The following is a 70,212-nucleotide window of genomic DNA, read 5'->3' as shown; positions in this document are numbered from 1 at the left end:
TGGCCGACTGTGGCTCCTAGGTTGGCAAATCTGTTGCTGATTTGGATATGAAAGCATCCCGAGAAGGGGACAATCTGGGAAGGAGGCTCATATTTGGCTTGACTCATTGATGGTGGGAGGACTCGGAGTGATTGGGGTTGACTAGGTTGGCTGGATTGACCAATTTGACTTTTTTGTTTCTCATCTTTATATCTTTCTTTTCTTCTTTCTGCCATTGTTTTCCCTGCAGAAATTCTCTAGTAAGGAAATCAGGAATAGAATTCTCACTTCCTCTCAAATATTCAATATCAAAATAAAAAATACTCAAAATAGCTTGCCAACGTGCAAATATTTGTTTGGATGCAATGTTTTGAACATCTTTTTCTAATACATGCTTAGCAGATTTACAATCAACTCGTACTAAAATTTTTTGATTTAATAGATCATACTGAAATTTATTAATGCATAATACAATAGATAATATTTCTTTCTTAATAGTACTATAATTAGCTTGGGACTGGGACCAAGTGCCAGAATGGAATCGAATAATTTGCTCAGATTGACCAAAAGAGACTCTCTGTTTGAGGATACCTCCATAACCTATATTAGAAGCATCAGTTTCAACAATTTTAAATGAATTAGCAGAAGGAATACCAAGACAGGGAAGAGTCTTGATATGAGCTTTGATTTGTTTGACAATCTCAGTATGAATAGATGACCATGGAGGAGGATTATTTTGGAGACGATCAAATAGCGGCTTACATTGTTTTCTCAAATTTTGGTAAAAATCAGAAACATAATTTAGGGATCCTAAAAATCTCTGGAGTTGACTCTTGTCTAGGATTTGGTCAGGAAACTTATCAACAAATTGGATAACTCGATCTATGGGACTAATCTGTGACTGGCAGATATTAAATCCAAGGAATCTCACGTTAGTTTGGAATAATTTAATTTTCTTGGCAAAAACAACTAAACCATTTTGTTTAACTATTTGTAAGAACTTATATAGATGTTTCCATTGTTGTTCTATGGACTCAGAAAATATAAGCACATCATCAATGTAAACTATGGAAAAATGGCTGAAAGGATTAAAGATCTCATTCATTATATTCTGGAATTCGCTAGGAGCATTCTTAAGACCGAAAGGCATAACATTCCACTCATAATTACCAAAGGGAGTAACAAAAGCAGTTTTATATCTATCAGACTCAAATTTGAATTTGCCAAAATCCGCTTTTCATATCAAACTTAGAAAAGATGACTGATTTTTCTAACCTATTGATTAAATCTCTTTTGTTAGGAATTGGGTATCTAATCCATTCTAAGACAGTATTAAGTGGTTTGTAATTGATGACTAGTCTTGAGACACCATGTTCTAATTCAGCATTTTTCTGGACATAGAAAGCAGGACAAGACCATGGTGACTTACTCTTACGTATTATTCCCTTTTTTAGTAAATTGGTAATCTCAATTTTGCAAAATTCCATTAATTCTTGACTCATTTGAATGGGTCTTGCTTTAGTAGGGATATTTTTCTCACTAAAGGTTTTGAAATAGAGAAGGCTGATCTATATATATATATATATATATAAGTATACTTGAGGTCGTTAATGAGCAGGGATTGATTGTTAAGATTTTGGCTCTTTATTTCCTATTTTATTTTCCATTGCTATGCTTTAATGGATAAAATATTTGGGATTGTAAAAATTCAATATTTGATGCTAGTAGTCCAAATGTGTGAAAGTTTCTTACTAGAGTTGTACATGAGAGGTGTGCATTTCATATATATATATATATATTGTAAAAGCAATGAATGTAGTTCAAGTCTAACCAATATATTGAACTTTATTTTCTCTGGGGAGAAGAAATCTGGATAGATCTGATAGAACATTACCCTGGATAAAACTATAGGTGGTCAATCAATATTAGAAAATGTGCATTCCACGTTGAATTGATGCTTATATATATCTATGGCTCCATTAACTTCCTGTTTCTTTTTTCGTGTTCTTTTCAGAGGGGTCTTTTCCTGGACTCTTGCTGGCTGCCATGGTTTATTATTATTTGTAGGTTTTTTGTGACAAGTCAGCTGCCATATGGTTTGATGGTTCTTTTATTCTAGTATGGCATTAAATAACGTATTGCATAGTTATAAATCTCAGCTAACTTGCTTTTTCTTTTGTGATTCTTTTGGATGTTAGGTGACAAGAGGATTGGTTTACTTGTTTTTTCCTAATAACCAATTAAATAGTAACTGTAATCTCACAAGCTAAGCATATATAATTTGAAAGTGAATAAGGTTTTGAGAGTATTCTCTTTACTTTCATACTTAATAGAAGATGTTTTCATACTTATTAGAAGATGTTTCTTAATGTATATGTGAAATTTCTTTGAAATCACAGCAACTTTGTTTTTTTTAATCTTTTCAGGAACTTCAAGTTTCGTAGAAAGTGTTTGACATTGTACTATTCCACAATTGGACGAAGACTTTGAAATGCAACTAATCAGGTTTTTAGATCAGACAAAGATTTTGAAGTGTTATTAGACTATGCATATTACTAATCAGGATCAATGTAACTTGACAATGAATCTATCGATATGTATGGAGTTATTTTTTGAATGAAAACTCCTTATTAATGGGTTATCTTATGATTGGGAAGGAAGAAAACTTCATGAATTTTCAGTTTATGCACGAACTGTACTGTTATGAGGTGATTCTGAATTTTTTTTTTTATAAAAAAATATTAATATCACAACATGCAAAGCTTGTTGTTAAAACGTAAACAACAACACACATATGCACATTGTCATTAAGGCCATCGACAACGCGCTTAACATGTTGTTGTCCCCTGCTACTACAACATGCGCGCGTTGCAAATAATGGCATTAACAACGAGCATTCAAATCGACGACAACATGCAAAGCGTGTTGTCGAAAGCTCTGGACCTTTTAACGACATCGGCTTCAACAACATGCGCTGCGTGTTGTCAATACAGTTCAACAATGCACAATGTGAGTTGTTAAATGGCTTTTTTCTGTAGTGCCAGCCACAGTGTCATCACCATCCTTCTTGAAAGTTTTCAGGCCATGAGTGTTATGTTTTCCTATTTAGATCGGTGCACTAGATACTAAGTTATATCAGGTTTTGATAAGAGTTTAAATTAAGTTGTACCTTGAGGCCCAAAACCTAGGGAAATAAGGAAGGGTTTTGAGGCCTATTAAGGGGTCCTATTTTATTTCCACTTATGCGTGAACCGATTAAGTGGGCTTGGAAGATAAGTCAAGTCGGCCCTCGATGATGAGTAGAGACGACTTGACCTAGCCCTATATATAAGCTTAAGGCCCTGCTCTCATCAAACACGGTCTCTAAACCTATTCTCATCATAAAGAGAGCTGAAACAGATTCTGAGAGAGAGCAGAAGTCTTGAGCCTTTCTTGTTCTTGCTAGGATTGCTGCTGCTACGGATTAGATGAGTTCAGAAGCTGTGTACTCAAAGAAGATGGCTCCATGAAAAATTAGGTACAATAAAACTTTAATAAATAAAATCCAAAATCCAAAATCTTTTTTTTAAAAAAATAAATGAAATCCCCTGCGGTACTCTTTTTTTTTAATCAACCTTGAGGCACTTTTATTGAACCAAAAAACAAGAACATGTGTAGAAAGGAAAAGATGTGGTGCGGTTGACAAACTGCCACATTCAGTTGGCGAGTTACCTGGCGCCTTAATGGCAAAGGTTCAAAACCCGTTGAAACCACTTTGTGACCAGGGGCAAGCCAAACCCCAAGCGGGGATTAATCTTACCCTTCAGGTTGGGGGCACTTCATGGTATTTACCCCAAAAAAAAAAAAAAAGATGGAATAAAATTTCAAAAAGGCAAGCAAATAAGGAAAACTAAGCCTTTCCGGCCAACTCGTTGCTGACTATATCTATTAATGAATTTTAATATAAAAAAAGCGGATAATTAATTGCATACAAAAATTATAAAGGAAATCACCACAATAAATTGGGGAACCAAAAATTAAAACACCAACCCATTGAATTGTAAATAGGGGTATTTTGGGAATCAAAAAAGTATAATAAATTAGATATTGAGCTTAATAAGGTACATTGATGAGTTGGATCCTAGTCATAGGTTTTTACTTATAAAAATTGGGTATTATTTATAGGAACGAAAAGTGAAGGGTTGTAGATAAGACACATTGAATTTAAAGGGTATAAGCCAAATTTACTATTTACTATTTATTCATCATATTCAAATTTGAGGCATTCAACAAAGTGAAGACTGGGTATTATTAGACCATGAACTCGGTACTTCATAGTTTGTTTTGTTTTTGTTTTTGTTTTTTTTTTTTTGGAGAGAGTTCCTTCATATAGTTAGTTATAATTTAAAGTAACTAAGGAAATTAATTTGATGTTTTTGTTAGAGGAAACTTGGGAAATTATGCAGCGGAGGTGAGGAGATTAAGCAATGAAATAATGGGAGCCATTGTGGAGAGCTTAGCTCTGAGTCCAACTTACTTGAGGAACAAGCTTGAGCAAGGAGTGGACATAATAATAGCCAACAAATACCCACAATCTTTCCCATCAAGCAATATGCTCGGACTTTCATCACATACAGACCACAGTTTCATCACCATCCTTCTTGAAAACATGTCAGGCCTTGAGATCATGGATTTCACAGACGACAATGCTTGGAAGTCTGTCCCAGCAACCGATGGTGCCCTTAAGGTCCTGGTAGGGAATCATCTTGAAGTTCTCAGCAATGGGTTGTACAAGAGTGTTTTCCACAGGGTGACCCCACACTACAAAAAAAAAAAAAAAAAAAAAAAAAAAAAAAAAAAAAAAAAAAAAAAAGGCAACAATTACCATTTTATGACCAATTTTTGTGACTGTTGTGGGGCTAAGAGCACTTCCAGCAGTTTGCTCTTTGTCATGGCAAGGGGGGCTAGGGCAGCTACTATTCACGTGAATAGTGGCTGCCCTTGCAAAAAGCAATGTGTGTTTCCAGCAGTTGCCATGACAAATGGCAAATACTATTCATTTTTTTGTTTTTTCACAAATTTGTTTACCTAAACAATTAATTTGGATAATATTTTCGGATAAGATTTTTGGGTTCCTACGTGTCAATACTATTCATATCTCATAATCATATAAAATTTTCGGATAACATTTTCGATTTCAAAATTCAGATAAATTTCAAATTTCAAATTTCAAATACATTTCAAAATTCAAAATTCAGATAAATTTTAAATTTCAAAATTCAAAATTCAGATAAATTTCAAATTTCAAATAAGATTTTCACCCTCTAAAATTGCGTCACGTGTCATCTCTATATGCATAAATTTTTCTATAAAACCAGAGGCTCAGCTCATACCTCTCACACCAGATTTTCTCTATATTTTCATTTCTCAAATTTTAGAATTCATACTTCATTCTCAATGGCAGACATGAAGGAGGTCTCGGAAAGGGAAGAGCGAGAAACTAGAGAAAGAAGGCGTAGACGAGTTGCAGGCAAAAGGGCATAGAGAGACCTAGATCAGCAACTTGTCATGGCAGTGGCTTTGCTTGATGAAGAAAACCAGAGCAGCCATGGTTCACAAGAAGATCGTGGCCCGAATGTGGACAAACATAAACATTCTCGGGGTATTTTGTTGCGCGATATAGAATGCAACCTTATTTGTTCAATAAAGTCATGCATGATATTTGCAATTATGATGAATACTTTGTTCAAAAGAAAAATGTGCTGGAAATTTGGGACTCCTTCCTGAGTAAAAGTTCAGAGCTGTTATATGAATGTTGGCGATGGGTCATCTGCTGATCAGGTGGATGAGATTGTCCTGATGGGGAAGTCCACTACTTTAGAGAGCTCGGTGAGATTTTGTGATGCAGTCGAAACTCTGTACACTAGGGACTACCTGCGCAGACCTACCCCCAGGGACCTACAACGGCTTCTACAACAAATCGTTTGTTTTTTTGCATTGCCCAGTAGCACCATACCACATTTGTGCTTGCATAATCTATATATAAATTTAAAAATTTGGAAATGCAAGAAACTTAAAAAAAATATTGGTAATGCAACAAATATAAATAAAATAATGGAAATGCAAGAAATTTTAACAATTTATTGGAAATGCAAGAAATATTAACAAAATATAGAAATTGCAAGAAACATTTAAATAAAAATTAATAGGACATTAAAATTAATAAAACGAAAATTACAAATAATTTACTTCATTACTATGATTTTCCCCGCTTCTATGGTAGTCCATGGCTTTTGCCAAGGCATCTTTCCATTTCGCCAAATCTTTATTGAGAATTTTCTACCTACTAGATAATGCTATTTCCGTACAGGTTGAACCCGATCTTTCACAAAATTCGTCATGAATTTTTTTCCACATATGACAGAATTTCATCTCATTACCCGAGACGAGACAATGACTAATTTGGACCCAAGACTCACACAACAAAACATCTTCCATCATGCTCCATGCCCTCCAGTTTCGATAGAAGAAGCCATAATATGATAGAGAAAAATAAAACTTGAAAGTGAAAAAAATAGTGAGTAGAAAGCAAATAGTAGTTGAAGAAGAAGAAAATGTATGAGGATTTGGTGTAAAAAGTGAAGAGTATTGGTTGGTATTTATAGAAGAAAAAAAAATTTCATTAATTTTTGGGTTTTTTTTTTGATTTTTTTTTCTTTTTTTTTTATTGCACAAAAATTGGCTGCAGTTGGATTGGAGGAAAAAATTTTATCGGATAGCCCAGACGCCGACACATGGAAGCTAGCCGTTGGTGGCTACTATATAGCACGTGCAATTTTTTTTTTAACGTTGGCGCGTGCAATGCACGTGCCAACTTAAAAAAAATTTTGAACGCCACAACTGACATCATTGCAAAACTGGGGCCAGCCCAGTCTGCTGGTGCCACCATCTACTCGAGCCATTTTTTGTTGCTGGAAACAAGATTTTGGGCCAAACCACACCAACCCCCATAACAGTCACCAAAATTGATGACAAAATGGTAATTGTTGCCACTTTTTTTGTAGTGTCAAGCCCTCTAATGAGTAGTGCTTCTGTAGGTAGCTTTCTTAGCCTAGCCATGGAAGATATGGTGGAGCCTGCCAGAGCTTGTTGATGAAGATCATCGAGAAAGATATAGGGCAAGTAGCTTGGATGAATATATGAAGTTTCTCTCCTTCAAAGAGGAAAAATCCTACATAGAGAGCCTCAAGATCTGAAAAATTATTTTTGTGTTTCCTGGAACGTTAACATTGTTATGTATTGAAATTATGTTAAGATGGTTCTTGCATGCATATATCGGTCCTTTCTTTCCTTATAGGGTTCACTTTTTAGGTCTAACTATGATATATTAATATTACTAATTATACACGTATTATAATTTAGGTGGACTAGTTCAGCACAATGTCACTAAAGACACCTAGTTACCATTAATGGCGGATGCAGGATTGTGACCTCATATGGTCATAGGGTCATAGTGTAAAAGTCTCCAAATTTTTAAAGAAAAAATTAACACTAAAAATGATTATGTAGGAGTCCTACTCCACTTGAATTTATGAGAGGTGGTAGCGCCGCGTGGGCAAGGGGCTGGTCGGCGCCGGTATGGAGGTTAAGGATTAAGGTTTGAGAGAGGAGAGGGAAAATGTGAAAGAAATTGGGTTTTGGGGATTTGGAGGCTGTTGAAGTCGAGTAAGGATGTTGGTTCTTCCTTTTTTTCCTTTTTCTTTTAACTTGGCTCAAAACGATGCCGTTTTAAAGCCAATTAATTTATAAATAAATAAAAAAACACACCTACACCAAAACAACGTCGTTTTAGCCAAGCATTTTTTTTAAATAAAAAAAACAGTCTCGCCTGCGCTACACAGGGCAGCAGAACAAGGTCCTTCTCGCTCATTTAGTCGAATAGTTGGTGTGCGGGCCTTAGGGTCGCACTCCAGCAAGCATTGGGTAGCATGAGAACTTCATCCCTTTTTTTCCAACTGGCATGGGTTCGGCTGACCCCATTTGTCCCTCAATACTCCATTGTTAGAAGCCCTTAGGCTTATACCTATAAAAAAAAAAAACTAGGCAACCTTATTCCTTTTTATAGCTGCTTTATGCTTCAATATAAAAAGCCTTTACGATTGTTAAAACATGACAGTTTTATCTCATCATGGTCACCTTATAAACGATGGCACATTATGATTCTTGAAGATTCCCACTGACAGTTTAGGGAGAGGGTCGGAAATCATTGTGTTTATTTATACAAGTACTTGAAGCATTACAACTTGGTTTATTTGTTGAAATGCCCCATATGTTTTCCAAATAGTCTTAGTTTGCCCTCTAATATTTCAAATGACTCAATCTCCCCCTTGAACTTCCATTATGTGACCAAGGTTATCCCATTATGTTAGTTTTCAGATAAAAACAGTTAAATCAGTTGAAGTGACATGGTTATTTTGGTAACTTTAACTATTAAAAATTAAAAGATGCAAATTAAATATTAAAAAAATGCTTGAAATTATTTAAAATAGGAATATAAAAAAATAAAGATAAAAAATCATCAACTCCCACCACCTTCTCCCTTATCTCAACCAGCCCCACTGCCTAACCAACCCACACCCAAAAAAAATCCACCCCACCTTCTCCCTTCTCTCTCTCTCTCTCTCTCTCTCTCTCTCTCTCTCTCTCTCTCTCTCTCTCTCTCTCTGCCTCTCTCTCTTCAACCTCCTCCCCCAAATTGTCAAAAGGCTCAAAACTCACAAATAAAATCACTAAATTGACTTCAGATTTCGCATATGTGGCAGCCCATATCTCCCTTGGTGGGAGCCAAAGAAGGAGAGAGAATAGAGAGGAGAGAGACATAGGGTGAATTGTTAGTTAGGGTTTGATGATGTCGAAGAGAGTGGATGTCACATCCCGGGATCAACTCCGCCGTAGTACGATATTGTCCGCTTTGGGCCCCCCTATCCACCCTCACGGTTTTGTTTCTAGGAACTCACGAGCAACTTCTCATTAGGTCACCCATCCTAGGATTGCTCTAGTCCCAACTCGCTTAACTTCAGAGTTCCCATGGAATCCTAAGCCAATGAGCTCCCAAAAGACCTCGTGCTAAATGGAGGTGGGAGTACATATAAGGGCACATCACCCCCTGTCCGTTGGTCGATGTGGGATATTACAATCCACCCCCTTAAGAGCCCGACTTCCTCGTCGGCACACTCTCACCACACGGCAGAGTGACTCTGATACCAAATTGTCACATTCCGGGATCTGCTTCACCATAGCACGATATTGTCTGCTTTGGGCCCCCCTCTCTTCCCTCACGGTTTTGTTTCTGGGAACTCACGAGCAACTTCCCAGTAGGTCACCATCATGGGATTGTTCTAGCCCCAACTCACTTAACTTCGGAGTTCCCATGGAATCCGAAGCCAGTGAACTCCCAAAATGCCTTGTGCTAGATGGAGGTGGGCATGTACATATAAGGCACATCACCCCCTCTCTGTTGGTCGATATGGGATGTTACAGTGGAGAGCGGATTTTTTGGCAGAGAGAGAGAGAGGAGGAAGGTTGCTAAGTTTGTTGGGTACCTTTATTTTGTCAGAATGGGGATGGGAAAGGTGGTTGCTGGGGTTGGTTGAGATTAGGGAGAAAGTGGTGGGGGTTGATGATTGAGGGAGAAAAAAATGAGATATTTTTATCTTAACTCTATTTTAAATAATTTCAAGCATTTTTTTATATTTATTTTAAATTTTGAATAGTTAAATTTATCAAAATATTCGTGTCAAGTCAGCTGATTTAACAATTTGATATGAAAACTAACGGAATGGGGCAACTTTGGTCACGTAATAGAAGTTCATGGGGGAAATTGAGTCATTTGAAACGTCAGAGGGCAAACTGAGACTATTTAAAAACCACAGAAGGCATGTCAACAAATAAGCCTTACAACTTTATTGTCTTTAAATACCTCATCACAAGTATGTTTTGGGCCTATGTTCTGCTACACCATGATATGTATAGATATATATATATATATATATATACACACATTATTGTGCCTATATTTGATGATCTGTAATCATCATCTTGTAAATTTTTATTTTTTTTTTTAAACTCGTACAAAGAATTAATTCTCATAAAGATGTTGAATCCCAACAGCATCTTCAAACCAAAATCAACAAATACAAATATTTTCACCTACCAACTGTCAATTGTGTGAAGAAATATGTATATGTATATTAAGTGTACAACCATTAACACAAATATAAATGCTAAACCCAACATGTGCTAGGGAATCCGTACGTAGCACTGCCCATTTCACATTTGTTATTAACTTGTAGGGCAGCCTTTGTCATTTTGCCTTGAATGACATAGCCAAAACGAGAGGAGCTAGACCAGCTTGGAGAGGGTAGTTTGCCCTACTATAATCCGTTTTTTAGGCTCAATTAATAGTTGTTTTGATTGATCGCGTTATATGAACGGTGCATTTATTAGAAAACGAAAAATTTATCAACTAACCATATATTTATGTGATGAGGACGACGGTGAAGCATATCCACCACCTGCGCGTCTAACTCAGCTGCATAAAAAGTCATACATTTCCCAAGTTGAATGCATTGAGAATGCATGACTTGTCCATTCTTAAAATACTTATGCAATTCTTTCCATTAATTGTGAAACAAGGAACTTTGTCTTTTTAAATATCTAACGCATTATTAATTACGCTACCGTAATCATACGTATTATTATTTTTCTTGATTTAGAATGGTTTATATTCACGGTTTCAAAAAATTTAGAGGGAGTGGAGGCTACCTCATTCCAAGACTAAGGTATACCAAGATCTCTTTGAAAACTTATAAAGGGGATCTTAGCCCTAAAATGATTTATATTCAGAATTTATACCATCACATGATGACAAACTGTTTGACGAAAAAGAGAGCATTTATGATAAAAAGCAATAAGCATATTTTGTAATTTATATATATATATATATATATATATATATATGAGAGTAGTAACTCCATTCCCTTTTGTGCAAGATGGCAATGTCCAAAAGTGAGCTTATCCCAGAAATACACATGGAATCTGTGCAGACTGTGACACCGTTGAGAATAACGGAGCCACGACAAGCACGCCAAGTGTTGACGGCAGACCCTATCGGTTCGGGAATATTCAGGCATTGCCTGCACATCCTTCTTTACCACGCAAAGGCAAGCCAAGATGATGCTCGTTGGTTTCATGTTGGATGGCTCAAGGAGTCACTAGCAAGGGCCTTGTTGGAGAATCCAATATTTGCTGGTCGGTTTCGAGAAGGAGATGAATTGATGGAAATTGTGTCAAATGACAGTGGCATTAGACTTCTTGAGACAAGGATCCCAGCTTCCTTGTCTGAGTTTCTTGATTTCAGGGGCAGCAGAGGCAGAAAGGATGCAGAAGCTGAGCTTGTGTTTTGGAAAGATATTGATGAACAAAATCCTCAGTACTCTCCACTTGTTTATGTTCAGGTAATTAATTAATTAAGAAATCATACGTAGGAGCTTGGTGTTGAATTTATGGATCAAGCTCTTTTATTTATTTATTTATAATACTTTTGTGTTTCTTAGGTGACCAATTTCCAGTGTGGAGGATGCTCAATAGGAATTAGCTGCAGCCTTCTTCTGGCAGACATTTTGTTGAAGGAAAACTTCATCAAGAAATGGGCTGACATCCACAACAATATGCTTTCAAAAGATGATCTACCTGCAGCACCAATGTATTATTTCCCTAACACTTCAAAATGTACTGATAGCTCCCCCACTAGCATATTTAGCTCTAATACTAGCAAAAAATCTAGCCAAACTATGATTTTCAATATCCCGGGGGAGCATGTGAATTCGGAGAATGATTATGCATTGCAATTTTGTGTTGAAGAAGCAGAGCGCAAGTTTGGTACCAAAATGACTCCCAAGTGGTCCTTGTTTTTGAAGACCAAGTCCTGCAATTCAATCAAGGTTGAGAACTTTCCAAAAGATGGACTTATTAAGCCGAAATCAGGCCTTCAGAGTCAAATTGCAGCAGCAATCTGGGATGATTTCTGCGCAAATGACATCGAATTTCGCAAAGGGAATAAGCCTGCTCTTGTTTCGTATTGGATCGGATTCGTTTCCGGTGGACTTGTCATGGCAATGCCATCAGCTGATCAAAAGGGTTGCCCTGATGAAGTGAAAGTGATTGTCACAGTTCCTTATCAGGATGAATTCTAGCAGTCTTCAAAATCACAGTTTCTGGTAAATTTGTGTTTCTATCTAAGAAATGTATCTCTATTTAATTTGATCCATCAAAATTCATGTATAATTTAGTGCAATAAGATTCAAAGATATAAAAAGTGCATGTGTTTTTTATGGTAAATCAGAAACAAAATTGAGCTGCATCCTAAATGATATTTTAACAAGCAAACTGCCAAGCAAATTGGTCCTTTTGTACTTGCTAAGTTGTTGGGTAGTGGGGTAAGAAAATTAATCGTATCCCTATGTGTCTGTGACCAGTCACATTTGATGAATCAATGAGCAAAGTAATTAAAAGGGCAGCTTTCAATTGACAGAGTAAAACTTGGTTGCAACAGAAGGATAGCGTTGGTTTGCTATTTCCGAACAATAATGTTATGCCACGTAGAAGTGTTATCACGTATGTAGTGCTATTCCCGTCTCATGCAAATCTTTCTCCTATTGAAGTTAATTCAATAATGGGCCATGGGTATTTAATTATTGAGCCATGCCTGAAAATGCGAGTCTCCCAATTGAGCAACTTTGCATTTAGTAACAGAGACAGCTCTTTAACTATCTCGCAGAAAACTTGTGGAGTAAAGTATGCCATGGTTCTCTCTTTCGTCAGCATATCATCTTAACTCTTCACTCTCAGAATTCCACAATGCTTACTCAAAAAATTGGGCAAATTGCTTACCAGAAAAATAAATAAATAAATGAATATTGGGAAAAACCCCAAATTATGACTTGAGCTGATAGTGACTTATATCCAAGCATCATCTTGAATTTGAAAATACGAAAATATCAACAAAAGAAGTAACAAAATATGTTCCAGAAAAAAGGAAAAAAAAAATAATTGACAAAGAAATAAAATCAATTGTGTACACGCAGTAAAAAAGAGCGATGAATTCATAACGCCTTTTTCAAAGACAAATGGAGATATAATGGGATAAAATTGGATGTGAAGTTTCTCAATATGCATGGGACGTGCACGAAATCTCAATGGGTGAGTCAATTTTTGATATCAAGCATTGAAGTGTGGAGAGGGGACGTTAAACGTACAACTTCACTCTCAATAATTGTGATCTCTATATCTACACCATGTGAGGCAATGTTTGCTTGCTCTTTAGTCCTCACAAGTTCACAACCACAAAGCTAAACCCTCGTCAAGTGTACTATCAAAAACGTGTTAAGCATACTCTTCACAGAATTCGGTACCTCTCTGGCGTGAGAGTTAATGTCTTCAATGCTAAAGCGCTTATTGTTGAACAATTGACTCCAATTTCTATACATGGCCTCTTGAGCATCGAAGATAAATAAGGTGTTGTGTCACTATCGGTATCCCTATTTAGTATCTCATTTTTAATTTCTTATTGACACAACACAAAAGTTGGTTCCCTATCTTGTGCGGAAATACTCCAAGATCTTATTGTTGATGGACTATGTGACGACACACACACAAGCCCTTTTGAGAATAAAACACACACACACACACACACCTAAGAGAGAAAGCAAACACACAAGAACACAAAGATTTATAAAAATTTGACCTTGTGCCTATGTCTTCTTGATAATCCACTCAAGAAATTCACTAACATCTAAAAACAATTTTGGTTACAACTCATAAGAGATTTTTCAAAATATGATGATACTTTAAAAAGCGACCAGTCATATTTGGCACAGTGTTTCATATTTGCTCTCTATGCAAAGTGACTAGTCGTCGGAAAAAACGATCGGTCGCTTCTTGTCTGGCGTGCGATTTTGAAGTGCCTTTTGAGTATTTAGATGTGTCTCTTGATACCTAGGTATTTGAATTAGATATATGAATGTTAGAAACACTTCATATACATATTTCAAAAATAAAAACACACTCTAACATGAAGAGATGCGTTCTCATTGAAGTGGTACCTCTTGATAAAGAGGTGCAATCCAGGAGTTACATGGATTTCTGAATTTGAATAACACCAATTCATAAAAGACACAAACCCCTCTATAAATGGAGGAGGGTTCTCTGCCAAAGGATATACAATTCAACCAATACTCTTCTCCATCTATTTCTATAAAAGCAAACCATCTAGAAGTTATATCCTGCAATATTAACTCCTAGATATTCTTGAGCATCCTTGTATCCACATATATAGGCTAAGGCTTCATTGTATCCAAATAGCTTATTTATTCAACCTCTCTGCACACAAGTTGTGGGGTCAAATAAAGTCTGAAAGACAGTATTTATACGTGCCTTGAAGCATCTTTCATCCTACCATAGCCATATCCATACAACTAGATATCCAACACAATTTAAACCCCCCTTTACATATCCCAAGAACCCTAGCTCTCTTTTCTCTCATCATTTGCTCAAACCCTTTGATGCTCTGGAAAACACCATTAAATTCCGTCTTGAATTCCCTTGTGGCTCTCTCTTCTTATTAACCTAGCCCTGAAATTCCTATTTATAATGCATAGGACTTTCGCTGCAAGTTAACTAGGCATAATAAACCAAAACCCTATTAAATTAGGCTCGAAAACCTCAAAAATAATAGGAAAACCAAGTCAAACACGCCAAAACGTCAAAATCACGTGCGGCACTACTCACGTGGCGATTGGTCATCGAGATTGGGCTATCGGTCTCATGGAGTTGAAGAGACGACCTGAGCTCTCGGTATAAAGTCATCGGTCGCTTGTCCAACGATGACTAGTCGCTGGCACTCTGCTGCTCATTTCTTAGACTTATTCTTCTCATCCCGTTGCTCATTTTGCAAGCTTTGGTTCCTCTTCCTTCTCCCTCATCATCCTAGACAATTCCGCTTCCAATGGTCCTTTGATCCACACTTGAAACACCCTTCATTGTTCTCAGATCTAGAATTTCCACCATTGTTTGACTTGCCCCCATGCTTGCTTGAATGACCCCGCTCTCCGGTCCTCGCCACAAGGCCTTCACCTTGAGAGCTATCTCCAGAATGTTGAACTATGATGTCATGCATCAAGATGTCTTGCATCACGTCCTTATACTTCAAAGTTCCCTTGCCGAACATAAGCGTCATGCGGAAGTGCTTATAAGACAGAGACAGAAATGTCAAAAATATCACGACCTTATCTTCTGACTTATAAACCTTATCCATTCTTTGCAAATTCGCAATACACCTATTAAAGGTGCTGACATGCTCCATTAGACTTGCACCCTCCTCCATCTTTAAAGAATGAAGCTCTTCCTTCAAGAAGAGCTTGTTGGACAACGATTTTGACTCAAACATCTCTTCAAGTTTCTCTTATGTCTACTTTGCGTTGTCTTCCATCACATTACACAACACTTCATTAGTGAGGTGTTGTTCGATAGACCCTTTAGCAAGCTAGTCTAGGTTGTCCCACTCCACATCCGTCATGGTGTCCTGCTTCTTTTCTTTGCCTGCCAAGACTACACAGAGACCTGCTTCTTAAGTACGTACTTCATCCTCCTTTGCCAAAGAGTAAAGTTCTCCTTGTCGATGAACAACTTCAACTCGACCTTCACAGTCGACATCGGTTGTGGTGTCTTCTTGTTGCTTGTCATTGTCAACACACTGCCGCTTTTTAAATTGTAAGAGCACTTGGGCATAAACCAATACCCCTGCCGAACTAGGCTCATATACCACTTGTTGTGCAAAAACACTCCATGATCTTGTTGTTGATGTACTATGCAACATCACACACACAAACCCCTTTGCAAATAAAACACATACACACACCGAATAGAGAAAGCAAACACAAAAGAACACAAAACTTTATAGAGGTTCGGCCTTGTGCCTACGTCCTCTTGGTGATCCACTTATAAATTCACTAGTTCGTAAGAACAATTTTGGTTACAACTTAAACCCCCTTAGCTCTCACAAGAACCCTAACTCTTTTTTCTCTCACCCTTTGCTCAAACCCTTTGATGCTCTTGAAAGCACCCTTGAAGTCCCGTGTGTCTCTCTCTTCTTATTAACCTAGCCCTAAAAGTCCTATTTATGATGCATATGACTTTTGCTACAAGTTAACTAGGAATAGTAAACCAAAACCCTATCAAATTAGGCTAGAAAACCCCAAAAATAATAGAAAAATCAAGTCAAACACGTCAAAACGTCTAAATCACGTGCAACACTGTTCATGTGGCAACCGGTCGTCAGGGTTAGGCGACCGATCATATGGAGTTGAAGACACAATTTGAGCTCTCTATATAAAGCGATCGGTTATCGGCACACTGCTGCTCTTTTCCGCGACCTCTTCTTCTCCTCTCGCTGCTCTCCTCTTGCAATCTTTGGTTCCTCTTCCTTATCCTGCATCATGGTGAGCCAAACAACTTCAACACATTGTTACGCTTCAAAATAGAGACGTAACAACGTCATGCCCAATTGAAAACATAAAGTATAATATAAAATTCAAACACTTAGGCCCACTGTAGACCTTATTTATTTTTCACTTAGGCCCACTTTAGATCTTATTTATTTTTATCAAGACTTTAACATGCGTACAAACATATTCTATACACATTTGGTGAGAAAAGTAGATGCCTCGGACAGCGAACAGAATCATGTTGATCACCTTGCTGCTATAATTGGGTTTGCATAGTTTTGATGATATGCCTTCTTCTCTAGACCATATTTTGCATGATGATAGCTTAAGTCGGGCTTTGCCTCAAAGTGTTCTTCGTTAATTTCTTTTCTCCTGGGGCTTGCCCCTCCATGTAACCAAAAAAAAAACAAAGTAGATGCCTCGGATAGCGTATGTATTGTTCATACTTTCGGACTTGGGCAACTTGTGAGGAATACACTTTAGACCAATCCAAGGATCCTGTGGACTTGCCTTACCTGTTCAAGCCCATAGACAGCTACCTGTTTATTCGATACTCGGTTACCTCGCTTCTTATGTACAACAACACTCCTCCCCTCCGCAGTCAGAATCCTATGAAACGACTGCACGGATCCACCAATGAAATTTAAATCCATCCATTACTGATTGTCCACAAAGCTCAGAGTAACTTGGTAATTTAAGCATGTCAAGACTTTGAACAATTCCTAGGTTGAAGTGGGCATGTTTCTAGTGGGTAGCCGATTGCAGGCCTAAGTTTACACAATTTCTGGTTAGCAGAGAAGTATGGCTCATCACTTGTACCTAATGTTTTAGATTTGCAGTTTAGAGCGAGCGAGCAAGGTAGGAAATTTCAGGAGAGAAGATTTCAGGGGGAGTGAGAGAGAAGTGTGAGGCTTGGGCTTTTAGAGAGAGAGAGAGAGAGAGAGAGAGAGAGAGAGAGAGAGTTAAGCTTTAAGCTTTTGGCTTTTGAAAAGAGGGAGAAGCTTATTCAGAAATGGAGGCCAGCAGCAGCAATAGTAGTAGCAAGAGTGGCTTGGTGGTGGCCAATGAGGGAAGGCCAAGTGGGGGAATCCGAATAGAGAATCCGTTTACTTTGAAAGTGGGTCAAGTATTTACAGGCTTTGGCATAGGCTGCGGTGTTGGTATCGGTGTTGGTCGCCCCATAAATCTAGGTACCGCTCTGTCTATTGAACTATCTCTTTTTCTTCCACAGCTTTCTCAGTCTATAGTCTAATTTTATGTGGAAGATGGACTTGGGGAAGCTCTTCAAACCCAAAAATGCTGAAAACCATCAGACACAAGTTGCTAAGAAACCATGTATTACTTTCCATGTTCTCTGTCATTGCCCTTGTTGTTTGTTTTTGGAACTTGGGTCTGTTTGGTTGCTGAGAAAATGTAGGAAATGGGATAAAGCTGCCATTTTGATTTTTTGGTATATCGTTTTAGTAGGAACCATTTTAATCTAATAATTTACAGCAACTGCACGGATGGTTGGTTGGTTCGGATTTTGAATTTGATTTTTTGCTAATATGCGTGTAATGTTTGTGAAGTTAGAATTTGGTTGTTCTGAATCTGAAGTTTGTGCATTGTTATCTTAATCAATGTGTATTCATGAGTAGTGTCCATTTTCAAGCTATGGATTGTCTGTAAGCTGATACCTTTAGATATCAGTTATTTTCAAGCATGCTTTCGCACATATGTTTTTAAAGAGTTAAATCTAGAGAAAGGAATAGGGTGGCAAGAGACAATTCTATTTTGCAATAATATATTGATCCATGCAATTCAGTATTTGGATGATTGATAAGTGATGAGAAGTTGTGCAACTTTGTATCTTTTCAAGTGGAGATGCTATTGACAACAATACTATCAAATTTCTCTTCTGTGGTTGTTATGGTTGTAGCAGATATTAGTTAACCCACATATTGATTTAAATTATGTACACCAGGTGCAATACCAGTACTAAATCAAGTCATGGGTGCCACACGAGGTGCTACTGATGCATTATCTGGCGTTAGCAGACATGTAAATAACTCTGTAAGTCAAATATCTTCTTCTTTTCATTTTTCAGTTTTGTGAGTATCATTGTCATTGTCATGAAAAGAGGAAGATAAGATGATTACTGACACTCAAAGACTTCCTCAAGCTCTTATTCCCATGTATCATTCTTCAGTTGAGGAAGCTGGGAGCAAAGAACATTGAAGCAGGCATTGGATGTGGAGTTGGTATTGGCCATGGTTTTGGAGTTGGTATGTCATGTTATGCGTTTCTAGGGAATTCAGTAGTACGTTTTGTTTCATATATTTGCATTTTCTGATGCACTATTATGGAGACTTATGTTTACTAGTTCCTGGTGAAATGCGTTGTGATAGCTGGTGCTTGGTTTTTCATTTCCTGTATGATATGTCTTGCCTAATTTATAATCAGAATATTTGGTGATGCAAACAGATTTATCACTATATTTTGATGAGTTGTAGAAGGGATTCATGTTTTATTTAAGTAGTGCAATTTCATGCATGTGAAAGAAAGTTTTGGCTGAGTTCCTTGGGCAGGCTATCTGGCATTCACAACAGCCCTTCAGCCTATGTAGTTGTTTATGTCCATTCTTGATAACAGTACATATTTTACATTTGGGAGTCTAGCACTGTTCAAACTCTTTGTCCAGTGGAAGGAATTTGATCAGGGGTGCAGATTTCTGGAGTCATAACAGAACAGTATTCACGTTTCAACAAGAACAGATTCTTCTGTTTAGATTTTTACTGGTTGCAATTATTTGAATAGTGACTTCATGACATTGTTCCAAAATGTAAATTGCACAGTCTTCTTTAAAAAATCCAATTGGCATTATATGCTCTGACCTCATGCTATAAGATAATACATCAGTGCTCTGTAATTCATGCATTTTAACAATATTCGTTTTTGATAGCTGAATTGTTGATTTCCAATTGCAGGCCTTGCTGTGAAGCCAGGGGTGTTACATCAAATTCAATTTCATCTTTTAGTGAGTATTAGTTTCTCTTGTCATGAGTTGTTGCTTGTTACAGTCTACTGATTCATTAACTCTATATTCTCTAGCAAGGAATCACAAAGATGATGGTGAAGTTTGGAGTTGCTCCCAATTTAGCCATTGGTCAAGGTGCCATCCCAGGTTCTTTGCAAAGGACCATAGGCATTGTAAATGATCCATCAAGCCAAAATCCAATGGGAAGTAGCATGCAGTTGGCTACAAAGCCACCAGACCATAAATCTCAAGGTTTACCTGGATATGGGAATACTGGTACTGCTTCAGCCTATGAAAATTTTACCTCAAAAGGCTCTCCAGTTGATACACCTTTTGGCAGTCGAACAGAAAAAGTTCTCAGCAGTTTTCTTCAGAATCCAGTTCTGAAAGGAGAGGAAAGTGAATCAAATGAAGCGGTATGTAACAGATGGAACATGATTACTTATCAAAGAACCATATAAAATTGTTATGCAAATGTGTGATACGAAGATTGCATTTTCTAAAGTAACTTGTTCCAGTCTTACAGGAGAGCCAGGGGGCATGTTTGTCTTCTAATTTTCTGCTTCATTTTCTTTGGGGAGGTGTTTGCAGTAGTTTGTTTTGATTCCAACTATAATCACTTGCAGCAGTGATTACCGTAAAGTTCTTAGTCAATATATCTAAAAGCTTGGGGAATTACTTGTCTGCCTACATAGCAATGGGTGGTTCTTTTTTTCCTTAAAAAGGATGTTCAAAAGTGTAGAACTGCATTTCCATTTCATGGGAAGTTCAACTGAATCCATGATTTTCTCATGTTGGTGGGTGGGTGGGCTGGCTGATCCCTCATTATCTAATCTTTTCTGTGATTATCTAATTTTTGGTTTTACCTGTGTAGGCTGGACGCTTGAGGTCGGAGAACAAAATGCTTCAAATGGTAATGTTTAATATCGGCTCATAGCTACCAGTTTATTTTCCTGCAAATTTTTGGTTGTGTTTATTTTGTTTTCCTTGTTTTTAAAAAATTGATCTTAGATACATGTTTGATATGATGCTATTGCCTGGTAAAATACCAGTAACCACTGGAAAAGTCTAAATTTATGGAAAGCATTCTTTAAGAGGCCTCAAGTCATGTTAATATCCTTTCTCTTTTTTCTTTTTTTATACTTAGAATTGTCAAATTGAAATTGCCTATGCATCAGATATTGAAACACCAGCAAGTCATTGAAGAGCTCATGGAGGAAAACGAGAAGCTTCGCCATGTACTACTGGAAGACCTGAAAATACCACCTAGCAAGCTGCAAGCAAGTTATTCAAGTAAAAACAAATCTCCATGTACAGATTGTTTTGAGTGTCGAAGAAAACAGAGAAAAAAATAGATGAGGTATAATGATTCTGTTAGAGTTCAAGCGCCTTGACCAAAAGAACAATATTAACTGATACGGCAATACCCCTTGACTGGAGTTTGGACCTTCATGGCTTGGTTACCCAACCATGTGAGGAGCATGAGCTGGGTTCAGTGGGTGACAAACTAATTAAAGAGATACAGGTAGAGTCCAAGTTACCTTACAAAGAAATGTATTCAAAAAGATAAGCATTACATATACAAACCCGTTGAGGTGCACTGGTTAAACTTCTGGGGTAAATCAACCTTCTTGTTTTCAGATATCTCTATTCTTTACATCGTCCTTTACATTTAACATGTTTGTGAGGCACAGCAGACAGAGTGCATTTCTTGGTAAATTGAGTTCAGCTTTCATTTTCTGTGCTGGCAATTTTTATCCATGTTGCTGGTTCCAAAATCCAAATTTTGCTGACCATGTCACTGTATTATCTCTGATTTATTCATATTGCTGGTTTCATTTTCTGCATGGTCCCGACATGTAAATGACAGGGTAATGTGATCGACAAGTATGGAGTGTTTCCTGAATCTTAAAGAGAGATTTATGCAACACATCATGCACACATGCCCAACCTAAGCACAAGTGCTCACATGCAATGTTGAACAAGTTCAAATGACATTCGGCTTGGAAAACATTCTGAATACTTTTGAACTTTTTGTGAAAAAAACTGGATGTGTTACATTACTCAATTAATAATTAGTCATAATAAAGTGGTTTGCGAAAGTGGTTTGAAACTCTCTCCTACCATTACTGGTTTCTTGCTTATCGACTGTTGTCATATGACTCAGAGTAGCCAAGCTTAAAGCCTCCAAATGTCTCTTTGAAGGTTTGGCAGTTCAGAGCAGAAACCACGAGATATTCCTACGGCCGTGTTTGGAGATTGGAATTGGATTGGAGGTACACTGAATTAGAGAAGATAACATTAATCCAATCCTGTATTTGGTACTATTCATGATTAAGGGACTGAATTAACTAAAATATACTATTGCATGGCCTAGCAGACATAATCCAATCCAACTTAATCTCAATATTTTGGCGAGATTTATAATCCTACTACATTTAAACTTAGTACAATTTGATATTTTTCGATCAATATTGTTTTTAAGCCATTAAATATTTAACCAGAATTATAAATCTTATCCAATCACATAATTCAACTCAGCAAATGTATCCCTATTTTACATGTAAATGCATTAAACACCTGCTTTTCTTTTACCGACTTACGAAATTGAGCTCCTGCGTGGCAGAGTTGGATGCTCTTTACTTGGCAATGAAATTTTCCTTTTGACCAAAAAAACATTGCATTGAGCACCTTTATTTGATGTGAGGTCCTGCCCTGCTGTCCAACCAAGTAAAACCCATCAACATTGAAAATGCCACTATATTAAGTGTTGTCTGTCTCACCGTACGAGCTTTGTGGCATCATTTTCTTAACAAAAATTCTATATGAATAAAAATAAAATAAATTTATTGGCACGTCCATAAGCTCGAATTGAGAGAATAGTATATATAATAAGTGAACTGCAACCTAGCATAAGGCTCACCCTTGCATTGTCACATGCACTATGTGACATGTAGAGGATCAAGCTCATACTAGTTTCATTTGGAAAAGTTTTAACGTTTCAATTTGACAAAGTTAAGGACCTATATGTTCAAAGCAAAAATAAGCTCCTTAGGTTCCATGAAAACATGCCTATTAGTCATGGGTTCCATGCTATGGTGTCCCAAACAAGAGGAAGGAAGAAGGAGACGTTGGTTTGTACCTTAGTGAGGAGAAACTCCGGGTCCCAAATCAAACCATGCATGTTTAGCTTGACATGTTTTCTAAAGGCTTTTAGAGGGAACGATTGGTTTTGGTGTTATTTCTTCATAGCTAGAAAAAGGCAAAGGATGAATCTTGAGTGTTAGCTTTTTCAAATGGTATCCAATGCTTAATATATTTTTTTTCTTTCTCATGAAACGACATAACTCATATTTGCTTTAAGAATCTAATCACCAAAGCATGGAACGCATCCTTTCCTTGTGACTTATATAAATTAACTTCTCCACCATGACGGGTACTTCCCATAATCAAATTGCAGAAATAAGGTGGTGTTTGGTTGGTATAGAAAGAATATAGAAGAATGGGAATGGAATGAAAGTGATTCTATTGTTTGATTGCAAAAAATTGAAATTATTAATGTAATGAACAATACAAGTTTTTTTTTTTTGGTGATTGGGTTTTACGCGAAAATTCAATTTGGTCACTGCATTTCGTCAACAAATTGAGGTAAATCCTGGGTTGAAATCAAAATTATGATGTATGTAAGCAAAAATAAAAAGCCAAACCAAATTAAAATGAAATCAACAACTTAACAATATATTTTGGTGCTATATCACCTTCATTACATTTCCTTGCCATCCAAAGTCACAATACAGTTATCGCTCAATCGATTCAGGCTTCAATATAGCATCCAATCCGTGACCTTATACCTCACAATTTTGATTTGAACCCAAGCTTTCCCCCAATTTGTTAAACCTTAATAGCACAACATACCCTAACTCGTTGAGTTAGAGGAAGAATATTGAACGTGCTTCCTAAAAAAATAAAAATAAAAACTGCACTTAACGGAAGATAACAAAATGTCTATAAATTGTAAACTTTGGGAAACACAGTGACCAATTTGGCTAAATTTTTTTTCTCAGTGACCAAATTGAATTTTTATGTACAACTAGTGACCAAAAGGATATTTAACCCTTATATATATATATATTCAGAATTCAAACACAAGATCTAATCATATGTGAGGTTTCGAGCTATGGTTTAAATTTAGGATTTGGAGTCTCTAGGTCAGAATTTTGAGGTCCCAACAGAACCTCAAATTCTTAAGAAGAGATGAACTAAACACATGATCTTGAGTTGTATTGATGAAAGGACATTGCTTGGGAAGGAGGCATTCCAACTTTCTGTAGATTATAATTTGACACATATGCAAAAATAATCAAGAAAAACATAAAAAGAAAAATTTCTACACACATGTCAAACTGTGATTGATAAAAATAGTAAGAGTTCCTACTTTCTAAGAATAAAGCAAGTATTTTCCATAAATACACCAAAATGCACAATAACTAAATCCCAAAACACAGTACAACATCAAGCTGTATTTGAATCGATTTACAAGCCATGTGAGCTAGAACTGGAAAACTCTCTTCTCTCTCTCTCTCTCTCTCTCTATTATGTTTGTGGGGCTAAAAAACCATGTGCACATCTCACTTTCCAATTCATGTTCTTTTGTCACTTGCATACTTAGCCCCACCTTCAATGACCATTCATTCCCTATGCTTTCACCACCAGAGGCCCCTTCTCCCTTAACCCTTCTAACCCACAATAACAAAAATTGAAAAATAAAAATCCAAAGGACACCATCCTATCCCCAAAAGCATTTCACCATCCCATTTCTTCCACATAATCCTACCACCTAACCCTTTTTTCCCCTCAAGAACCCCCCAAAAAAAAATAAAAATAAAAACTTTCCCTCCCTCATTCCTTCCCCACCAATTCCACTACACACCAATGACACCATTTGCACCAATGCATCACTTCACCATCTACCAATTCCAGCAAGCCAACTACCCCTTTTACTAGGGCATCTAAATTTCTTTTTCTTTTTCCTCCTTTTTTTTTCTCCTTTTGTAATTAATTGGTTGAGTTTTTTTAAAGCTGTTTGGTATATTCTCCCATGCACCTTTATCTCACAGTTTTAGTGTATGATTATGTGTATCAGTGTATGTATCAAATGGTCTTATGCAAAAGATATATTACAATTCATTAAGAATCCATCCAACCACTAGAGCCAGGAGTCCAAAAACATCTTTTTGTGACATGAAAAAAAGAAAAAAAAAACCCTTAATAATGATAAAATTAAAGTACATAGGAAGAAGAATGATTTGGGTAAACTTAGATTAGATTCTAAAGCCTGCTTAGCATTGTGTGGCAACATAAGATTAAAATTAATGTTTTTTCATTAGACCGTGAATTCAACTATTAATTAAATATGTTAGATTGTTAGACTGTGAATCGGAATTATTATGTATCACCGGATTTATGAATGTAGAGTTAATTAAAACTTAGGAAACACAAACAAGAATCATGGATCTCTCTTATTATTCGTCTAGTCATCATGAAAATGCTACAAAAGAAGAGCTATTAAGTAGATCCAACAAATGTGTCCAAACACCCTGCACCCTCTCATAAATCACAATGGACCTCCCAAAAACCATCAACAAAACCAACCCAAACCCAAAAGAAAATTTTAAAAAGAAAAGAAGGGGGGTAACAATAAATTATAGGAAAACAAAGAATACACAGATATACTAATTAATCTAAATCTACATAAATTAATTTCAAAGGAGAGCCTGTGTTCTAAGCAAGGACTAGCGCAACTCCACCCAAGAATGCCACCAAGGCCATGCTGATCCCATGAACAAAAGCACCTGAGTCTGGACTGGATGGGACTGGGGCTGGTGGCTCTGCAATGGAGGATCCTGTAGATGAGCCGGGTCCCGGTGCAGCTGGTGCAGGTGGTGTGTTAGATGGGCCTGGACTTGCTGGGCCTGGGCTTGCTGGGCCTGGGCTTGTTGGGCTGCTTGCTTCCATAGGTGGGGCGGCAGCAGTTGGTGGTGTAGCCACCATGGACGGGGGCGTTGCGGTGGTTGGTGGGGTGGCTGAGGTGGTGGGAGGAGTAGCTCCAACGGTACTAGGTGGCGGCGATGCGGTGGTTGATGGAGGTGTTGCCGCCATATATGTCGGTGGAGAGGCGATGGGGGTCGTCGGTGAGGCGGCGGTCGGCGGCGGCTTTGGCTTGGAGGGTTTGAAATATTTTGGTGCCGAGGCTGGGCCTTGAGCCATGGACAATGCTACAAGAGCTAGTAACATTGCGAGGCTGAGCATGGCACGTGTGAGAGCCATGGCTCTGTGAAACTGGAGTGCCACAGAAATGGAGAATAAGGTTGGATGGAGCAAGAGCTGAGACACAGTGAGAGAGAGAGAGAGAGAGAATTATGTGAGGAATAGGGGTTGGAGAGGTGAGGTTGATATATAGAGTAAAGGAGTACAGAATCTTTATTGTGGCAAACTTTGAGTGCTTGGAATTTCATAGCACAATTGCAGCTGGTTGACACCTATGCATTGAGAATGACCTTTTTTGGTTTTGTCAGTAGTCTACAAATTATTTTGATGACACTAGTTTACAAAATAAGAGATAACGAGAGTAGAATTTTAATGGTAAATATAGAGATATCGATGATATTATAATTATACAGTCTCGATCTTTTGGATCACAAGAGTTCAAGAAATTGTGGTCACTCACCGTTGGATATTAATCTAATAGTTCAAAAAAGTTTCTTAAAATAAGTGCAAGAATGAGTGAACCGTTGAATTTACATCCAACGGTGAGTGACCACAAATCTCTTGAGTCTCTATAGTCCAAGAGATTAGGACTGTATAAAATCGTAAATATAGCGATATTTTATTAAAAATATCAATTCTTTTTCAGACATGATATTCGTTCATTATTAAAGGATGAACTGTCCTTATGATAGCGAGACTATATCGATACAAAATTTGCACAGCAAAAGAATGGACCTATGCGTTCATTATTAACGTATAGGTGTATGAATTTGGCAAGCATCATTTCCCCAACAAGAAAATATTTTATTTTCCCAGACATTAACTTAAAAGCATGAAACTGCCATGAACCAACCTGTCCCAAAAGCAATTTCCCATCACAGAATAAAGACTGAGCTGAGACAGAGAGGAAGCTGCGCAAAATTGTGGTGGACATTGATTGATTTGTATAATTTTTCTTTTTCTTTTTCTTTTTAATGTTTCCACTCACTTGTCGTTGGGGAGACTGTAAATTATAAAAGTCATTTGGGGACTTCGTCTTGCGCATTGTGTTGTGGGCACACACCGCATAGACTTTCTGGGTAACTTTGTCCCACCAAACTTGCACGGGAATCACAGTGACAAAAGCAGCCACCAACATACAATAATTTGAGGAAAACCCTAAATTTTGGTATATAACTCACATCAATGAGATTGCAAGTATTCATTCAGGCATATAATAAATCATTAATTGCTTCATCTATTTTATTTTTCTGTTCTGATATGTAGTCTTGAAGTAGATATTATGCACAAAGGGTGGAACTATGAATTTTTCAACGGGAATCTTTTTTTTTTTTAGTACTTACAGTTTTTATAAATTTTTTTTTAGAAATAAAATTATATATTTATATAAACCAAATATAATAAATGCAACTAAAAATATATTATCAAAATGAAAATATGTTCAACGAGAATTGAAAGTGTACCTATTTTTATCGTTGCCCTGCAACTAAATTCATAAAGAATTTGACTTTTTTGAACCTTAATAAGTTAATACGTACTAAGTTATATATAAAACAAGTCAAAATATAAGTTTTATTTTTTTTCCCCAAAAACCTCTTTGGCCTGCAGCCCATAATGTTTTGCCCGTGATTATGTTGTCAGATTATAAATTAATTAAGATCGTCGATTCATATAAAAATGTATTAGGCTTTACGATTTCATGACGTAAGTATGTGACAATATAGCATTACTCAACATTTCATTATATTAAAATGAACTCATCATATATATGTATATAGTCCTCTTCTATTGAGGGACACCCTTTAGAATACCTTACGAATTATTTTCAACAATGGTATAAAATTTCCAAATGAAATTTTCATGTGGAGGTGTTGAGGAAAAATTAAAATTTGTGCTTTGGATTTTGATTTGCATATATGGAAATTCGATGGATATCTAGCCTCAGCTGTTTGCAAGGAGTGAGTGGATAAGAAAGGGAAAGCACTGCAGCCTGCAGTAACAATTCCATGCCTTCATTCTGACATTTTATCTACTTTCTATCAAGAACAGTCATCATCCCGTTTATTCATGTACATGATCAACATGAGCTTGAATCTAGCAATCTTGAAATATATTAAAATATATAAGATAGTTTTCTCTATTTTCTTTTTAATAAGAAGAAAGTGACGACGTACTGTGAGAGGCATGTCAACCGGTAATAAATAGACAATTGCATGACCTCACACAGTCTGCATGTCGACATGTCGACATGTCTCCACTTCATCGTAACGTTTTTTTTCCTAACTTGGATTTGGCACATCCCTACGAAGATGCAAATTTCCCTATTCATGTAAAGTTTTATAAAGACTACTATTTGTGATGGATGGGGTAATTTTGCTAGTTTTGATAATGTTTATATAATTAAGTTTATTAAATAATGATTTTTAAAAACCAATAATTGTATACAATGATGGAAAAAAGGGTATGATTTGTTTATTTATTTATTGTAATCTCCAACATTGATGATAGAGATTGATGGCTATGTCTGAGTTGAAGCTTTCAAAACGACATACTTTCTCTATTGCTACAGCCTACAGACACAGGACATGAGTGAAATACTGTGTTAACTATTTGGCATATGAAAGAGCACTAAAATGCTTTACTTAACTAAGACAAGATCCAACACAAAACTTTACACCAAATCAAGTCCTAGATAGTAGCTACTAGGCCCCACAAATGGCATCTTGTTTTTAGATTTTTATTATGGCACACCCAACTTTCCGACGACGGCCAATATTAGTTGTTCAAATTTAGGGGAAAGTTGAAAAAATTCTTCACTAGAAGCTGCAAGAGTGTTCTCAAACAGGAACTATTACTGTAGAAAATCGACAATATTGACAGCATCTGCAATATCGACATAATTCCGAACCTCTGCACTTAGAGATTGTGTATTTATCTACACTTCACAACATCTTCACCATCCTAAGAATTTTTTTGGGTGAGCAAAGATATGCATATATCTTTATGTCTTTGGGTTGGAATAAGAACTTTTATGCTGCCCGTTATTTTGAGCCAAATGTAGGGTTTGTAGCATTTTTATGAGGTGTCATCACAATGGTAGGGCCACAGATTAGGGAACATATTCATGAATTGAAAGGGGAAGAAGAGGAATATTACTTGCCACAGAAAACAATATGATTAATCGTGATTGAGCTATGTTTGGTTTTTTATGCACCCATCTTTAGATTTTTAGTAAAGTTTCAGTCTCCTAAACAGAGCTAGCTTTACTTATGTGATTTTATTGCAGAAGTTCTTTCTTTTTTAAGTTCTATGATTGCTATTAAAGTGTTCGTTTAGTTTCACAGCTTGCAAATTAATTCAGTAAACATTAGTTCTCTTTTCTGTTCTCTTCTTTTTGTTTTATTTAGTAAAGTATCAAACTCTCAGAGTAAATGTGGGAGGTAAGTTTTCAATTGACTTGACTTATGGGAATTGATCCATGATTGTTAATCCCATTACTATTTGTTTTCATTATTACTCTGAAAGTGTAACACAGTTAACAACTTTTTTACAGTCAATTTTCAACAACTTACTTGTTACTTAAACATCAAAAGGAGCCGACGGGGTCTAGTCCAGTAAAAAAAGACATTGACTTGCAAACAAACGGTCTCAAGTTTGAACTCTCTTGGCACCTTGGTAGTGTGTGTGAGAAATCCTCCCTCCTCCTTGTAATACTATCGCTTGTATTCCAAAAAAAAAAAAACACACACACACATAAAAAAGAACGCAACAGAAGGAGTTATTGAGGTTTGGCAAACAATTACTTCCAAACCTGAATTAATATGTAGAAATGACAATTGAGCTTGGAGAAAATGTTGACTGGTATAAAAAGCAAAGTTTTAACCCTACAAATATAAATGCTTTGAACTTGACAGAAAACCAAACAGCATCACTGCCGCCAAGTTCGGTTTCTAAACGGTAAATAAAGGATTGTCACCCAAAAGGGTAAAGTTCAAAGAAAATATTGAATTCTATCTTCAGCATTATCTGTAAACAAAATTCACCCAGATTGGACAGCAATTACTCAAAGTAAGCAAAATCTAAAAACTGCTTATTATTTTGCATATATTACAGAAAATGAACACCAACATGGGTGCTAAAAAAGCTCTACTTCTGAAGCCTTTCAGCTTTGACGTAAACTGATGCTTATGTTTCGTTTTGTAATATGGCCAAAGAAATTTGTTTCTCAAGACCACAAATTATCACCTACAAGTTGTGCTTGAATTTATCAACATAACGAAGCTTGTTTTTCATGATTTCCGGCATATGATGAAGCTTCTTGAGGGCATCCCTTAGTATCATCGTCGATCACTTAGAAGTGGTTGGGATGCAGGAGCTGCAGAAGAAAAGAATACCAGTAGTTCAAAATCAGCATTATCATCCAAATAGTGAAAATTTTGTTCTACGAACTGAAAATTATTTATCATTGTAATCCACTACTTGTTGAACACATCCCCACTGACCAGGATGGTTCTATCATGTAAGAGACGCTTACCGCTAAATACCATTAATGCTCTAAGGTTACTAGGAGATTATCCAGAGTCAAAAAGTTTTTTTGTAATAATCATGATCTGGTCCATTTCTCAAAATAAGGTTTTTGAACATAGATAGAATTGGTTACACCGACCATCCAGACATTTGTATCATCAGTGTTGGCTGGAGATGAGGTGGGAAGGAAGTTGTTTATAAAGCGAACAATACAAGAAGTATTACCTCTGGAACTTTGTCGCCCACCGGATACAGGAACTTGTTTGCAAGTCTTCTCAGCAATTTCAGCCATAACCAAACGTGATAAAAGAAGTGCCGCAATAAGAGCACAAATCATTAACATCACAAATACTGCATCCCATCCCTTTGTTGAAAGGAAACCAGTAAGAAGAGGGCCAAAAGCTGCACCAACTGATCCAGTACCATCAATTATGGCAGTAACTGTTGCCAGTGCTCGAGAATCCCCTCTAAGCGAACTGTGCGTACCAAGGTCTGCAGATACCGCAGTGGTGATAAGTGCATAGGGCCCATTAATAAACAAGCCAGCGACCATCATAAGTGCAATGTTGATATTGTGTGAAATACTGCCATATCTGCGATATAAAAGCATTGCTGGAATTGCAGCACACATGAAGCTGGCTGCTGTGGTAGCTCGAGCATTAAGTTTATCAGATATGTAGCCAGCAAGGATTCCACCAACTATGCCCCCTACATCGAACAAAGTGGAGAGGTTTCCAGCAGATTTTACAGAAACATATTCTCCTCCTATTTCTGCAAAAGCAAAAGAGAGAACAAGATGGGAACCTTATATTAGATGCATGAAGATTTTAAATAATACCTCAAAAAACAAGATGTGACTGGTGTTGCCTGGAAGTGATCAATTGCCAATGGCAATGTCTGGAAAAGAACAACACTTATGGAGGACGATGACATTCAATTCAAGTAAGTTTCGAACAGACAATTGGAAATTGCAATCCACAAAAGTACAGATGCACTCATGCATAAGATCAACATAAACATTTAGGGACACGTCATAGCGATATACACAATAGCAGCTTTGTCATAAGACACATTGCCTCGTTGTTACTAGTACTCAAAACACTGTTGAGAACCAGATAAACCACTCAAAGATAAACTAGTACTCATAAACTGGTGCAGGCTACATTCTTTGCAATAGTCAAAACAAGTTGCGTATTCAGTTAGTGAACCTCAAAGGAAGTGGACAAAAAACGCACCTGAACACCTATTTGTTAAAATACAGATTGTCAACTAGAAGCTCATGGCATATTTCCATCTCCGATTCGGTAAATCTAACTTATTGCCAAAAGGTAACTTCTAATCTTTAAATATTTGGAAAATAATTACTGAAGACAGCCTTAATTACTATAACCAATAATTCTTCAATGATCACAACGACTACCATTCATAGGATGTTTAAAGATAATAAGTTTATTACTCTCACTTTTAGAACCTGCTGGAATGAAACAAAAATAAGGGAAATATGTAAAATCTGCTAGACAACCAACAGACAGCAGCCCCATCCTATACGTGGATAGGCAGAGAAATGCAGTAAAAGAGAGAGACATCTAGCTGCAGTCCTGCCTTGCACCTTGCAAACCAACAAAAAAAAAAAGTGTGGAATGGGGTTTGAAACCCCTGACCACATGCAAACCAGAGGTCTGACTCCAAAAGCTTAAGCTATTAGGTAATGGGGCATTAATCTATATCAAGCAAACCAAATGAACACACACAACTGCAAAGATCAGAAAGAATGAGACATAAGATACAGAGAGAAGTTTATTTTGTGTTTATAACAGAGAGGCCCTAGACCCTAGTACACCACTCTTCTGCCAACATATTCTTGAATGTTAATAACAACCGATAGTGCTTGCAATGTTTTGAATCTTCTTATTCTAAATTAAATAGTAAAGAAAAAAGCAGAAGTTATCTGGCAATCCAGACAGCATTTCAAAATCTTACAGTTTCAAATCATACCAGTCAATCAAGATTGTCTATAAAATCTATGAGGGATAAATTACCTGTCTGACTTAAATAAAATGGCAGCCAGTACAGAAACGTGTAGGCCACAAGCTTTGAGAAGAAGAGGCACAGCGCAAAGGGTATAACTCCTGGTATTAGACAAGCTTCAAGAAGCCCAACACTTGTCCTGCTCACAGACCCAGCTCGGTTAATAGTTTGTGTTTCATCTTCCTCTGTAGTTTCTTTTCTTACATTAGCTTCTTCGTCCTTAGGGTTTGCCTCCAAATCAGAAGGGGAACCTTGTGGGAAAGAAAATCCAATGTCCTCGGGATATGGAGCCAAGAAGAAGAAAACCATTACACCTCCCACTGCAATAAAAGCACCTGGAACTATAAAACACCAACCCCACCCATAGTCCAGAACACTAGCAGCAAGAAGTGAGCCACTAATATTCCCAATGGAAGTATGTGCATTCCATATACCCATAATCAAACCCCTCTTCCCCTTTCCAAACCAATTACCAATCACAGCAACAACCGAAGGCCAGCCAGTTGCTTGGAATAACCCAGCAACCATTTGCATCCCAAGATAAAAACCAAACACATGAACATTCCAAAAGTATCCCATCCCAAATAGTGCAACAAAAATGCCACTCCCAATCATCCCGGCTGTCAAGAACAACCGGAGGTCCAATGTATCTCCCAAATGCCCAGCAGCATACATTCCCAAAGAGTAACATGCAAGAAATGCAAGATCAATCTCTCCCAACTTCGACGTCCCGTCAGTTCCATTAAACGGAGCCCAACCCTTCTCTATCAACCTATAATTCCCATTACCTCCAAACTCTTCCTTAACAAAAACCCTGCCAAACAAGGGGTCCAAGCCTAAGCCTGTGCCTTTGTTGGGGTCAGGATACAAAACACTTTTCACTATACTACTGGGTTTTCTTGAAGCATGGTAGCATGCATAAGCTATGAAAGTAACAAGCAAAATCACATATCTATATGTAGAAAGACTCCAATCTTTGCCTCTAATGCTTCTAATAAGCAAAATCCCAGGTGGGATTTCTCTCCTTGTATCAGAACTATGAGACATCCTCTCAAAACCCCACAAAAAGCAAGAAAAAACCAAAACCAAAGAGAACAAAAATTTCCTTTCACAAACCCTGCGCCACCACCTTCATATCACATTCATCTTTCAAATCCAAGAAAACCCACATTCATCTGAGAGAGAAAACGTGACCCTATTGAATTGAAGAACCATAGTGAAAGCTATTAAGAGCCAAAATTTCACTGGTTTGCATCGTCGAGACGATGAGAGGGAAAGCGTACAGGACGGGGTGGGGGCAGAGCATGAGCAAGGGGGAGTATACGTGGCGAAGCGTGAGTATTCGAACTCGTTCTACTGTGCTTGGGCGCCACGCTATTTACCATGTCGATTTTTGTGCCACGTTGGATGATCGCTTATCGAATAGTGTGTGCGTAATTGCTCTGCCGCGTAAGACACGTGGCGGTTGCTGGTGGGTCTTGGGATGTATGAATCACGCATGTGAACAATAAAAGAAGAGTAACGTTAAACTTACCACATTTTTATACATCTTTAATAAAAATGAAACCCACTAATACAATGAGATTCATCATTATTAGAAAGGTAGTAAACAATATGGTATAAAAATATAATACGCCTAACATTTTCCTAATAAGAAATGATTAAAGAATCCATCAATTAATCAAAAGAGGCGCATGTAGGTCATTAAGGCAGAGAGACCTAATTGAAAACAAAACCTAAATAAACTCCAACAAATTGGCGAATTCTTTACTGAACTAAGCTTATGTACAAGGATACCATAGATAAAACCCTAACGGAAATACACCCATACTATGAGGATCAAATTTGGTCATTTTTACTGAACTAAGCTTATGTAAGCCGCTTTGTCAAACACACAGATGATTTAATCATACAACATACACAAAAATCATCTAGAGCTCTTCTAATCACCCTAAATTCTGTAAGAAAATGCCCGCAAAGCTCAAAATCCGAATCAACTTTTCCAAATAGGAATTTTTCCACGGGTGCTACGGAGGTGAAGAGACAGGCATATGCTTGACATGTTCTTTGGAACAAAAGAGCTCATAAGCTTCCGGTCCAAGTAATCGCAGTACCACGGCGCAAGTAACTCTGAGACTGAGCCTCTTCCCTGGCGCTATGCTCATTCCAAAAAGTACTATATTCATGGGAGCTTAAAATTCCCTGTAAAACAGAGCAAGGTGCCCATCGGTGGAAAGAGAGAGCAGAATACTCGAGGGTGCCAGTTGATTGAATTCGACGTTGATTTGCTGGAGCAATGTAATACTTGGCCCATGAGTCATCACAATATTTTGTCCTTGCCACTGTAATAGGTACCAAGTCTGGAGATGCAAGAGATTGTCATACCTTGTAACATTAATTGTGGTCATTTTGCTGTTGTTGAAGACTGCAGAACATAAAAATAAGGCAGACATCAATAAAACACAGGTCCCTTACCTTTGGGAAGGATATATAAATATAAGTGCTACCTGTCAAGGTACAATACCACAATAAGGAATCTATAATTGGAACTTTTTGTTTTGCTTTTTTTCTCCCAGGTCTTGTTCTCCTATATGTTGCTAAAAAATATATATATATATTTTTTTTTGGGTTACAATCCACTCAATATCAAGATACAAACAATTTAGAACCCTATAGAACCTGAAAAGCTTTACTGTTAAAAGAGCAAGCATGAAGATTGTAAACAAAGAGTTTCACCACTTACCATGAAGTTCATGGTGTGCAGAAATTTGAGAAAACTAACAATCACTAACACAGATGGCAGAACCAAATCTATGAAAATTAGAATACCAGCACATATAGTTTCAAATGAAGTTCATACAGTAAGCAAGGTTTTATTTTTATTTTTTGAAAGAAAGAAAAGCGATGACAGCAGTGATGCACCATCGTCTAGCTTAAAATTTTATTGTTAGATATATCGGCAGTCCAGATTTAAGAAAACATCTTTAGTCTGGATTTACATAAACAAGTAGTAGAATGGTGAATATATCATAAAAATTTATGGAATCCACAAAAACTTGTTAAGGTGTGGAAATTTTGAATGAAACTTAAATACCCCAGAAACCACTGATGCATCCAAAAGAAAAAATCCTAGTACTTGATGAGTCAAAAAAGAAAAGTTGTCCAATATATTTTGGTTTACAATTTAGAAATCTTTTAACCAGATCCTAATTTCATAATGACGTGATTGTAATTAACTTTGAAGAAAATAGAAAAATACAAAAGAAAATTTTAACAACCTATCATTTACTGGTTACATCATCCCCATGAATATTATTACAACAACCCTGACTACAGGCTTATGTTCAAGTTATGATGATCTAACAGAAGACTTTAAAGGGTTTCCTCACCTTCTAAGCCTGAAACTCCATCCCCTTCTCAGAAGGCTTCCGTTTTCTTTTCAACCGTGTCGCACCAGCATCCTCTGTAATAGAGACACATAAATATATGGGAGGAAAACTGGAGACATATATTGTTGGATAAGAGCCAATTTATCCAGTAAAACATGGAAGAAAAAAGAACAGTTAAAATCTAATTACAAGCTCAATGTGTAGTTAAATCATCACTAGAGCTTTATATGTTGGGTGACAGGATCACATTAGTAATCAAGGGTTTCAAACTCAAGATCAGAGTTTTGAACTCAGTGTTTTGCTTCTTTTTTTAAGCAACAACGCCAAAACCTCATAGATTACGCTGACTAGTGGGGTTTGATTTAGTGATATTATTCAAAGGAGAAGGCCTAATGTTGGTTGTTACCTCATTTGTGTGTGATGAGAAAAACGGACGCAAGAATCTTGACCATCTATTATTTAAAGGTGAAACCCAAATGTTATTGTTTGTTATCACCCTATTGGCATGTTAATTTTATGCCTGATAGACGCACTACTGGTTTAGCTTTATTGTACTGTTTCACATATTCATTAAAAAAATTGCTTTTTTTTTAAAACAGAAAAAGAAAAGAAAAAATAGTTAGTTGTGGGGTTGTGAATTTGAATTTAAGCCATTGAAAAAAACCAAACTCAAAAAACACAAATATGCATGCAATGCATAAGCTTACCTTCAAGTGGACTTGATGCATGATTATTTGCACGTCCATTTGGTCGGCCCTCTTCTGAAATGGGGGAGCCAGAATTATTGCTATCCACCAACTTCGATGAACTTTCTATGCACTTATCTTGCTGCTCAGGAACATCAGGATAAGGAATTGCAGGTAAAAAGCATAGCTCCTCCTGTGACATATCTGAATCACTGAAAGCTGAATCCTTCTCCACTGTCACAATATCAACTTCATCATCTTCATTAACATCAGATTCTTTCACCTGAAAAAATAATTTTTTATTACACACATAAATAAACAAAAACTCTGCCCAGATTTTAATTTCTTCTCACCTTTTCAGTTTCAGGGATCAGATCAAATTCATCTTCTCGTTCTACATATTCCTCATTTTCCTCAAGCTCTTTGAAATCAGGAGCAAATGCACTCCAGTTCTCAGTGTAATCTTTGGCCCAGATATAAACCAAACCAGTCAGTGAAACAGAGACAACAATTGGGTGAACAGGATGCCATACTAAATCTATCAAGGCTTCCTTTGGCCCTTCCAGAATTTTCACAAGATGCCCGGCCCTATCCCATATGTAAATCTTGTGTTCCCCTTTGCTTGCAGAACCGCCAATCACCCACTCACCATCACCACTGAAACAAGGTGCTTTCCAATGCATCTTTGTGATGGCATCTTGAAACTCACGGAAAAGGGTTAAGCATTTCGATCCAACTGCTTTCAACTTCTCAACACTATCATCAATCCCATCCTGGGTCACATTTAGGTCACCTAGGGCTTTAAGTCCATCTTTCGAGGGGAGAAGGTTCTCATAGATCCTGATTGTTCTATCGTTTGAATTTGTAAGCAGATACTGTCCATTCCTGCTGAACACTATGTTCTTAATCACAGAACCTCCAGAAACAGGAACCATGGCACGCACTTGGACACTTTTGTAATCTATTAAAAGTATTTCACCTTTCGAGTTCCCCGCATAAACCAGATCCCCATACTTATTAAAGCAAGCGGCAGTAGGAGAAAAAGGAGTGCCATCAGAAATTTTGTTCCGTGATGAAGGGGCAAGTCCTGGGTTAACGTCAGGAATGGAAACTGGAAGAACAGTTGTGCTTCCTGCATTCAAGTCAACAATGATGGGAGCAGATGAGAGGGGGCATGCCAAGCAGAGAGATGGAGTAGAGGAACCAGGATGTAGCCGAGCTTGTAGAGGGGTTTGTTGGAGTATCGTTCTAGTGATTTTCTCACCACTGACAACATCCCATAGTGTCAACGACTTGTCAGCAGCAGACACGAGAATGCGATGGCCATACTTTGACCAACATACACTAGTTATGGCAGCAACACAGTCTTTATCACGAAGCTCCTTAGCAATACCCCTGGTCTCAAAATCCCATATGACACAATTTCCATCAGAGCACCCAGCTGATCAAGAATATCAAAATGAAGCATCAGCACAGAAGAATAGTTGGAATATCTCCGGTAAAGATTTGAGTGCACCAAATGCCAAGAGGAATGTAATGAATGCAAAGAATAAATTTAATTTGAAGATTTCCTGAAATTACAGCCTGCAAAATTTGACACTAAAAGGCATCAACACCTAAAAAAATTCTGGTTCCATAATGCATCTGCTTGATCCTTAAATTGGATAGCTAGCAATTCTACTTTGTCACAAATTGTGGATTCAACTCCTCATATTCGTTTCAAAAGTACAAATTGTGGACGAAGAAGAAGAAGTGAGTGGCGTATAAACTGACAATGGTGTTTCTCCACCCAATGTGCAACCAAAGTTACAGCCTTCTTCTTATTTATGAATAAGCCATTTCTTAAGCAAAAAGGAACCCACAAACAGCAAGACAAAACTAAAAGAACACAAACAGAAAATCAGATTTTTTGAAATACTCGTATTGCCATATTGCCCCATTGCCCAAAGCACTTACATTCTAACGAAAAAAAGTTCATAAAAAAAAACGAAGGGGGTGGAGAAAGGTAGAAACTTTACCAGCAAGAAGGGTACCACGGCGATTAAAGGCGATGCATTTCATAACCCCATGTTCCAAATACTCCTCTATCACTTCTGGGAAATCTCCTTGCAATGGGTCTTCACCAAATACGAATTACAATTGATTAATTAATTACACACTTATTTTTTTACTTTGTTCAAAAACCCATTCAAGGAAAAAGAAAAAGAAAAAGCAAATCTTTCAATTAAAAGTGAACTCTGGAGAGCGAGAAAGAAAGAGAGGCTTGCCGATTATCGAAGCGTTCATCGCCTTTATGAGTTTACACAACCAGGTCCTCTGCCCTCCTCCGGTCGGGTCGGGTCGGGTCGGTTGGAGATCTGGGACTTGGTGGAGATTTTGAAAGAAGAAGCGTGCAGTAGGATTAAGGAGTGCACCTTAATCAGGAGACAAGGCCGTCGACTGCAAGATGAGTAGGATGTGTTTGTTTTTGAAAGAGGAATGAGCGGCTGGATGGAGTTAGTTGATGAAATAATTTCAACCTAAAAAGTGGAAAGGGATTTTGGTTGGATGGAAGAGTAAAACATTCAATTCCCAAAAGTGCCCTTGGTAAAGAGTTCTCCAACCCATTTGGTCCTAAACCCAAATTTTCTCCTTTCAAAAAGTAATTATTTTTGGGTTTTGCTTGACTCAAACTGTTTTTTCCCCAACCCTCTAGACTCTGCAACTTTATTAAATTATTTAAGAACGGTTTAAGTCTAATTTTTCTTCATTTAATCTTTTTAAATAGAGATATTTATTCATATACCCATTCTTAGCACTAATGATATAAATAAACTCTTGTTTCCCTCTTTTCGGCCAAGGCAATCGACGAAAGGAACTTTTGGTCCTTCTTCTTTTGAGTGCGGGGCGTGCCACCACCAAGCCCCGAATTTGGGCTTGAATGGAATGTGAGTAGATGGGTGTGTTACGCTTCTAACTTCTAATCAAATGATTGATTGGCCAAGCAAGGAACCTCTTCTTGGCCTAGGTTGACAGGACCCGATCCTAATTCCACTTTGGAATTCGAACCAAACCCTGTACGTATCCGACATCTGGCAACTGTCGGGCACAAATGACCATTTTACCCTTCCTGCTACAATTACTATTAAAATTTTCTTTGGACTCCTGCCGAAAATTCGGCAGAGCCTCCCCTGTATTTTGACCAAACCCAAATTTTTCTACCTGTCAAACAATCAAATAATTCTACACCAACTGCCAGAATTGAATAACCAAGTATTCACCAGCTCCAGTTTTCCACTAAAACTAGATGTCAGAGTATTTTCTAAAGTTTACAAGGTTTCAAGGGTTTTTCTACAAAACTCTACCTCTTTTGGTGGCGCGGAAGCTATGAATGGCCCGGTGGTGGAATCCCTCGCACTTCTATGGCCTGGGGGCGAAAAACAGGTTGAAAATGTGAGTTGACAAAAATAATGTTCTTGAAAACAATTTATAACCATAATAACCCCCATTTAAAAATAAGTAAGGATATAAATCAATGGTTTGTCTATATTTCAATACAAGGTATTCAAATAAGCACGTAAAAACATACTGATGAATATACTCGTATAACTGAACAAATATATATATAAAGATATAAATGCGCGAATATTAAAGAAACTGGTATAAAATAACTGAAAATCATAACGGGATAAAATAACTCAAAATCCTTTGAAACTACCACCTATTTGTACCCCTGTCATATCCGTCAATTCCCCTGGCAGGTCTCGGGCGTCACGCAGTCTACCCGAGCCGCAAACTGGCGAAATCAGGGGACTATGATCAGCCTGATCCGCCGGCAGGTCCTCGATGACACCAAGTCAGCTCGAGTCGCTCTGGCAGGATGCAGGGGACCGTAGTCAGCCTGATCCGCAATCCTGGCAGGTCTCGGGGACACAGAGTCAGCCGAGCCGCAATCCTGGCAGGTCTCGGGACACCAAGTCTGCCGAGCCGCAAATCCTGGCACTCACGGTCCGAGCGTCCCCGAAACTTGTGAGGCAAAGTCAAGTGCACTGACGTAACTGAAATCAGACTGGATGTCCGTAGACATCGGTCCGACTGTGGGTAATCACCAAAAATAAATGGGTACACGGTGGTTTTAAAATAAACTATTTTGAGAAAAATCTACTAACTCACTGCATCTCAGTAAAATCTGAAACTTAACTGCTATCTCTTCTGGTAAAGTTCTCAAACTTTGCTTTTTATATTACTAGAGCCTCAGTATCTAAGCATTACGTAGATCAAAGTACTTAACAGTATAAATCATGCTCGAAGAAGCAGTTCATAAAACTTATTCAGATAAACTCATTTATAAAAGCTTATTTATATAAAATCAATATAAAATCATTTAAGTAAACTTATTTATATAAATCATTTATATAACTCATTTATATAAAATCATTCATGAAAGAAAGTCCACTCACTGGTGGTCCGAGCTAGTTGAACCCTTCGAAGGTCCCTCATGTGGGTCGATCGGACCTCTGGTGCCTGATTAACCATGAATATTAAATTAATAATCTGCTGAATAAAAAGAATTTAAATTAAACACCTTGCCCCCGGCTCCTCGAAATACATGCACCCGTTTCAAGTTACTACTATGCCCACCTTAGCTTTTTAGATAGTTAGAACGGTCTCAAGAGACCCGAAGCCTCACTAAGCGATAAGCTGCCAGATCGGCCGATCCGGAACCCCGTGGGTCCACGGTCTCCGATGGCCAATCTGGGCTTCTCTGAAGGTTCCTTACAGAAAAGGAATCATGTTCCGCGAATTTGGTCCGAAACGGACGGTCGGATTGGCCAAAATCGCGTTATCGCTTTAAATTCAAACCCTAGCCCCAGGGTTCGCGATTTCGGAGTATCCGGGACTCCGATTCGCAATCCGTCGAATCCTACACGATCCTGAAATCGTGTAGACCGACATATCCAAAATTCAGTGCGATCCAACGATTTAACGACACTGCACCCAAGGATCGCGCGATATAGAAAATTCGTTCGGGGCTCAAACAGACTCCGAATCGAGATCCGCAAAATCCTAAGCGCTCGTGACGACACGAGGATCTCAAAACTGTCCAGAGTCACTTCACCACCCTCAACCACACGCTGCCTCACGCGCGGGCAGATTCGGGTGTCCAAAACGATTTCGGGTGGTCGAAAAATCTCGGAACCAAGACTCCAAACTCCTATCCTAGGTAAAACACCCCATTTGGAGTCACTTTTGTTCTTGGACATACCCCAAAAAGTGACCGGAAACAGTAGATCACGGCGGCCGAAGTTTCGGCCAAATTTCAAGTCGAAAATCGAACGTGTTAGAGCTAAAATCGATCGAAACCCATACATCCATCAGCTAGAACACGAAAAATAGCTGAGAAACCATACCTTACTCGATCGATTTGGTGGAGAATTGAAGGAGAAAAACGAGCCGGAAGTTTGAACTGGAAATCGGCAAACAATGGCAGATTTCGGCCAGTTTCCGGGGTCCCCGCGACTGAGGTTGGTCGGAGAAGAACGGCGGGTGAGTGGCGGAGCTATTGGGACCAACGGCGGAGATCGAGACGGCCTGTGGTGGCCGCTGTCTCGATCGGAAGGGAGAGAGGTCACTGGAGTCGCGCGGGAGGGAGAGAGAGAGAGAGGAGAGAGAAAGCTGACGGGAGAGAGGAGAGAGAAGAGATAAAAATATGACTTTTGACCAAATTACCATTTTGCCCTTCGCAGTATTTTGATCGTATCTTCTTCGTTACAACTCCGATTCGGGTCTACTCCGTGTCTACGGACTCCTTTCGCCGTGCTCTACGCAACGCACAAGCGAAATTGCCAAATTCTTTCTCGATCAAAAAGTCAACTTTTTCCCTAAATAATGCGAGGGCAAAATTGTCTTTTCGCTAGAAGATATTATTCCTACTTTTTAGATATTTTGTTATTTTCTTAATATTTTGTTTTGGGTTATTACATAGGTTCTTTCCCTTCCTCGGGCTTGAGGATGGTTAGGCTTCGTATGGATGTTTTTGTGATTTTTAGGGTTTGAAGTGAAAAACGTGCACTTAAGCTAAATGTGTGTTTAAACGTAAAGACAAGAATTAAAGTACGATAAAATAAATCAAAGAGATAAATAAAGCAAAAACGAAATAAAAGCGATAAGAATGATAAAATAAAATTAACTTGAAATTAAACTTAATTAAAGTGCGATAACAATGAAAAGCAAAGCACTGGAAATAAACTTGAATTTAAATGACAAGAAAATATAAATTGAACAAGAATTTAAACTTACACTAGGAAAAGGAAGAACTCGCTACACTAAGTGCGTGAAAAGTAAAATCCTAAGTCTAGGAAAAGAAAATTGCGAGACGAAAGATAAGTTTGTCTATCTGATGTTGTGTGTCTGATGTCTTCATTTGGTGAGGTTTATATAGGGCATCCATTGGCCCATGGGCTGGCTATTGAATGGCCAAATGTCAACTCTTTTACAATTTCTTTCCTTTCGAGGCCCCTCTAAATCCGTGGATCATGTCGGCAGAGATATTATGGTTGCTTGATTTTATCTTGTTTTTTAAAATTTCCGAATCGTCATCAACCTCCTTGATTTCTTTCTTCCGTCATGTGCACACTGACCTCCAGAAATCTTGGGCACGAATATGTGGCTTGGGCTTGGATCTCCGAGATTTCATCTTGACATTTGGTGAAACTTTGTGCCCTTTGAGTTTTTAGAATTCTAGAGTTGGCTGACCATCCGCCAAGGTGGGTGGTATGAGAACTCCACATATTTTTATGTTGGGCTTGGCCCTATGTTGGACAATCTTTGAGTTCTCAAAATATTCGAATATTGGGAACTTGGCGGACATACCTCCCGCCGAACTTCAACTCCCTCAGCGGAAATACCTCCTACCGAACTTCAACTCCCTCGGCGGAAATACCTCCGCCGAACTTCAACTCAATCGGCAGAAAACTTCAACTCCCTCGGTGGAAATACCTCCCGCCGAACTTCAACTCCCTCAACCCAACTTTGCTTGCCCAAGTGTTGCGAGGAAGGCGCCCGGGTGCGCAAGGAGAAAATCCACCCCAACCCAACTTTTTGCAAGAGGAGTGGCCGACCAAGGTATTTAAGGAGTGCCTAGCCCACCTTTTTGAGAAGGCATCTCGGCCGCTAGGATTTCTTGGCCGCTAGGAATTCTTCGGCCACTAGGAATCCCACTGCTAGGAATTCCTTGCTAGGGATTCTTGTCCGCTAAGAATTCCTCCTTGGCAGATTGGGTGAATTTTGACCACCCCCAAACAACCCTACATCATTTAATTTCTGTAAATAAACCCAAAAATACACCCCAAAAATGACAGCTGGCCCTAATGAATTTAATTTTTATTACTAAATTACTTTGATGGCATATTGAATATTTTGGGTTTTTTTTATATGAGGTTTTAGGGTTGGGCTTGTTTTAAGAAATTGATGGCAGTTTTGTAATTTATAAAAAGTTAAAGCCTCTTTGTTATGTTGTAAATGGTCTTTGGGTGTGTTTCTAAAGTCTATTTCATATAGGGTATTTTTATAATTTGGTCCCCTATATTAGTTATAAAAGAGAATCCTCCTTTTAAATAACTTCATTTTAAAAAAAAATTGAACAATTTGTCCCAAAAAAATTGAACAATTTGTCCCAAAAAAATTGAAATTTCACAAATATAATTTTGTTCCAAAAGAAAACAAACAACATAATTAAAACACAAAAGGAGGATTAAAACAATTGTCTACCTCATTCACTATCTCCAAAGCTCATCCAGAGGTAATTCATGTCGGAGACTCTGATGCACATGTAGAGATCAAACTCTACTATGACGAATCATGTAATCATAAAGAGTCTGCCTATCTTGGTGGTACTCGTATGTAATGATTGCCTCTAGCTCATATTGTCTTGCTCTTGCCCCCTGGATCGTTGCTGACACGTATCCTAATCATCTGATTCCTTTTCAACATATTCGTACTCATCCTCCACAATCATGTTGTGCAAAATTATATACGTCATCATGATTGAGTCGAGGTTATCCTTGCCATAGCCCATCAAGCCTATTATAAATGCTCTTTCAACATCCTTCATGTACGCTTCTTGCATTTGTGTAAAAAGTCTCTTCTTTGGGTTATCAAGAGAAGATATGGTCTTCACCAAAGTAGCCCAAAAAGGGTAGATCTTATATGCCAAATAGTAGCCCAAATGACATTGATTTCCATTGACAATATATTCAACATGAGGAGCCACTCGATGCACTACATCATTGAACAATGGGGAACGAGCTAAAATTTTGATATCATTGTTAGGTCCAATGGCCCCAAAAAAGGCAAATCATATCCATGTGTTGTACGAGGCCATGACCTCTAGTACAACAGTGGGAATTTTTTTTGTGACAGGTAAATTGGCTTGCCCAAGCAAATGGGCAATTCTTCCATTCCCAGTGCATGCAGTCAAGACTTCCTAAAATGCTTAGGAAACCTCGATGGCTCACTTTATGCAAAAGCCTATAAAGGTCAGCTGAATTTGGAGACCTGAGGTACCATTATCCATACACGGCTTCAATAGCGGAAGAAAACTTACATAGTAATTAAAGAGTTGTGATTTCACCAAATCTACAGTACTCTTCAGTCACGTCAGACGAGCAGACGAAAGACAATGGTTAACTTCTGCTTAGGGGATAGCCCTTGTAGGCTGAGCCCGTCTTTTTTTGGATGAAATTATGGCTCGTGGTTGACAACATCATTCAAGATGCAGTAATTTTTTTTTTTCATATTTAGTAGTAATGATGCAAATTAAATTAATAGACGAGTAAACTAAATAACAAGAAAATAAATGTAAAAAATAAGATCGAAGCAACAATAAACGTAAATTTAAGTAAGAATGAAACAAGAACGATATGAATGATAAAGGCGATAAAGTAAAGCAATCTGAAATTAAATTAAACTTCAAGAAAATTCGATAACAATTAAAAGTAAAGCAATAAGATTGAATCTTAAAACAACGTAACGGAAAATGCAAGAAATTAAACTTACACTAACAAAAGCGAAGAACTGATCTAGTCTACTTGCTTGGAAGATAAAAACCTAGACTAGGGATAGAAAAGTGGAAGACAAAAAGTAAGTTTTTATGTCTAAATTCGGGGTCCTCCTTCCTTCATTTGATGAGGTTTATATAGGGGCATCTGTCAGCCCATGGGCTGGCCATTAAATGGACAAAGATCAACTTCGTTCAAAATCTTTCCTTGTGTGGCTTCCTAAATCCGCAGAATTAATTTGAATGAGATCATCGGATTGCAAATCTGATCACTTGATTCTCTCCTCCTTAGGAATGTTCCAGATTGACATCACTTTCTTTGATTGCTTTCCTTAGATGGATCTTGTCATGTGCATGAAAACATCAGGAGGTTTTAGGCCTACTTCTGCGAGTTCGGCTTGAACCTCCAAGGACTTGGCTTGACATATGGTGAGACATCATGGCTTCCGGAGTCCTAATCTTGATTGAAAATAATCCATCGATGTTGGGGAGGCATGAGAGCCCAATGAATTGTGTGAGCTTTCTTGACGTATGACCAACTCGTGACGAGCCCATAAAATCTTTGAATTAAGAAAACCCTTAATATACCAATTTTAATAAAACTACATATATAATCATTAATAATTATATATGTAAGCTATGAAAGGCTTATTAATAACGCCCTAACCATAAGATTTCTTCTTTACTTAATATACTTTATATATCTGTTCTTGATTTGATAATCATCCAATTTTGGCCATCCAATTTGGTTATTCAATTTGGCCATTGTTTTTGGCTGGGCCGAGTGACTAAGCTACAAAGAGCTTTAGAATTATTCTTATAAGGTGGAACCTAGACACTACTTCTATCATTTTGAACTTAAAGCATTCTTAGGTCACAAAACCATTACCCAAATCCAAGGACCATCTTTGGTTTCCAAACTCTTGCCCACCTTGAAATTATCAAAGTGACCCACGTGGGTTTTCTTACCTCAGCAACCTTCTGACTTCTTCCAGCCAACTCCTTGGCCATTTTCCCAGCCAAGTCTTCGACATGTTCTCTCAGTCAAGTCCTTGACTTTTCCTCCATTATCCATCCAACTCAAAAGGCCATTCTTTTGACTATTTTGTTTATACTTATATATATAAGCAAATCTTGCTTCTATGTAGTACTTTTATTGGGTCTTCAAACCTCCTTCAACAAACTCCTTTCATACTTTCAAAAGCTTCAGCTGCCATGCCATTCTAATCCAGCCACAAGATTTGTGTAATTTCAGTGCCTAAGAGATGGGTTGTGTCCCAACTACAATATATCGAAGGTGGAGTTCAACAATGGCTTTTTCTAGCTCAACCCCAATTTTGTCCTCTTTCTTTATTCTAATCTTATCTCTTTGTCAATTATTTATATGTCATTTCTTGCAGAAGACCTTGATTCTTAACTAGAATGTACAAATCCAAGAAGACCAAAAGACTTGGCTGCTCTTCTCCACAAGGTGGCTGGTGAGAATCCTACGTTCCCTTGATCCTTGGCTGACCCCAAGCCAAGCTTGTGGGTTTTGTCATTCAATTTATTTCTTATTTGGTTATTGCTATTATAAATAACAATATCTTTGTTTTGGCTAGGCCTTTGGGTTTGCATTTGACTTGGTATGAGATTAGGACTACTTGACTTAGTTTGAGATTGGAAACCACACCCAAACATTGCCCCCTTGATTCCTTGGCCTTCGATTGGTGGAGGGTAAGTAATAAAAATTCTTACGACTATTTAGTTTTCTCTATATGTTTCAACTGCATGCTTTACTGTAGCAATTTATGGTGTTTTGAACTTAATTTATGTTTAGGGAGATACCCTAATCAATTTTCGAGAGACCTTTGAACTTCATAACCATTAAAAAACCTAGGCATTATAATACCAATTTGCCTCTAAATGATCATATTATTCAGTTGATTTCCAGTGTTCATGTTGGCTTTCCTAGTAGTGGGGTGGATAGATGTATTTAGCAGTTCACGCCTAACGGTTCATTTTCCATTAAGTCAACATATAGCTCTTTTCTTCTAAATGAGGTTGTAGCTAAATGGGATTGGCAGTTTATTTGGAATTTGCTTCCCCTCCCAAGGTTAAAATTTTCCTTCTGATTGTTTGCCATCAGAAGTTACTTATTAATGTACAGAGGAAGAAAAGGGGAGTCACTCAGATTTCTTCATGCCCTAGATGTGCTTATCCTATGAAAAATATTGCTCACATATTTAAGGATTGTCCTCTCTCTCTCTCTCTCTCTCTCTCTCTCTCTCTTTCTAGCCATTTGGAATGGTTTTCGAGTTGAGGATAGGCTTATCCCTGATGGGATGGCTTTCGAAGAATGGTTATTAAGAAATTTGCAGGCTAAAAGGAAGGAGTATAATAGTTTGCCTTGGCCATTGGTTTTTAATATATGCTTGTGGCTTACATGGAAATGGAGATATAAAGGTATGGTTGAGCATAATTGTCATGCCTAGTGAACCGCATCAGTTCATTTTTCAATATGCTTTGGAGTCGTTTAATGTTGTCAAACCACTTTCTCCTACTTCTCTATCTTCTATGGTTCATCTTTATTAGATAGCTCCGATCATTGCAAATTCATTTTCTTTGCACCTTCTTTTGCTTAAAAAAAAAGCCACTGACTATGACAATTGGTTAGAGGCTAACCAACAACCAAAAAGCTTCCCTTCTTCTCGTCCACCTGATATTTTGTATGCATAAGTTTGTACCAATCAATTATTAAGCCAAATATAGCCTTAAAATAATGCAAAATCCATCTCCAGTCAGGGGCTAAAAAAAAATTTGGCCAAATTTGAAGGGCCATATTTAGCCATTTAGCCCTCCAACCAGGTCACTTGAAGCCTAGCTTTAGCCCAGGCCAAAATTTTGTGTGGGCCCAAAGCATGTGGTGCTAAAGAAGAGAAAGTATCACGCGTGGGCATGAGCATGAAATATCTCGTGTAACTGCATATCCAAAGGCTGATATTAAAGGCGCGCTAATATTAACAATGATGTTAGCTAGCCGTTATTATTATTATTATTATTATTATTATTATTTCCTTTTAATCTTTTAAATGTATTTAAATTCATTTTTATATATATATATATATATATAAAAAAATGGTTCTGACCAAATGTTATTTTTTTTTCTCTCTTTTTACCTTTTAAATGTATATATAAAATTCTTTTTTTAAACAATACATAATAATGGAATGTATGAGTGTTATACCACATATATATAATAAAATATGGAGGGCCTTAAAATATAGCCATGCATGGCTGGAGAGGGAAAAATTTAGCCCTACATTATCCTTTAAAAATTTAATATTTTACAAGGATAAAATGATAGCCATGGACTACATTTAGCCCTAATTAGTTTCCAATCTAATCAAGCTAGAGAGGCATTATTAACAAAAATTTAATTATATAGACCCAAACCTCCAAATATTTGGGCTTACAAATTGTTTCCCAAGAGAGAGGATGAATTTTAGGAGAAGTTCCCTAGAAGAAATTTCTAATAAGCTTCTGAATATGAATAACAACACATTAAATAAATATTGCGGCATGTTGAGAAGAAATAAGGTGTGACAAAATATGCATCGATATAATTTATAAATGACTACAACATGGTGAACTACAAGCTAGGGATGGCAATTGGTCGAATTTGGGGTGGATATGCCATTCTCATCCCCATCCCCGTTAAGCTTTTTTCCCCCATCCCTGCCTTCATACCTGCAATATCAGGGATTCCTCATCCCCACCTTCGATGGGGAATAGGTTCTCCAACCCACTCCATTACAAAAGAAAAAAACCAATATATAACGACTTTGTTGGAAAAAAAAAAAACATTAAGGCAAAATAATGAATATATATATATATAATTATAAGACAATATAAGAATGTTTATATATAGACCGGAAGTTAACTAAATAAATAAGTAGTGTAGCTTAAAATTTGTAGAAATTATATAAATATATAATTGTTGTAAAGTCAAGAATGTGGAGCCCAAAATGGTAATGATGATGCTTGCCAACACCCACGTGAAGCCAAAGAAAAATGAATAAGCAGCCACAAAATTCTGCCTATAAATAATGCTTCCCCCCTTCCTATGCAAGACACACGACTATCAGAGAAGGAAGAGAGAGAGAGCTCAGAGAGAAAGAGGAGAAGGAAGAAATAGGGAGAGTGAGTGGAAAGAAAAGAGAGCAGAGAGAAATTCTCCAAGAGAGAAAAATCAGTGAGCCACATATATTGTAAACACTAAAGTTGTAGCCCTATTATTTTACATAGTGGAAAAGTTACTGCTGCTGCTCTCCGAGGACGTAGGCATAGCCGAACCTCGTTAAATGTCTTGTCTCATCTACTTTACGTGCAGCTCAATATTTGCAGATATTCCAGTTATTTTATAACACGTTACAGCACGAGAAGCTCTCAGGTGTACTGGTGACATTGGAAAAGCAGAGGCTTGAATTCAAACATGCACAAAACCAATTTAATGTGATAAGATATGTTGGAAAGTTGTTTTTGGTTTAATATATTATAATGGCAAAAAGAAAAGAACATATGCAATTGGGAGCATGCATATGCACAGAACACATCCTTATCATTCGATTATTGTTTACTTTTATATATGGTTATCTTATATATATAATTATAATATCAATGGTAATATAATATATTATATTTATTTGCTCTTGTATTACTAATCACTAATAAAAATGGACCCTTGGTAATATTAAACATAATATCAGTGGGAGGCCATTAGTAATACTAACACTTTTCTTATTCGGTGGTAGTTTTATCCCCACATTTATTTTATTTACTGTATGGTGTAGGTTCATTATCCATACAATTTATTTACTGTATGGTGTATGTTTATTACTCATACGACACAATTTATTTGCTATATAGTGTAGGTTTATTACCCATACAACAGTATTTATTTAAAAGTGTGGCGTGGGTGTATCGTCCAAACTACTGCCTTTATTCTTATTTAAAAGTATGGAGTAGAATTAGTACCCATACAAGCACATTTACTTTATCGCACATTTACTTTATTATTTAAAGTATGGTGCGGAATTAACGTCCATACATGAGGCAATTTAATTTATGAATTTACTTTATCGCACTTTTACTTTTACTTAAAGTATGATATGGAATTAACCCTCATACTTTATGAATTTACTTTACGGCACATTTAATTTTATTTAAAGTATGGTGTTGGTTTATCGTCCATACCAGCAATTTATTTATCAGCAATTTATTTACAAGCAATTTATTTTATGGATTAATTGTGCGGTATGATGAGTTTTTACAGTATACAGATCAGGACCAGGAGCTCCTTGATCCTCATCATACAACTACATCAGGACTTGAAGATCCTTGATGATGATATTGATATGAGAGCTGGCAGTCTCTCCGGTGCTATACTTGTAAACAAGAGATCGGACTTGAAGATCATTGATCCCTGACATGTAAATAAAGACTTAGAGTTCCTTGATAATGTAACAGTACCGTATTTGTTAATATGCCGTACACATAAAAAATAACTGTACTAGCAAGTGTACTGTACACATGAATAGATACGTATTCATGACTTGATGAATAGTATCGTATACATGAATCGTGACATATATATATATATTAACCATTTTGGGTAAATTGTCACTATATACAAAAGGGAACTTGCATTTCTTTAAACTCATGGATGAGCAATTGAATGAGATGCCAGAAGTTCCTCAAAATATGGACAATTATGTAAGGACTTGAAGTCCCGAAATATGTACAGAAAATTGTAAAAATGTCAATACCATGAGAATATGTGATTTTTGCATGAAGTTCAAAATCTAACAGTGTTGAGAACCTAAAGTTCCAACAGTTAAATGGACAACCCTTGAGGTATTATTGCAAATTGTGGTACACCACATATTTCTTTGGCATAAGAAAATGATGAATTTAATAAAGTTCGATTATGTTATAATCGACAGCTCAAGGAAGAAATATATTTTATGAATTCCGGTTGTTAAGAATACACCATGAAATGGATAATATCAGGATAAACCTCAAAGGATGAATGGAGGCTCCCCATATATTTTGTTATATTATATGATTTGGACAGGAAGCTCATGAATCCAAATATATGAGAAAATCTCAAACCTGAAATTTTGGGTATAAAGTAGTTAATGCTCTTCACTACTCTATTGCAATATTATCATGACTTTCCTCAATTCATATTTCGTTCCTCAATTTAGCATGGGCCAACAGTTCTGAACTCACATGCATTGAAATATGTAATTTGAGAGATTTGATGTGGTTATTTGAACCTATAAGGCACAAGGTTCCAAACCATCATTTTGAAAAGACGTGAAAACTACAGGTGCAAGTTAAAGAATTTGCGCAATTATTATAATAGGAAAGAAGGCATACAACAGATTAATTTTTCCACCCGCAAGGAAAGGCAGGCTCTTCAAAATCTATAAAAATTACATTATGTTCTGAAAGCCCCTGGAGGAAGATGACGGCGCCTCTTAAACTTAGCCATGAGCCTCTCGTGGTCTCCCAAAATCTTTTCATTGGAGACCTGCATCATGTCTAGCCTTCTTAGCGTATCAACGGAGTACGAACTCACCAATTTCAACAAGGCATTATTCCCTTCTTTAAGTTTCTCAACCTCCTGTTGAGACTCAAAATAGACGAATTTTCAGTTGTCAGCTCCTGAACCTCGTTTCCTCTGGCACGTAAACGATTAGCCATGTTAGAAACAGAAGTAGCACTCTGAATGCTAAAAGCCATTGAGTCATCAATAGCCTCTTCCTCAGACCTTCTTGTTAGCAGTATTTCATCCATAGGAGTAAGGAAATTCCTAGCTACTATGACAGCAGTAGCATCATTCATCATCACAGAATCATTAAATGTGATATGACAATTTTGGGATACAAAGGAAGGACGCCAAACTTTGGCATCACGGGTTGTTGTGGGAGCATCATTTAAATTGAAATAATTTGGGTGAGAAGAAGAGGAAGCCATTTCAAGAAGGTTTCAAGGAAAGTTTTAAGAGAAGCTGAATTTTCAGAAAATGGAGAAGTTGAGTTTAAACGCAGTTATTCCAATCATGTCTTGCAGAGGCAATATCTATAGGCGGAAATATGGCAACGGTTTCCAGGATCCCAATATTCTCTCTGATCCCCATATTCTCTTTTTCTTTCCCAGATTCCAAAACTTCATACGACCTCCAATAATGTCTGTAGGCACTTTCGGCATTTTCAAAGATTATTTTCGTCAAAGCCGATCTTGCGGATTTCACAGAGTTACTTTTTCAAAAGCACCCTGAGAATTTCGTAAATTTTCTGTGGTTAATTTGAGATTCACCGGACTGAACTATTCCCTTTATTTGTGTATAAATATGCTACTAACGAAATTTTCTTTGCAGAAGACATCCAGTTTTCTCCATACATAGTGATGCAATATCCACCTATTTTTCCTGTTAGTGAGCACTCAATGTGCTTAAGAAGCAAGACTATCTCTGATCATCATCCATTCAAGAAGCGAGACTATCCATGATCACGTTTCGGCGATGTCGGGGAGTTGTAAAGACGACCATTTGCTCTAATCTCCTGAAGTTCTTCTAGACTAGGAGAAATGAGAGTTTGTTGTCTACTCCCACCAGCTTCCTTCCTTGATTGCTTACCTTATCCTGCAATTAATATCACAATTTTTTTTTGCACTTTGTCTCTTTTTATAACTCTCTGTTCATAAGAGATTTTATTTCTTTAGAACGAACATCCATGAAGTGATCCTAACTCTGAGGGTTATTTGTTTTGACAGAGACAAAAGAGTTGTGATTTTTGCTATTGTAGGATATAACTAGATCATCAAGCATTACACTGTATTTGCTGAGCCAATACGAGCTTGAATGATATTTGAGCAAGGTTTCTCCCACATAAGAATGTAAGCAATACTTGTAAGAACCCAAAATAAAATATCTAAAAAGAAAGAAAATATCTAAAAAGTAAAGAAAATATCTTTTAGCGAAAAGATCAAATTGCCCTTGCATTTTTTTTAATGGAGAAAATTTGACTTTTTGATCGAGAAAGAATTTGGAAATTCCGCTTGAGCCATTGCGTAAAGCACGGCGAAAGGAGTCCGTAGACACGGAGTGGGCCCGAATCGGAGTTGTAACGGAAAAGTTATGGTCAAAAGAGTCTCAGTGGCATAACCGTAAATATTTCGAAGTTGCATCTATATAAACCCAGACTCTGCGCGAAACGGGCCACCGACTTCCAGAGGGTGCTGGCGCGGCCTCCGAGCTCCAATGGCCACGGGACCGGTGGCGTTGGAACCGCCATCGAGTCCCCTACCTTTTCCAACCGACATCCACCCCGGGGCCGCCCTGAGCTGGCCGGACAATCGTGTTTTCCGACGGAGGTTCGTTCGAAGCTACCCAAACTTCCAGCTTGAAATTCTTCCTCGTTCCTCCACCACATTGATCGAGTAAGGTATGGTTTTTGAGCTATTTTTCGTGCTCTAGCTGTTGGGTATATGGGCTTCGATCTATTTTAGCTCTAAGGGGTTCGATTTTGAACTTGAAAATTTGGCCGAACTTCGGCCCTTCGAAACTACTGTTTCCGGTCACTTTTTGGGGGTTGTCCAAGAACAAAAGTGACTCCAAATGGGGTGTTTTACCTAGAATAGGAGTTTGGAGTCTCGGTTCCACGATTTTTCGGCACACCCGAATCGCTTTGGACACCCGATCTGCCCCGCGCGTGTGGCGGCGCGTGGGCCAGGGTGGTGGCACGGCTCTGGCCAGTTTTGAGGTCCTCGTGTTGTCACGAGCGCGTGAGATTTCACGGATCCCGATTCGGAGTCCGTTTGAGCCCCGAACGGATTTTCCATATCGCGCGGTCCGTGGGTGCAGTGTCGTGTGATCGTTGGATCCCGTTGAATTTTGGATATGTCGGTCTACGTGATTTCAGGATCGCGTAGGATTCGACGGATCCCGAATCGGAGTCCCGGATACTCCGGAATCGCGAACCCTGGGGCTAGGGTTAGGGTTTTAAGCGATAACGCGATTTTGGCCAATCCGACCGTCCGATTCGGACCAATTTCGCAGAACTTGGTTCCCGCCCTATGAGAAACTTTCCGGGAAGCTCAGATTGGCCATCGGAGACCGTGGACCCACGGGGTCCCGGATCGGCCGATCGAGCAACTCATCGCTTATCGAGGTTCTGGGTCTCTTGAGGCCGGCCTAACTATTTAAAAAGCTGAGGCGGGGATAGGAATAACTGGAATAAGTGTTTGTATTTCTAGGAGCCGGGGGCAGGGTGTTTAGTTGAATTTCGTTTTATTCAGCAGTTTATTAATTTAATCTTTCGGGATAATCAGGCACCAGGAGCTCGACAGAAGTGTAAAAGAGACCTTCGAGGGGTCGAAGTAGCTCGGACCATCTGTGAGTTGACATTCTTTCATAAATCAGATTTTATGGATGATTTGATTCGATTTTATATAAATAAGTTTATAAGTGATTTTACTTTAATTTATATAAGAGAGTTTTGATAAATGAGTTTCTTCGAGTAAATTTCCTTATTTGATCTTGAGTAAGTTTTATTATGGTTCCGAACACGATTATTACAGTAATAGTTCTATAAGTTGGTGCTGCTTATTTACCAGTTAGAAAAACAGAGTTTGAGTTTCGAATCAGTTGAGACCGCAGCACGACTTGAGTTTTACAGTTATTATTCAGATATTTCTTTTTTAAAGGAATTTATTTTAAAACCATCTCGTACCCATTTTCTTTGGTGATTACCCAGAGTTGGACCGATGTCTACGGACATCCAGTCTGATTTCAGTTCAGTCAGTGCACTTGACTTTGCCTCACGAGTTTCGGGGACGCTCGGACCGTGAGTGCCAGGATTTGCGGCTCGGCAGACTTGGTGTCCCGAGACCTGCCAGGATTGCGGCTCGGCTGACTCTGTGTCCCCGAGACCTGCCAGGATTGCGGATCAGGCTGACTACGGTCCCCTGCATCCTGCCAGAGCGACTCGAGCTGACTTGGTGTCACCGAGGAATCTGCCGGCGGGACAGGCTGATCATAGTCCCCTGATTTCGCCAGTTTGCGGCTCGGGTAGCCTGTGTGACGCCCGAGACCTGCCAGGGAATTGACGGAAATGACAGGGGTACGAACTGGTAGTATTTTCAAAAGATTTTGAGTTTCTTTTATTTAATTATGATTTTCAGCTATTTTAAATCAGCTTTTCTGATTTTTCAAGCATAGATACTTTTATCTTTGTTCAGTATGCAAGGTTTGAGCATAGAACTTTTTATACACGTTTAATTTCAGCACTTTTATGAGAGCTTTGATTTCAGTGGTTTAGTATGAAACTTTAAAGCTTGATTATGACTGAGATAGAATGCCTTGAGTTGAATATACTTGGCGTAGAAAGTACGTATTCAGTTTTATTTAGCTAAATTTCCTATTTTACAATGGGGGATATTATGTTTATGATAATTGTTTTGAAGAACATTATTTTTGTCCACTCACATTTTCAAACTGTTTTTCGCCCCCAGGCCATAGAGGTACGCGGGATCCACCACCGGGCTAGTCAGAGCTTCCGCACCACCAAGTAAGGTAGAATTGTAGAAAATCCTTTAAACCTTGAGAACTTGAGAATATGCTCTGATATCCAGTTGAAAATTTGGAGATTAGAATTGAATTGATTACTGGAAACATTCTGGCTGTTGGGTGAAATATTTGAAATTGTTTGACAGGTGAAAAATTTTGGGATTGGTCAAAATACAGAGGAGACTCTGCCGAATTTTCGGCAGAAGTCTAAGGAAATTTAAAGAGAAGTTGAAGTAAGAAGGGTAAAAAGGTCAATTGTGCCCGACATTCGCCAGACGTTGGACACGCACAGGACTTGGCTCGAATTCCAAAGTGGAAATTGGGTCGGGTCCTGTCAATACTTGTCTTATTTCATATTTGTACTCTTATTTCAATATTTTGTACTACATCCTTAAAGGTAACCGAATGGGGAGATAAGGTCGTTCCAGAAGAACACCATGTAAATGATCATTCTAGAAGAATGGCTTGTATCACTCCGATATGTATCCATGAATTATTAATGCAAATTTTACAGATTGCAAGTGGAATACATTAATGATACACTGCATAGATTAAAATCTCATAAGAACAGAACATGGGTATAGCAGTGATCAATATGATGCACGCCTGTTGCGTAGCAAATGATATGGATTGAAGTCCCGGACGGACAATTCTTTAACATGTCAATATTGATACAGATGCACGCCTAATGCGTAGCAAATTATATGGGTTAAAGTCCTAAAAATTAATTGACATGTATGTATTAATCTGTGGCATGCCTGCAGCATGACAGATATATGGGTTCTAAATGTTCCAACTCCCTAAATGGAGATTATCCACGCCCTATTGTAAAATAACGTTCCATCATTGGAGGTTATGATCCACATTATCACATAGTTCATCTGATAAGAGATGTCTGTCTGGAAAGAGACAATAAAAGCCCCCTGAAGTGGCTTGGGTGCCCAAAAGCAAGGAAATGCTTATAATTGATGCATGCGCATGCACATGAGAGTGGTGGGATCATGAATTGATGAATGACAATTTTTAGTTTTGGAGTAGCTACTCAAATCATCAATGGGCTGTGTTGATTGGAACCACGTTCTATTATTAAATGTCGACAATATCATTGGCCAAAATGGAATGAGGTAATACCATTATAGATGAGAATGAACGTGAAAGAACAAACTCATAGTACGAACCCCAAAAGATGTTAATACTAAAAGTTATACTTGGGTGTTCGGAATAAAATGGAATATACCCACTTTGTATGACACAATGTTTCTGGTGGAAACAAGGAATGTTGGGTTTCTCCATATTTACAGATTCAATTGTGCCCCCTTACTGCACATTTATGGAGACCAACACGTTATCTTTAAGGGTTATTAAATGCACAGAGCATATCGCCCGAAGGGATTCCCTAAAGATGTATAAATAGCTGGGTTAAAGCTATATAATGTGTCATAAAGTTTAATCCATTTAAACAAAATCCTTGAAAGGATTGAAATTGCATGAAGCAAGTCCCTGAAGGACATGTGCCTGAAGCATAAAACGTGTACTCAATTCTAAATATGCATAAATTGCCTCAGTAAGTACATTAATTATAATATGTTTTGCAACACATTAAAACTCTTGAAGAGTTCAAGAAATACTTGTCTGGGCCTGAAGATCGAGCATTATGCCAATGAGATTCTTGCTTATACTAAGAAGCTGTTGAAGTATTTTTATGTGGATTATCCGTTGGGCACTTAAATAATTTTCCGGAAGTATACTGGACCGGATATTATATTTTCCATATAGAGATAGCTCACTGGAAATATATTTACTTACCCAACTATGTGAATAGTTGATGGCTACATCCTCCACTCACTCTGAAAGATTCTCGCTCTAAAAGATAGTCATGAAGACATCAGGGGGAGCATCTAGAAGTATGCTACACTGATTACTGTGATCTTCTTCCACCCATAAGTTTTCTACCTCACTGGGTTTCTCTCCAAGCAAGTCTTTAATGATGCAACTGACATATCATTTGTGGTCTCCAAGGGGGAGTGTTGTAAAGTCAAGAATGTGGAGCCCAAAATGGTAATGATAATGCTTGCCAACACCCACGTGAAGCCAAAGAAAAATGAATAAGCAGCCACAAAATTCTACCTATAAATAAGGCTTTCCCCCTTTCTATGCAAGACACACGACTATCAGAGAAGGAAGAGAGAGAGCTCAAAGAGAAAGAGGAGAAGGAAGAAATAGGGAGAGTGAGTGGAAAGAAAAGATAGCAGAGAGAAATTCTCCAAGAGAGAAAAATCAGTGAGCCACATATATTGCAAACACTAAAGTTGTAGCCCTATTATTTTACATAGTGGAAAAGTTACTGTTGCTACTCTCCAAGGATGTAGGCATAGCCGAACCTCGTTAAATGTCGTGTCTCATCTACTTTACGTGCAGCTCAATATTCGCACATATTCCAGTTATTTTATAACAATAATATAATAATATAAAATATAAAACTTAGTCGGTACAATCACTTTAATAAGATGAGGTGGACCCTTTTGCTAACGAAGATATGCTAGACAATTGTTATCCAGATCTTTATGGTGGGTCTTAGTAATATTCTGTCTGATAAGAAGACAATTTGTATTTATTGTAATTTTACGTTTTCCTGTTGCTTTAGCTTTACTTTTTCTCTGGTTAAAGCAAGATCCTCCTGCTTTAACTCTGCTTTAACTTTACTTTTGCAAAAGTTTATATATACCTCATCAAAAAATTAATATATATATATACACATATATATACACATATATATACACTAAACGGGGAAAGTTTGGGTTGGGGATTAAAATACCATCCTCATCTCTCCCCAAACACCATATCTAAAAAATTCTCTGTACCCATCCCCATACCCGTTTTATGTCCTTCATACTCGACTCATTAGGGTCGAATCCCCACGAAGACCTCACCGTGTACGAGCTAAGATAAGAGCATGATTGTATCACATGCGACGCACGTGAGAAAAAGATAAAACAGATGAGGCTACCTCTGTCGTCGTCCCATCCACCAATCCATCATCCATCATCCATCATCCATCCACACTTCCATTACCTCTACTCTCTCTCTCTCTCTCTCTCTCTCTCAATCTTCATTTCCCAGAACCCTAATTCCCAAATCATGGCCTCCAAAGCCCTGCCTCAGGTATTCTCTGTCTCAACGCGTATGTTGCGTGTGTTTGTGTGTGTGTTTTAGCAATGTCTGGAGTGAAAATTGATGAATTTGTGGTTTGCAGGCTCTGATAACAATGCCAATAAACCCTACCCATCACCCGCCGGTAAAGCTTGGGTTTTCCGCTTCCTTCTCTCGTCGTTCTTCTTCTAATTCCGCCCGGGTCTCGCTCTCTAGGGTTTCGTCGAGCTCATTTGGGTCCAGCTTCTGTCCCATCGTCGCTGCAATGTCGAGACTGGACTTTGTTGTGAGAGCAGATTCGAGCACTGAAGGTGAAGCTGAAGCAGCTGGAAGTGAAGAGGCCTCGGAGGCCATCGTAGAAGCTGAAGCTGAACCAGTTGTGGAGTCTGAGCCTGAAGAGCCGAAGACGCCCAGAAAGTCTCGGGTTAAGCTTGGAGACATAATGGGGGTACGTTATTTATTTTCTCTCTTTTGCTGCCTAAGCCTTGTTTGGCTGGTGAGAAAATGCAGGAAATAAGAATGACATCAAAGTTGTGTTGAGTTCTGTTCTCCCTCAGAAGATTACTAGGAATGTAGTTTCAGAAAATACATAAATAAATAAAGTGGGATGTCAAAATATGCATCTTTCACTGGCTTATCTGAATGTAGGATTAAACAGGCCACTGTGACTAAAGCTGAAACAAACCTTTCTTAATTTGCTCGTCATTTGTTTTTTCGTCATTCAATCCTATGATAAGTGATTGTTAAAATTGAAATTTAATTTTGATCAAAATTCTTCTGCTTGGTTAGATATTAAACAAGAGGGCAGTTGAGGCAGCAGTGCAAGAAAGGCCAGTTCCGGATATTAGAACTGGAGACGTTGTGCAAATCAAACTGGTAATAGTGTTTCTGCTAACTTTCTCTTGCAGATTTTAATACCATTCGGAAGTGAATCTTTTGTGATTCTTTTTCTGTGTGACTTACAGGAAGTTCCTGAAAATAAGCGTAGGTTGTCTGTTTATAAAGGCATTGTCATTTCAAGACAAAATGCTGGCATTCACACAACCATTCGGATTCGGAGGATTATTGCTGGAATAGGGGTTGAGATTGTGTTCCCGCTGTAAGTTTTCTTTTGTGTATTACTAGTTCAGCTTGATTTTGCTAGAGCATATATATTTATCATGTCTATGGTTCAATAACCTTTCACAAATAAATAGTTGGGCTTTATGTGATTCCCTTGATTCTGATGACATGACTCTTATGAACTTAAGATGGAGAATTGTAGAAGCATGTATGAGCTGGGAGGATGTTGAGCAAGCAAACTTACACTAGTTGTGTGATTGGATTCCTCCCATCCACAACCACCTGAAAATGGTTTATTTTTAGTGTATTTCGTATTTAATAAAAGAAACGGGAAAAGAAAATTCTCCAGCAGAATGTGTCAGTTTTCTTACTGTGTTTGATTTTTGATAATGATGTTCAGGCTCCAATTAAAGTTCTTAAGCTTACTGGCTATTTCTCACCCCCTAAAGCCTTCATTCAAGTTTGAAAGGCAAAGAATATTTGATATCTTCTTTACTCATTATTTCAGGTACTCACCAAACATTAAGGAGCTAAAGGTACTGAGCCACAGGAAGGTTAGGAGGGCAAGGCTATACTATTTGAGAGACAAGCTTCCAAGGTTCTCAACTTTCAAATGAGAAATAGTACACGGCTCTTGTTTGGTTGTTTTCACTGTCAGAGGAGTCCCCGGAATACTCACATTGTAAGAACTATTATACCCTGGAATCCATTAATCTGATAGGCGTATCAGTTCTCTCCAATTTTTTGTTGTATCTATTTTTTTTTTTTTTTTTTTTCTGTTGTTTCAGTTCATAATTAATTAGGAAAAAAAATGTTTCCAACAACTGCGACATCAAGCTTCCAGTAATGCATGTATTTTATGTTTCCTTCCCTGCTGGATTTCTTCCCTATTAGGTAAAACTAAACCTCCCTACCAAACTTAAGTTTGGAGATATAAACATCTGTGTACTTGGATGAGAGGCAAAAATACAGCTTTGTTTCAAGAAAATGTCTTAAATCATTTTTTAGGGCAGGGTTTCCAAATTTCATGGTAAAGCATCATTTTACCAGGAAGTTGCTTCATTCTTTCTGTCATGGGAAGCATTATACCTTCATATTTTATATAGGTTGGGATGTAATGATTCGTATAAAATAAAATAAAAATATTGCCTTAGAGAGATTATATGACGTCATGTTAGTGGCCGCTTCCAAGGGGAAATTTCTACACAAGCCCAATATTGGTGGATCAGCCTGGACGGTACTGAATTGGGCTTTGAATAATGTCCCATAAAGTCCCAAACTTAAGGCCCATTTGGTTCGCTGATTGTACTTCTTGGGATTTAACTTTCCATGTCTAATCTAATCCCATGACATGAGAATTAAGGATGTTCATTCTCATTTTTGGAAACGTTGGAAAATGAGGAACATGATGACATTTATCTATTCCTATGTATGGTTTTGTGCAGTATTAGGATTGAAAAATTGTTCCATTTTCCAACTCCCTTAACTTTTTTTATTAAAAAGAAAGAAATACAAAAAGTTTTTCTTAGGGTAAAACATGGTATTTTAAAAATAGAAGAGTGGTATGTTAGTCATACAAATTTACATTGAATGCTTTTCCAGGTGGGGGAAAAAAAATTCCCAAGCTCAACCAAGGGTATGAAATCCCCTTACATGGGAAGTCCATATCCATGAGTTCTAAATTGCATTCCCAAGAGTGTACTTACCAAACATGGGAAGGAAATTTCAAACTCATTTTCAAGCTCATAAATCTCGAATCAAACAAATCCTTATAAATTTAGACTTATTTTGTTTAAAAAGTAGGACTACTGTCCAATTTAAGGAGTCCAATCTCCTCTTATATAAGAGCGCTAGAAGTGGAATGTAACACTAGTCCAATTTAATTGGAATATCTATGTCTTGTTTAGGCCACCAAATGTGTATATCATAATAGTATCTATATCAAAGAGATTGTAATGAGAGGTCCTTAACGGCCAAATTGAACTCCTCAACATAGCCTCTCATTATAGAAGCTCATGTATCTATATTATAACAAGTATTACCACACTTTGGAAAAAGTCAAAGGAGAGAGAAATTTTTTAAAAGAAGCCAAAATGGACAAAATCTTATTTATTTTTGGATTTTCTAAAGAATCATCTACATTTGTATATCTTTAGTTTGAAAGTTGAGAGGTTTTTCTGTCTTTTTTTAAAAAAGTTTTGGCTTTTTCCAAAAATGAAAGTTTTTTTATGACTAAAACCTAAATTTACTTTCAAATTTTGGCCTATTATTTGGACAATTTATTTATAATATGTAAAACAGTTAGGTGTATACAACAACATCATTCGGTGAATATATTTGTTAAGCCGCTTTATTGGTTTATGATTCTGCACTGGTCAATAGTTTATGATTCTTTCCTTATATAGCTACAAACACATGCATTGCTATATTGATTCTTGTCAGCTGATTAGATTAGATCAGCCTTCTGTTGTTTTTTGGTTATCTTCCAAGACAAGAAATTAAATCGCTTCAAAATCTGGAGTGTCATTTTCATATAAGTTAGATACAACACAATAATAGGAATATTAAAAAAAAAAGTATTCAATAAATTATACCAATCTCCCTTACCTTAAGAATCATTTCATCAGTAATCTTCAAAAATATGATAAAATAAAAGTTTATCCGACCCTAGTTAGTATTTTCCTGTATTATACACGTGCGTATAAAAAATTCATTTAAATATACTTCTGATTCCTTACGCATATGAAAAACTCACTAAAATACACGTTTTTTAAAATCAAACGTAACAATACATATGATTTTTTGTTCTTTTTCATTTTTCTTCCCCAGTACAGGCAATTAGGGCACACATTTTTTTATGGCACAACCACTTGTTATTTATTGTTTATTCTTGTTGAACTTTTGTGATCGATCAATAGTAAAGTATTATGATACATAAATGTCAATTTGCCCTATTTTCATGATAAATTTTAGAGATATTTAGTGATATACCCATTTCTAGCACTAATATTATAAATAAACCCTACACAATTGAATTCCTATAAACAAACCCAAAAAAAACCCAAAAAATGATAGCTAGCCTTATTGAATTTAATATTGATTATTAAATTACTTTGATGCCCTATTGAGTGCTTTGGGTATTTTTATGAGATTTTGGGGTTGGGCTTGTTTTAAGAAATTGATGGCAGTTTTGTAATTTATAAGAAGTTAAAAGCTTTTTTGTTATGTTGTAAATGGGCTTTGGGTGTGTTTCCAAAGTCCATTTTATATAGGGTATTTTTATAATTTGGGCCCCCATATTGGGTATAATAGTGAATCTCCCTAAATTTTATAATTCTTTAATAACCGTGTTTAATTTGTTATCTTCTCTTATCAACAATAGAAGGGAAGCATTTACCTGATTTTAAAATAATAATAATAAGGTCAGAACAGGTCCAAAATGGTTATCAGTTTCCTACCTTACCTACGCTTTAATTACATTCGGATGGTAGAAATTGTTTTGCATACAAGGGACGGTGTGATTATGTGACAGTGAGACAACCCAACTTTTAATCTGAAACTTCAAGGTATAGAGACATTTAACCCACGAGCAAAAGTAAAAGAATAATTAAGATAAAGTAGAAGCATCACCTATTACAAATCATGTTGATAGTAATTAAATGACTAAATAAGTTTCAATTTAGTTATTTTTAACTAGATTTTTCCATTTTGATTCAATTTAGTAAAGTCTTATTAATAAGAGAACAAACATCAAAAAAATTCTTCCAACATATTTTTTTGAAGTTGAACAATGTGTTTGATTTGATATTTATTCATATTTTGTACTTTTTCGTGTTATATTTGGATGTAATGTGACTTTGTTTGATTTATAAAATTTTATTTACATTTTTGTTTTATGAGAAAATAGGCTTATAATACATCTTTTTTATAATAAAAAATATATATTTAATCTAGCCCTTTCACGTAACATAATATTATTAGCTGAAAATAATAAAACAGTGTCATTCTGTGACAGTGACACCTAAGGTTTTTCCTACCAATGAGCTACTACCCCAAACGCATTCGCATTCAATATATGATGTGGGCGGGATAGATTTTTGTTTTCTTTTCTTGTAGATTTTTGGTCCGACCTTAAATTAAGGGGATTGGAAAAGCGGAGGGGACACGTCAACCTACCATTTTTATCATTTTGAGCGACACGTCAGAGGGTCCCACATCCAGTCTCTTATTAGAGACAGGTTTTATGCTGCGCACTCCCTCACTCAAAAGCGTCTCCTGCCTGTCCTTTCCTCCTCAGCGTCGTCGTCTCTCTCACTTTTGAAGCGGGCGTCACCACTCCCTTCCTACTGACACATGTCCTTCACTCTCTCTCTCTCTCTCTCTACCTCTGTCCCTCTCGTTGAAATTCGAAGCTTAAATTAGGAGGTGGAGTTTGGTTTCTTTCTTCCTCGGTTGGTCTTGAAGATCGCTCGGACCCGAACCCGATCTTGGTGGCTGAATATTCGAAGCAGAGAAGGTTGGCAATTGGACCGAGCAATCCGTACCTCCTCCTCTACGTACGTTCTACCATGTGTTAGTCTCCAATTCAATTTCTCTCTTTCTTTCTCTCACGAACACAAACACATTTTCTTTCACAATTCAATTAATTTGCACCTTCTCTCTTCTTCCTTTTCTTCTTCTTCTCCTTCTTCTCTCTCTCTCTCTCTCTCTCTCTCTCTCTCTCTCTCTTTGTGAGTCATGTACTAGCAGAGGCGTTAATTCTGTGTTTCTCTCTCTACGTTTTTCTGAGCTAGGGTTTGTTCTGGTAATGTGAATGGCAGGGTTTGAGATTGTTTGGTGAATTTTTGGGAAAAAAGAAAAAGAAAATAAAGGAAATTGTTGCATCTTTGGCGGTGGGCCATCATGAGTGCTGGTGGTGGTAATCAGATGATCTCTGTTGTTCCGGATGAGCTCAAATTCCAATGTATTCTCTCTCTCTCTCTCTCTCTCTCTCTCTCTCTCTCTCTCCCTCCCCCCTTATCTATTTGCACACACACAGGCTTTGGGTAACCAAAAGGGGATGCAGTTGAATTATGGTGGGAAATTGTTCTTGAAAAATAATTATAGAGATTGTTTTTTGGAGAATTTGAGGATAGTCAAGGAAAAGTAGGAATTTCTTTGATAATGGTTTTTTGTTTTTAGTGAATTGAAGGGAAGAAACCATCATTGTTACTGTTTTTTAAAGTTCAAATTAAATTATTCGACTAGTTTAATAGCTCGGCAAGGTTTATGATCTAGAAGCAAAGCTAATTAGGCCACATATAATTTCTTATATCTTATATTGATGGTAGATATGTGGTTGAAATGATTGTCTTATATTGATGGGGGTGGGTGCCAAGGCAAGGTGGAATGTGATCAAAGATGATTGCATACGAAACATATTGAAGTCAAACGTGTATTAAGTTCAAAGTTGAGGGAGAATTAGTTTAACTGCTATAATATAGATGTGTTTATGACTTCAAATCAGACACTCGTTCTTTTGTATTTAATTTTATTTTGCTTCTCTTGTTGGGTATTCCAGGGCCTCTGGATTTGTATCGTTTAGGTTTTTGAGCTCCACTTGGTAACCTTTTCTTAATTCACATCCACGCTCTTTAAGCCAAGTGAAATTTTATTAATAATTGCTGAATGGCTTTATATCACCTCCACGATACAACCTAGATTTTGGTGGGAATCTTGGTTTATTGGGTATTTGTTTCTCTTGCTTATAGAAAGCTTTTGAAGGTAACCATGTATAAAGAGTGGGATTACTCCCTCAAGTCTCTGGACTCCATGGCCGCCTTAGCAGTTGTACTCCTTTAGGTCTCTGGGCTATGGTGTAGTTATTCAGAATAGGTAATATATGTAATGGCAACTAGTGATTATATCACTAAGAGTTCTTGTTAAATTTGGAAGCCATATAAGAATAGCTGAGTAGGGAATTGTTAAAAACAAGTGTAAATACACAATGTGATGAATACACTATAAACAACTTGAATTACTAGTGCTAGCATTGGACAACATGAACCCACTTACTTGACCCGAGTTTTCAAACTTATCTTTTGCGTGTGCATGTATATGTATAGAAAAGACATGCTTATGCCTACACCAATGCATATGATAATTGATGCCAACACTACTCTGGTTGGTCTTTGGAATGGTTAAAATTCAAAGAATTCTGACTAATAGGGTGTAATCTGATAAACACATTGGGCCATCACATGATTTTGATTGTAGTGCCACATCTGGGCAGGTTCTTTTCAAAGTCTGGCTTAAAAAATTTCTTCTTTCCGTGTATAATATTGTTAGATAAAGTACTAATGGACTTATAATTTTGACATTCATTGTTCAGTTGAGCTGGAGAAGCAAAGCTTTTGTGATCTAAAAGTTGTCAACAACACAGAACACCATGTTGCTTTTAAGGTACCAATTCTGTTGGTGAATGTATTTATGATTTTTGTTGCTGAGCGTGTATTTTTCTTTTGTCCAATCTGGAAATTGCTAGTGCATGTTCTTTGGTTTCATTGTTACAATTTTCATTATCTTTTTTATTCTCTTTTTTCTAGGTTAAAACCACTTCACCTAAGAAGTACTTTGTACGACCCAACACTGGTGTTATACAGGCTTGGGACTCATGTGTCATCAGAGGTGCTACTCATTATGTTATTACAAATTTTCATTTTTATTGTTCTAATTTTATTATCACCACCTCAATTGTATGAAACTTTTGACCCGCCCCAGAAATCATATCCCGGTGCTTTATCTTACTTTTTAATGAGCAAATTAGCTAAGTGGTGATTTGTGGATTCTTAGGCAATATATTTATTTTCAAATGGCAAGTTTTGAATCTAAGTCTACACTCTCTGGCTTTGGCCAATCCTAAGAATGTAATTGTTTGTACATTCTCTATTAGTTTTATTATATTCTCCTTTATTTCTTTAAAAGCTTTTGTAATAATGGCTTCCAACTAACTGCTGGGTCTGCAGTTACCCTCCAAGCCCAACGAGAATATCCTCCAGATATGCAGTGCAAAGATAAATTTCTCCTACAGAGTACAACAGTGCCTCCAAATACTGATGTTGATGACCTCCCGCAAGATACTGTAAGAGTTTTAAATTGGGCACTATTCTTTCTGTTTGACTTGCTTAATTTATCATTTTGAAATAACAATGACATTGGAAAAGCACTTTAATGTTTCATCCAGTTCACCAAGGAAAGTGGAAGGGCATTAGAGGAGTGCAAGCTTAGAGTTGTGTATATGACTCCTGGTTTAGCTCAAGGAACCTCAGAAGATGAAGCTTTGAGGAGCTCCATGAGCGGTCTTGATACTAATTCAGTGAGTGTTGTTGTACTTTCCTTGTGGTGTTTTCTAGAACATGTTTGTCTTTTTGTGTAACAATGCAATCATGCTTGTGCATGTTATAGTTCTGGTTTTCTGAGGGTAGTTATTCATTCCACTACTTCACAAACTTAATCCAAGAATGTATTGTGTGTTACATTCTGCAATAGAATGCGTAATTAGAAACTCCAATTTGGGACTTTGATTAATAGTGGTCTATGAATATAGCGAGTGATTTAGTATAGAAATCATGTGTACGATTTGAACGTGTATTTAGAATCATAATAAGATAACAAAAGGATTCTAGGAAGAGACTCCAATTGCCAGAACCCAGCGGTGTGTTTCCATTTGTTTAGTTTACCTTCTTTCATGCATACTGAAAACTTGTAAAAGTCCATTATAAAATGTCTTGGTAGGCTCATTACAGTAATTCATTGTATATTTGAATTCTTGTCATATTCCTACTCTTTAATATTTCTTTTACATGTAGAATCAGGCTTTCCAGCGCCTGAAGGATGAAAGAGATGCAGCTGTTAGACAAACACAGCAACTTCAACAGGAACTGGTCAGTGTATAGTTGTTCTTCTGCTTTCTCAACACACACGCATACAAAAAGACTCAAGTAGTTAAGTAGCTTATCCTAGATCGTTTGCTCTTTTTCTGATATTTAAAGTTAGTGCTTTAATCCTAACCATGGAAATGTTATAATCTTGGATATAAGGATCCACGATTAGCTATACACAAATGTAATCCAACATTGAGAAAAATTTGTCACAACCATATAAAGCAGGAAGAAAAGGACTTTTATTAGGTGACCTCAGGAGTTTCTGGAAAAAAGTTGAATAGGAGTTTTTTGTGGCTAATTAAATCACAGAACAGTACAACATTACAACATTACTAGAAGTTAAGGACCTGGTATCTGAAATAACATAATCTCTCTGTATTGGGAGTTCGACTTCTCATTTTTTCCTATTTTCAACAGGGCATTTAGAGCCTCCATTGTGGATGCTCCAACTACTTACAGCTCTCACCAACTGACATTCTCTGGTTTTTTTCACCACAGGATATACTGAAGAGGCGAAGATTTCGGAAAGGTGACCCAGGCTTCTCCTTCACCTTTGCAATTTTTGTGGGACTCATTGGACTCATGGTTGGCTTCCTCTTGAACCTTTCATTATCTTCACCATCTACAGAATGACTTCACGTTTATTCAGGACATCAGGAAATATTTTCTTGACAAATTCATTGTATAATTTCTTTATCTTCTGTTTGATGGAAACTTTACTTAACTTCCTTTTTTTGTATATTGATGATGATTGTTGCAAATTTGCATCGTGATTAGTTGATTTATTGAATATGTTCTATTTCACCATCTTGTTCTATCCTTAGTGTGCCAACGAATTCTTTTATATTCAAATTTTAAACGGTGCAACATTTTTGACATTTCTGGGGAGCTGCTTCCCGTCTGGCAAATTCGTTTGCAGCTTGAAAGCACCTCGTCTACTTTGAGGGGTCCTGAGGGTGCATGACGCTTTCTAGTGTGAGAGTCAATGTGACCCGTATGGGTCACACTTCTCACTGGCTGATAAAGCATCATGCACCCACGCGAAATTAACGATGGCCTTTTCCTTTCTACTTTTAGAGCATGTCCACTCCAAAAGGCCAAGGCTAAGGCAAGGGCAAGGAAAGGGCTGTTACTATTCACGCGAATAGTGGCAGCCTTGTCTTTTTTGGTTCCATCCCAAAAGGTTAGGACTAAGGCAATTACTATTAATTGTACTTTATTTCCTATTTTTTTTATACTTTAAACTATTAATTTTGATAAGCTTTTCAGATAATATTTTCAGTTGCCACGTGTCACTATTTATTATAAAGTTATCACCTAAAATTTCAGATAACATTTTCGGATAAGATTTTTAGTTGCCACGTGTCCATCATTTTTCAGAAAAGATTTTCTGATAAGAATCTCGGTTGCCAAATTGGAAATGCAAAAAAAAAAAAAGTGTATGCAAAAAAAAAAGAAATAGAACATGCAATTAAAAAAAAAAGTTAAATTAAATTGATTAAAATGGCAATTAGAAATATTTTACCTCATTGGATAGATTTTGACCACTTCGAATGTTCTCCTTTGCTTTTGTCAAGGCATTTCTCCATTTTCCTAACTTTCTATTCAAAAAAATTCATCTACTAGACAAGGCCATTTCGGTCCGAATAGAACCTGATCTTTGACAAAATTCTACATGAATTTTGCTCAACATATGAGAGAACTTCATGTCATTGCCCGTGACAGGGCAATGACTAACGTTCACCCAAGACTGACACAACGCAATATCTTTCTGAGCTGTCCACGCTTCTCCGGCTTCAACAGAAGATGTCATTTATTTTTTGATACAAATGGAAAGTAGTAGAAAAATGTGAATGAAAAGTAAAAAATATTGGAAGGAGAAGAGGTTGTATGAAGATTTGGTGTGGAAAGTGAATAAAATTGTTAGGTATTTATAGGGAAAAAATCCTGAATTTTTTCAAAATTTTTTGCATTTTTTTTAGCCAAAAAAATA

At 37.3% G+C, this 70,212-nt stretch overlaps 7 protein-coding genes and 1 long non-coding RNA gene across 19 annotated transcripts; 6 read left to right on the top strand and 2 right to left on the bottom strand.

Annotated features, from left to right (window-relative positions):
- The first annotated feature begins 11,008 nt into the window (after positions 1-11,008).
- LOC117628384 (anthranilate N-benzoyltransferase protein 3) lies at positions 11,009-12,305 on the top strand. The gene is made up of 2 exons (XM_034360816.1): positions 11,009-11,474; positions 11,574-12,305. The coding sequence occupies exons 1-2, from the start codon at positions 11,010-11,012 to the stop codon at positions 12,210-12,212; spliced, it is 1,104 nt and encodes a 367-aa protein (XP_034216707.1). The 5' UTR covers position 11,009; the 3' UTR covers positions 12,213-12,305.
- A 4,569-nt stretch (positions 12,306-16,874) lies between these two features.
- On the top strand, positions 16,875-21,320 carry LOC117629255. Of its 2 annotated transcripts, none has more exons than XM_034361790.1 (7): positions 16,875-17,710; positions 18,484-18,572; positions 18,709-18,784; positions 19,487-19,536; positions 19,611-19,952; positions 20,411-20,449; positions 20,715-21,320. In XM_034361790.1, exons 1-7 carry the CDS (start codon positions 17,533-17,535, stop codon positions 20,889-20,891), a joined length of 951 nt encoding a protein of 316 aa, XP_034217681.1. In that variant the 5' UTR covers positions 16,875-17,532; the 3' UTR covers positions 20,892-21,320. The 2 variants fall into 2 exon arrangements, with proteins under 2 accessions (XP_034217681.1, XP_034217682.1); XM_034361791.1 differs by lacking the exon at positions 16,875-17,710 and adding an exon at positions 17,743-17,855.
- Positions 21,321-25,429: 4,109 nt separating this feature from the next.
- LOC117628906 (WAG22 antigen-like) lies at positions 25,430-25,798 on the top strand. The gene has a single exon (XM_034361450.1). The coding sequence runs from the start codon at positions 25,430-25,432 to the stop codon at positions 25,796-25,798; it is 369 nt and encodes a 122-aa protein (XP_034217341.1).
- A 3,845-nt stretch (positions 25,799-29,643) lies between these two features.
- On the bottom strand, positions 29,644-33,937 carry LOC117627259 (putative glycerol-3-phosphate transporter 4). The gene is made up of 3 exons (XM_034359238.1): positions 32,370-33,937; positions 30,556-31,101; positions 29,644-30,178 (listed from the first exon to the last, which is right to left on the bottom strand). The coding sequence occupies exons 1-3, from the start codon at positions 33,403-33,405 to the stop codon at positions 30,141-30,143; spliced, it is 1,620 nt and encodes a 539-aa protein (XP_034215129.1). The 5' UTR covers positions 33,406-33,937; the 3' UTR covers positions 29,644-30,140.
- Positions 33,938-34,099: 162 nt separating this feature from the next.
- Positions 34,100-38,987, bottom strand: LOC117627260 (protein RBL). 8 transcript variants are annotated; one of them, XM_034359244.1, is made up of 7 exons: positions 38,701-38,925; positions 38,452-38,550; positions 36,787-37,874; positions 36,455-36,716; positions 35,748-35,821; positions 34,834-34,865; positions 34,100-34,743 (listed from the first exon to the last, which is right to left on the bottom strand). In XM_034359244.1, the coding sequence occupies exons 1-5, from the start codon at positions 38,717-38,719 to the stop codon at positions 35,751-35,753; spliced, it is 1,539 nt and encodes a 512-aa protein (XP_034215135.1). In that variant the 5' UTR covers positions 38,720-38,925; the 3' UTR covers positions 34,100-34,743; positions 34,834-34,865; positions 35,748-35,750. The 8 variants fall into 8 exon arrangements, with proteins under 8 accessions (XP_034215135.1, XP_034215137.1, XP_034215130.1 ...); XM_034359246.1 differs by having other exon boundaries at positions 34,100-34,718; XM_034359239.1 differs by lacking the exon at positions 34,834-34,865 and having other exon boundaries at positions 34,100-34,783; positions 38,701-38,987.
- A 7,643-nt stretch (positions 38,988-46,630) lies between these two features.
- On the top strand, positions 46,631-47,719 carry LOC117628607. Its single transcript, XR_004585987.1, has 3 exons — positions 46,631-46,767; positions 46,871-46,948; positions 47,072-47,719. It is a non-coding gene; the product is annotated as an uncharacterized LOC117628607 (long non-coding RNA).
- Positions 47,720-58,891: 11,172 nt separating this feature from the next.
- LOC117627400 (50S ribosomal protein L19, chloroplastic) lies at positions 58,892-61,167 on the top strand. Its single transcript, XM_034359483.1, has 5 exons — positions 58,892-59,247; positions 59,339-59,683; positions 60,025-60,111; positions 60,201-60,334; positions 60,806-61,167. Exons 1-5 carry the CDS (start codon positions 59,083-59,085, stop codon positions 60,912-60,914), a joined length of 840 nt encoding a protein of 279 aa, XP_034215374.1. The 5' UTR covers positions 58,892-59,082; the 3' UTR covers positions 60,915-61,167.
- Positions 61,168-64,573: 3,406 nt separating this feature from the next.
- On the top strand, positions 64,574-69,026 carry LOC117627398 (vesicle-associated protein 2-1). Of its 4 annotated transcripts, none has more exons than XM_034359481.1 (8): positions 64,574-64,853; positions 65,118-65,260; positions 66,668-66,738; positions 66,882-66,963; positions 67,302-67,417; positions 67,520-67,651; positions 68,151-68,219; positions 68,718-69,023. In XM_034359481.1, the coding sequence occupies exons 2-8, from the start codon at positions 65,200-65,202 to the stop codon at positions 68,850-68,852; spliced, it is 666 nt and encodes a 221-aa protein (XP_034215372.1). In that variant the 5' UTR covers positions 64,574-64,853; positions 65,118-65,199; the 3' UTR covers positions 68,853-69,023. The 4 variants fall into 4 exon arrangements, with proteins under 4 accessions (XP_034215372.1, XP_034215373.1, XP_034215370.1 ...); XM_034359482.1 differs by having other exon boundaries at positions 68,145-68,279; positions 68,718-68,828; XM_034359479.1 differs by having other exon boundaries at positions 64,576-64,853; positions 68,145-68,219; positions 68,718-69,026.
- Positions 69,027-70,212: the final 1,186 nt, after the last annotated feature.

The sequence above is a fragment of the Prunus dulcis genome, chromosome 5 (assembly GCF_902201215.1).
Source record: "Prunus dulcis chromosome 5, ALMONDv2, whole genome shotgun sequence".
NCBI lineage: Eukaryota > Viridiplantae > Streptophyta > Magnoliopsida > Rosales > Rosaceae > Prunus > Prunus dulcis.
Note: the sequence above shows the minus strand (reverse complement) of the source record. Positions and strands in the feature narration are given on the sequence as shown.

Excerpts from the sequence above, each read along its gene's own strand:
- LOC117627400 (XM_034359483.1), top strand. The coding sequence starts at position 59,083 with ATGAGGCTACCTCTGTCGTCGTCCCATCCACCAATCCATCATCCATCA. Across the intron at positions 59,248-59,338 it reads CCTCCAAAGCCCTGCCTCAG|GCTCTGATAACAATGCCAAT; the intron begins GTATTCTCTGTC and ends TGTGGTTTGCAG. Across the intron at positions 59,684-60,024 it reads AGCTTGGAGACATAATGGGG|ATATTAAACAAGAGGGCAGT; the intron begins GTACGTTATTTA and ends CTGCTTGGTTAG.
- LOC117629255 (XM_034361790.1), top strand. The coding sequence starts at position 17,533 with ATGGAGGCCAGCAGCAGCAATAGTAGTAGCAAGAGTGGCTTGGTGGTG. Across the intron at positions 18,573-18,708 it reads GCAGACATGTAAATAACTCT|TTGAGGAAGCTGGGAGCAAA; the intron begins GTAAGTCAAATA and ends ATCATTCTTCAG. Across the intron at positions 20,450-20,714 it reads AGAACAAAATGCTTCAAATG|ATATTGAAACACCAGCAAGT; the intron begins GTAATGTTTAAT and ends CCTATGCATCAG.
- LOC117627260 (XM_034359239.1), bottom strand. Across the intron at positions 36,717-36,786 it reads TGATCCCTGAAACTGAAAAG|GTGAAAGAATCTGATGTTAA; the intron begins GTGAGAAGAAAT and ends TTATTTTTTCAG. Across the intron at positions 35,822-36,454 it reads TGCATCAAGTCCACTTGAAG|AGGATGCTGGTGCGACACGG; the intron begins GTAAGCTTATGC and ends TCTCTATTACAG.
- LOC117627398 (XM_034359479.1), top strand. The coding sequence starts at position 65,200 with ATGAGTGCTGGTGGTGGTAATCAGATGATCTCTGTTGTTCCGGATGAG. Across the intron at positions 66,964-67,301 it reads GGACTCATGTGTCATCAGAG|TTACCCTCCAAGCCCAACGA; the intron begins GTGCTACTCATT and ends CTGGGTCTGCAG. Across the intron at positions 67,652-68,144 it reads GCGGTCTTGATACTAATTCA|AATCAGGCTTTCCAGCGCCT; the intron begins GTGAGTGTTGTT and ends TTTTACATGTAG.
- LOC117628384 (XM_034360816.1), top strand. The coding sequence starts at position 11,010 with ATGGCAATGTCCAAAAGTGAGCTTATCCCAGAAATACACATGGAATCT. Across the intron at positions 11,475-11,573 it reads CTCCACTTGTTTATGTTCAG|GTGACCAATTTCCAGTGTGG; the intron begins GTAATTAATTAA and ends TGTGTTTCTTAG.
- LOC117627259 (XM_034359238.1), bottom strand. The coding sequence starts at position 33,405 with ATGTCTCATAGTTCTGATACAAGGAGAGAAATCCCACCTGGGATTTTG. Across the intron at positions 31,102-32,369 it reads ATTTTATTTAAGTCAGACAG|AAATAGGAGGAGAATATGTT; the intron begins GTAATTTATCCC and ends TTGCTTTTGCAG. Across the intron at positions 30,179-30,555 it reads TGGGCGACAAAGTTCCAGAG|CTCCTGCATCCCAACCACTT; the intron begins GTAATACTTCTT and ends TTTCTTCTGCAG.
- LOC117628906 (XM_034361450.1), top strand. The coding sequence starts at position 25,430 with ATGGAGGATCCTGTAGATGAGCCGGGTCCCGGTGCAGCTGGTGCAGGT.